Source organism: Gastrolobium bilobum, unplaced genomic scaffold (genome assembly GCF_033153095.1).
Source record: "Gastrolobium bilobum isolate Gb01-03AN ecotype WA unplaced genomic scaffold, APGP_CSIRO_Gbil_v1 utg34205, whole genome shotgun sequence".
Classification (NCBI taxonomy): Eukaryota; Viridiplantae; Streptophyta; class Magnoliopsida; order Fabales; family Fabaceae; genus Gastrolobium; species Gastrolobium bilobum.
Window position 1 is genome coordinate 73,911 of NW_026899975.1, and position 55,379 is coordinate 129,289.

General features: G+C 35.8%; 1 protein-coding gene and 1 pseudogene across 1 annotated transcript; one reads left to right on the forward strand and one right to left on the reverse strand.

Moving 5' to 3' along the window:
- Nucleotides 1–15,815: 15,815 nt before the first annotated feature.
- LOC133294603 (probable inactive receptor kinase At2g26730) lies at nt 15,816–18,073 on the reverse strand. The gene is made up of 2 exons (XM_061493307.1): nt 16,750–18,073; nt 15,816–16,366 (listed from the first exon to the last, which is right to left on the reverse strand). The coding sequence occupies exons 1-2, from the start codon at nt 18,071–18,073 to the stop codon at nt 15,816–15,818; spliced, it is 1,875 nt and encodes a 624-aa protein (XP_061349291.1).
- A 34,582-nt stretch (nt 18,074–52,655) lies between these two features.
- LOC133294604 (receptor protein-tyrosine kinase CEPR1-like) lies at nt 52,656–54,942 on the forward strand (annotated as a pseudogene).
- The last annotated feature ends 437 nt before the right edge of the window (nt 54,943–55,379 follow it).

A 55,379-nucleotide genomic window follows, 5' to 3' on the forward strand; every position in this document is an offset into this window, starting at 1 on the left:
TTTGTAAGAATTAATGAGATTATAGTTATGATTTTTTGGATGACATGAATTGACAAATTAATATGAAAGTTAATAAGGGAATTACTTTAATTGAAGATTTTAAAGTACACAAGACATAATATGATTTCTTCAAGTTAAAGAAACATGCTTTTAGTGGTTGTTAGTAGTAATGTGTATATATTGCAAGTTATGAATTAAGTGGGAAATGTCATTTTAATTGGTGACTTGGTTGAATCAAGTAAGTTTGAATAATCTATTGGTGTCTAAACGAATTGGAAAAGGAAGCAAGCTTAAAGGTAATCCCTTGGTACTGGGGTTCATCCCCGTGTGTGCTCCACCATGCCCCTTGGGGGTAGTGGTTGGAGGTGTATGTTAATTATGTGTTATAATATGCTCATGCATATATGTATGTATATTGGGTACCTAGGATGTCCTGTATCTCTTGCCAGTAGATAGTTGCCTTCGGGCGTTACAGGCTTCCACTGGATAGGTCTCCGTGAGAGAGTTCCAGTTGGCCTGAGGCCATAGAGCAGTTATCCGTTGAGGAGCACTCTAGGAATGTCTTGGGTGTATATGGATGGAGGGTGCCTTGGTTGATGTTCTGGGAACACATCCTTGTATGAGAGCTCGTAGGTTATATGTCGAGGCCAATAGGCCGGATGTTGCGTGATTTTGGCATTGACCATTCCAACTTCGTCATATGTTTACTCCCTATACATCCCTACTTCACTAAATCCCTTGCTTTATCCCGTTTTGGTTGTTATGATGCATTGTTGATTTACATCTGAGTGAGCCATTGGGCGAAGTAATCTCCAGAACCTCTGAGTTACTGAGATATGTTCGTATATCTCACACCGCGTTTGGGGCTTTATTTCAGGTAGTTGCAGTGGGGCTGGAGCTGTGGGCAAAAGGCCCATGTAATTAGCACTTAGACATAGATATTGTTTTGCATTTTGAGGCCACTTTTGGCATAGGCTAGACTTAGGGCATGAACATTGTATATGGGTTTAGGATTATGCATATTGTCATATTTGTTCATACCATATTTTGCCTAAGTCTAGTTGTCGATTCATTATGTTTTGGTTTGAGGACTTATTTGTATTTATGTTAAGCATTTGAAGAATTGTAATATTACTATTATGGACCTTGTGTAACATTTAAAGTATGTATGTGATGAAAGGGAAATAGGCCTATTCTAAAATATGATTTATGTTTAATGTGAAGAATGCATGCAAATGGAATAATGTGATTGAAATAAGTTTAAGTTTTGACAATGTAAGTATTGAATTATAACTTCAGGAAATTGATACAAATTGTAATGGGTTGTAAGAGCATCAAGGTATTGTTGATCCTTGAGTGTCACCCATGTCTATTAGGTATCATTTGATGATAATAACACACTTTTGATAAAGTGGGATATGTTGAATAAACAAAGGAGATGCCGTCGAAATTTATATAAAATGGCAACTTTTGGGTCAAATTTGGGAGAGCATATCTCCCTCCCCAGAAGTCCAATAGGGATGTACCATACGCCATTTTGAAGATTGAGATATCAACTATGTTGTGTCAAAATTTGGTAGCCATTAGAGTTGTACGCAGACCTGTAGACACAGTTGAGTAAGGGTTGCCAAGAACGCCATACACTTGGGGGCTGTTAGGTGGCAGTTTTGAGAAATTTATTTCTCCCTCAATTCTTGCTCAAATTAGGCCCATGATATGTCAAATTGAAGCTTAAGGTGTCTAGTTTACTATAAAAATTTTTTTAGAGCAATGGGTGTGTATCTTGTTCATAATCGCAGATGTAACACCCCATTCTAGAATCGGTGTGTTATCATTGCTTTATGATATTAAGCGCAGTTACAATCACATTGGTTCAATTAAATCCCCAGATAGATTTTTCTTTTTCTTTTTAAAACTTACTTATTTTCCTTTTGAATAACCCTAATTTAAAGTAACCAATCGCGTGATAATAACTATATGATATTGCGGAATAAATGAAACTTAAGCCTAGCATCATACTCTTATTTTATTCAAGTTCAATACTAAACTATCTACTCTTTTTATTAAATTTGGAATGATACACTTCCTTTATATTTCTCATCTCCCATTATGTTATATATATCTTCGTTAGCTTCGCGTGGGTTCAAACCGCGCTAAAATCAGAGGTCTGTAGCTCAAGTTATGACCATTTTACTAAACTATGTTCATGCTGTTTTCAGGATGCGCGCCAGAGTGCTCAACTGGGCGCTCGAGCGCCCAACAGTAGCGAATCTTGCATTTTCAGGTCTTTCAATGCACTTGGACATGCACTAGCGGGCTTGAGTGCCCAATTTAGCGCTTGAGCGCCCAAATCAGCGCTTGAGCGCCACGAGACAGTGAATTTCACTTTATTTCACGCATATAGCGCGCTTGAGCGCCCAAATTAGCGCTTGAGCGCCCAAATTAGCGCTAAAGCGCCCAAATCCTGGGACAGACTTGGTCTCCCTTGTTTTTGATGAGTTTCTTACGGAAACTTCCTTCCCCTTTCATTCTTCAAGGGTTATCATACCTAATTGACAAGGAAAAGGCCAACCATGGTCACACACCATATGGCACCTACATGCCACAAACACTTTACCAATTCATCAGGCAAATCAAAACAATAAAATTAACTACATATTCATCAATACTTTAAAGTCTCAATTACATTAATATTTTTCCAAATTTCATACACATGCCAAAGGACTTGGCTACCAAAATAAAGATGATCAAGGCAATTAGACATACACAACATGCCAATTCCTACTACAATGATCATGCAATAAGTCCACCAAAAATACATCATATGACCTCAAAATACACAAATATACGATGAGGTAAAAGATATATAAATCTAACAATCCTAGATGCTATGCAATCCCAAAATGACAAGCTATCATGTTCCATCTACTCAGGCCTTTTGCCTCGTCCTGCATCATCCATGCTAGCACCTGAAATAGCATTCCCCAAACGGGGTGAGATAAACTCAATAACCTAGGGTTCTTGGAGAATTTCTCCAACCCCAGTGTTCACTTTTTTCATAAAGGATTAGTATCCACATGGCATGAACTACATCATATATCCAGAGGCAATAACAGTAATGATTTAATTACAGCATACTAATGCATTCAAATGGCCAAAGATTTAAACAATCAAATCATCACACACGCTTCAGTTGCATCATAGTCCCAAGCATTCAACCTAGCTCCTAGTGCTTCTCCATTGGCCCTTTTTCCAATGACACAACAATACTATATAAATGCAAACATACCATAATACTAACATTACCACTCAATCATCCATTCATTAACCATTACTTCCATAAAAGCAATGGTGGAACAACAAGAGGGATTAACCTCCAAGATCCAAAGGTTTACCTCTTGATGTTTTCCCTCTTTTGCAAGCTTTCTTCTAGCTCACTTATCCACACCAACCTTTCTTGGTATGTCTACTTAGCAATTCCTTCCAATCACCAATACACCCTATTCAAGAGTGTGAAATCCATCAATTTAACATACATACAACATATTCAAAAACCATATAATCAAATTCACACCACAATATGGCATAAACTTACCAATCCAAATGAGCTACTCAAGCTCCATGGCTCCCTCCAATGGTTGGTCACTTAAGGATGGTCCACTTGCCTCAATCATAGCAATCACATGGACAAATCAATCATCAAACCAACCATTGTTTTCAATGCAAGAAAGTCCTTAATTTCAAGCATAGATTTCTTTAAATATCAAAGTATACTAACATGATAATCTATATTTATTTCTACCATTTATTTGTCATTCTTAACAACATTTCCAAAGGAATTTAGCCTCAATCTCACTCAAACTCATAAAACCCACAAAATTACTATTCATCATCTTCAACCTCATGCAACCTCCATGGAAATAAGGTTTGAGAAGTGAAAACTTACCCCAAAGGATCACACAACCAATGAATGGTGGTCTCCTAAGCTCCCATGGAAGAAAATGCCATCAAACTCCTCAAATCTACAAAAGGGTCAAAATCTTTGGAGGGAGATATCTCACTCCACAAAGTCTCCCACTCACTACTAAGCAAGGATTTGGAATGAGGAGAAGATTCTCTATGTTTTTGGCTCTGGAACGGATGGATTTGGTTGAGAATTGGAGAACCTAGGGTTTGAGCTTCAAAATTTGTTCCCTCCTCCTCCCTCTCAGATTTCCCACGAGGTGTAAGCCTTTTAGCTTACAGGTAATACTCGATCTCCTCAAGCCTATTTACTTTAACCATATCAAGGTCTTTATCCTTCTATCTGGTACTGAACCATGAACTATCATGGTCTTACATCATCAACACTTATTTAGTTATAATGATGTTATTTTCAAATTCCTCATTTTTAAGATGATCGTAAGATCATCACCAAATCCCATATTGTGCGCTGACCTTTTCGCTAGACACACAGTCTTTTACAGAATCTTCCTTCAATTATTCATTATCACCCCTCACCTCTTATATTGCCTGTCTATCAACACCAAGTTCTTTTCCTTTCAGTTTTCTCATGTTCTACCATTACAAGGGTGTTTACAATAAATCTCACAAAATTTTCCATTTCGTGAACTAGTCATTGTACTACGACTTTGAACCCTTTCTAAGTTCTCAATTTAATATTAGTCATTTTTATAATATTACTGTCTACATGTGCTTTAGTACATCAGTCTTTTCACTGATAATACCTTTTCCTATTTAATTGTGCATATGTTTTCTCACTGATGATACCATTCCACTGAAACATCAGTGCATCATTCCTTCCACTGATAATACTAACTACACTCATAATGGACCATCAGTCCTTTCACCGATGACCCTATCAGTCCTTTCACTGATAATACAATGCTTACCTACACTTTTACTTAGATATTAGTCTTTTCACTAATATCGTGCACTAATCCTTTCACTGGCACACACATCAGTCCTTTCACTGATGATTTTTATTAATCCTTTCACTGATTTTACATATCAGTCCTTTCACTGATATGGAACATCAGTCCTTTCACTGATGATTTTATCATTCAATGGTACATTAGTCCTTTCACTAACCATACCATCTTCCCTCTCACTTCATGAGTTACTCTTAAGGAATCATTCCTTTTAAAACAACTTTTAATCCGGGTGCTTCCAAGAGTCATTACTCTTAGGAATTATTCCATTAAGAAAGCCCTGTATCAACTTATTCTCCTGTTTAGAGAATTTCTTCACTAATACTTCACATCCATCGTAGATGCAAATTCATGCAACATAAGTTCACATGAATAATCAGTTTCACATCATCATGCAATAGTTTTTTATTCTTTGCCTCAATACATTAACATACAATCAGGCATAACTATGCATGTTATCAGATTATTTTCTTTGTTATACCTTCACCTCCTAATGGTTACTAGCCATAAGCTAAACCTAGAGGTTCACCGTTTGATCCACAACTCTAGCTTTTCATTTCATTAATTCTTTTGCTAAATTTAACTCTTGTGGTTATAGAGCCTATGCCCCACTTGATCAGACTAACGTCAAATCTGTCAATTCAACACAATGTTCACTCTTGCAGACATTGCATACATCACCAATAATACCTCTCTTACATGCATGCATTTACACCTTATGCAACAACATATCTATCATCACCACACTTGGTGAACAATTTACAAGAAAGGGATTTTTTTTTTCCGAATCATACCTTCAACTTGCCTGAGAGTTTCCTCCCCATTATGCGGCTCTGAGGTATAATCTTGACCTCTTACTTGAGATCCAACAATTGCATGTACATTTGAAATCTGATCAGTCCTAGTTGGACATTTATTAGCAAAGTGACCCAGTTGGCCACATTTGAAGCACGACTTTGTTTCATACCAACATGTGCCTCTATGTGTCTTCCCACACGTGTCACATTTAGACAAGGGGAATTCACTCACAACTGTCTCTCCTTGGTTGCCTTTTCTCTTAAACTTATCATCGGATTGCTGTGCTTGTAATTTCGTCTTTCCATTCTTGTCATCCATTTTCTTATTCTTTTCAGAAGTAGAGCTAGTTGCTCCACTAGCACCTGTCACTTGTGCCTCAGAAGACTTCTTGGCCTTAGTCACACTATAAACTTCTTCTACTTTCCGGCATTGGTTCACAAACTTGCTAAACTCTCGAATATCACAATTAGACATCTTCCGAGACATTTTCTCATTCAGACCACATTGGAATTTGGAGGTCATTTCAGCCGGAGTAGGCAAGGCTCTCCCACAGTTAGCATACTTCACCAATTCATTGAACTTGGCGAAATATTGATCAATTGACATCGACCATTGCTTCAAGTCATTGTACTCATTCTGATTCCTTTCCTTAGCCTCCCTAGGGAAGTAATTGTTCAAGAACAAAGTTTCAAACAATCGCTAGGTGATCTCCTAGCCTTCAGCCTCTAACGGTTGCACGTTGTTCATCCACCAATCCTCGGCTTTGCCTTCAAGCATATACACCGAGTAAACCAACTTTAGTGCATCAGGGCATCTCATCACCCTAAAGATCTTCTCCATAGCTTGGAGCCATTTTGCCGCCACCAACGGGTCGTAGCCTCCATCAAAAAAGGAGGTTTGTGTTTTCTGAAAGTCGTCAATCGCCTTTCTTCGGCTTCATGTTCATCAATGCGCTCTACATGTGATCGACGAATCACAGTGTGATGACTATGACCACCAGAATGGTGACTAGCCTCGCCATCAATATTACCCGCTTCACCCTCTACATGGAGAGTATGTGGAGAAGGCGTCGCAGTGTGAAGAGGAGGAGTGAGTAGTCTATTCTCATTTCTAGCACCCTTCAAGGTCCTCAATTCATTCATCATCGCGGTCATAGCATTCCGCGCATCCTTATTAGTCTTTATCAATGTTTCATTAGCCTGACGACTAACAGTCAACTCCCTTTGCACGGCTAATAGAGTGGCCGCCATGGGATTAGGCTGTACACTCGAACCGGGTGAGGCTTGGTCACCACGATCCCTTAACAAAAACACCGGATCCGACGGATCATTGGCTTCGTTTACCTAGAGGTTGCCTCGGGTCCTCGTCATGATTCTACCAATGTAACACAAACAAGTGAGTTGATCAAGCCCTCCCTCTGTGATCACACATGCAATAATCATAATGAATTCCTATAGCAACAACAAGGCAATTCGAAAAAAAAAACTAATATTCCACAAGTTTCCTGAAGAAAATGCTCTGATACCATAAAATGTAACACCCCGTTCTAGAACCAGTTTGTTATCATTGCTATATGATATTAAGCGCAGTTACAATCACATTGCTTCAATTAAAAACCCGGATAGATTTTTCTTCTTCTTTTTTTAAACGTACTTATTTTCCTTTTGAATAACCCGAATTTAAAGTAACCAATCGCGTGATAATAATTGTATGATATTGCGGAATAACTGAAACTTAAGCCTAGCATCATACTCTTATTTTGTTCAAGTTCAATACTAAACTATCTACTCTTTTTATGAAATTGGAAATTCTATACTTCCTTTATAGTTCTCATCTCCCAATATGTTATAGATCTCTCCGTTAGCTTCGCGTGGGTTTAAACCGCGCTCAAATCGAAGGTCTGTAGCTCATGTTATGACCATTTTACTAAACTATGTCCATGCTATTTTCAGGATGCGTGCCAGAGTGCTCAATTGGGCGCTCGAGCGCCCAACAACAGCGAATCTTACCATCTTCAAGTCTTTCAACGCGCTTAGGCACCCAAATTAACGCTTGAGCACCCTACACCTGGGACAGACTTGGTCTCCCCTGTTTTTGGTGAGTTTCTTGGGGAAACTTCATTCTCCTTTCATTCTTCAAGGGTTATCACACCTAATTGACAAGGAAAAGGCCGACCATGGTCACACACCATATGGCACCTACATCCCACAAATACTTTACCAATTCATCATGCAAATCAAAACAATAAACATAACTACATATTCATCAATACATTAAAGTCTCAATTACATCAATGTTCTTCCAAATTTCATACACATGCCAAAGAACTTGGCTACCAAAATAAACATGATCAAGGCAATTAGACATACACAACATACCAAAATACAATGATCACGCAATAAGTCCTCCAAAAATACATCATATGACCTCAAAATGCACAAACATACAATGAGGTAAATGACATATATATCTAACAATCCTAGATGATATGCAATCCCAAAATGACAAGCTATCATGTGCCATCTACTGAGGCCTATTTCCTCGTCCCGCATCATCCATGCTAGCACCTGAAATAGCATTCCCCAAACGGGATGAGATAAACTCAATAAACCCAGGGTTCTTGGAGAATTTCTCCATCCCCAGAGTTCACTTCCTGCATGAAGGGTTAGTATCCACATGGCATGAACTACATCATATATCCATAGGCAATAACAGTAATGATTTAATTACAGTATACTCGTACATTCAAATGGCCAAAGAATTAAAAAATCAAACAATCACACACGCTTCAGTTGCATCTTAGTCCTTTCCACCAAGCATTCAACCTAGCCCCTAGTGCTTGTCCATTGGCCCTTTCTCCAATGACACAACAATACTATATGAATGCAAACATACCATAATACTAACATTACCACTCAATCATCCATTCATTAACCATTACTTCCATAAAAGCAATGGTGGAACAACAAGAGGGATTAACCTCAAAGATCCAAAGGTTTACCTCTTGATGTTTTTACTCCTTTGCAAGCTTTCTTCTAGCTCACTTATCCACACCAACCTTTCTTGGTACGTCTACTTGGCAATTCCTTCCAATCACCAATACACCCTATTCAAGAGTGTGAAATCCATCAATTTAACATACATACAGCATATTCAAAAACCATATAATCAAATTCACACCACAATAAGGCATGAACTTACCAATCCAAATGAGCTACTCAAGCTCTATGGCTTCCTCCAATGGTTGGTCACTAAGGATGGTCCACTTGCCTCAATCCTAGCAATCACATGGACAAATCAATCATCAAACCAACCATTGTTTTCAATGCAAGAAAATCCTTAATTTCAAGCATAGATTTCTTCAAATATCAAAGTATACTAACATGACAATCTAAATTCATTTATACCGTTTATTTATAATTCCTAACAACATTTCCAAAGGAATTTAGCCGCAATCTCACTCAAACTCATAAAACCCACAAAATTACAATTCATCATCTTCAACCTCATGCAACCTCCATGGAAATAAGGTTTGAGAAGTGAAAACTTACCCCAAAGGATCACACAACCAATGAATGGTGGTCTCCTAAAGGTATGAAATATTTTTCTAGGGATATTTTTACTTTTACTTTTATATTTTGGGTACTTTTGCCTATACCTATTTTTACCCCTTAATTTTCACTGACTGCACTTTTTGCCTCAAAAGTTACCTCAATTCCTTTAATTAGATATTTTACCTAATTCAACCCAATAATGCAGGATTAATTATTTAATCACATGCAATTTATAAATTCTTGGGTTAGGGATATTATAGCAGAAATGATAGGGTATGTTTGGTGCCCCGTTTGAGGTTGGCCAGCTGCTTTGCTTGTCCAACTTCAAACGGTGATAATCGGCTAAAACGAAAACTTTATGGAGCGTGTGATAGCTTGTTGGAAAGGTAATTGAGTCTAGAATAACATACTAAAATGAGGCTTGTAACCACTAAATCTCTCGCATTGTTCAGATTACTGAACCATGTTCAGTTATGTAAAAATCGTAAAAGTGAGAATTATGCTAAGTGGGTTTATGGAAACCCCTTAGTGACTTGAGAGAAGCATTATATGATAGTTAGGAATTTATTGTAACTATTCCGCATTTAGATTTCAGTTATGATCACAGCTTTTACTCATTACGGCTTATTATTGTTTTAAATGCTTACGTAATGAAAAGGAAAAAGTTTACTGATAATGCATATTTTGTTACACTTATTTATTACTCTTTGTTAATATTTTTAGGATTTATTTGAGTTAAATACAGATCTTTTGGGTTAAATTAGAATTCTAGATTTTAATTGGGTTTAATTAATTTTTGTCATAATTTTCCAGATTTAATTACTTTCGTATTTTGTCCATATCTCACTATACAGGTGTCCGATTGACTCCGTTATTCTTACGTTTTGTAGCTAATAGAAAGGGCTACAATCGCTATTTCATCTAATGAAGCCCAATTCGGACGAAAATATGGTCGAAACCTGAGCTCAATATGGACATGTTTTGCTGCAAATTTATTTTGACGTTTGGACTAGTAAATTAAATTAGAACCCGATGTGTTTAGGGCCTAAGACCATGTTTTAATGTTTTATTTTATTTTATTAAGTTTTATTTTATATATGGGCCGAAATAATGGAACTCTAACCCGTTCTAAATGTGGGTTATTTAAGGGAAACTTTAGGAAACCCTTCGGCAGTCAGATTTTGAATCAGACAATTGTTTTTAGAAGTTTTTTCTTTGAAATTCAAAATTCTGCATTCTTTTCCTTTTATCTTCTTCTTCTTTTTATTTTATTTTATTTTGAATGATGTTTAACCTCGCGATGCTAGGCTAAACACTTTTAATCAATCTAAGGATTAAGTGTTCGTTAGTTTATTTTAGAGGATCTATTTTAACCTTTTAAATCAATTTCATTTTTTCCAATTCAGATTGAATATCATGCCATTGTAGGTATTCAAATTGAATAACGCGATTTCATTTTATAAAGGAAAATTGATCATGAGATCTAATGGTCAGATTAATTAACCCAATGAACGTAAGTTGAACATGTTTAAACTACTGTGATTGCATAGTTTAAATATTGTATTCAACCAAACACTAGGCGATAGTCTAAAGAGGGTTTCCAATTGAATTTGAGGATTCCGAATTCAATTGGGATTAATGACAAATTGATAATTTTATTTTTATCCAATGACAAAATAAATTAATGAATCCTAATTCCTTAGGTTGATTGGTTTTAATTCTGATTTTTAAATTCCAAATTCAATTCTTTTTTTATTTAAATCTCAAATCAACAGAATCCCCCTTTCCCTTTTTATACTCTATTTTACAGAGCATTTTTGATTTCTAGCAGGTTCTTTGGGAGACGATCCGAGTTGCCTTATCACTACAAACTTAAAGCTCGGTAATTTGCGTGGGTTCGACAACGCACGTCATTTACTCGCATTTTTAAATGAACTATTGTAATTGTAACTGCGCTTAATATCATAATCAATGTTACCAACACCAGTACGTAACAGGCTGTTACCTTGACGGCTATCAACTCTTCCTTAATTATATTCCTCCATTTAGAACATTTGATGGCTTCTTAGAAGTTTTCTAGAATTGCCTCAAGAGCAACATTGATCACAAAGGCTTGCATTTGAGAAGACAATTTTTTTATATGAAACATAGTTATTAATGGGATGTCTAGTGCAAGTTCTTACCCTTTTTCGGATTGCAATAGGCCAATGTAAGTCATCTTTAAGATTTGGTATAGGAGACTCACATTGGCTTTGTCTAGGAGGAGGGTTTTCTGGCTGACTGATAGTTTGCTCTTCATATGCTTCCTCTCTGGTTGCATCAATGGTTCTTGGTTCTTCTTAGTCATGCGTGATAAGAATGTTAGACTTAGGTGGCATAATATGGTTGACTTAAGGTAGAGTTGCTGGGAAGACTGGCTCATGTATGAAGGAGTTTAGGGTGCCTTAGTCTTCTGTGGGAGAAGTAATTGGACATTCATTTAGTTGCCTTGGATCACTCTCCCCCTGAATGGGAAATTGGTGATAATAGTTCTTCAAGAAACGTAACATCCATGCTAACATAAGTTTTCTTGGTAAGAGGGGAATGGCCTATGAAAATGTATCCCTTTTTGTAGGGGAATAACCTATGAAAATGCACTTAATGGCCAGAGGTTCAAGTTTACCACCATGAGTATTATGGACAAAGACAGTGCAACCAAAGACCTTAGGAGGGAGAGGATATATTGGAAAATGAGGGTAAGTGAGAAGGATTTATTGGATTGGAGACTCGAAATTGAATATCCGGGAAGACATGCGGTTAATAAGGTAGGTAGCGGTAAGAATGGCTTCACCTAAAAAATGTTTAGGAGTATTGGAGGTGAAGATAAGGGTACACCCAACTTCTAAAAGGTGGCTTTTTTTCTTTCGGCCAATTGGCGGATTTTCCATGCAACTTCTAGTATACTTCTTTGGTTTGACCAGGTTTGTTAGAATGATTACACCATAGTCTCCCGTTGCGCCTAGGTTTGCCATTAGTGAAGAATATTTTTCCTGTCATAAGAGCATTATCTTCCATACCTGAATTATTATGCTGATGGGGCTGAATCAGTTGTTGACAGCTTTCTTCTCACCTAATTTCAGAGAACACCTCAATTAATAAGGGTAAGGGGTGAGTAGCCATGATACGGTTGCGAGCACCATCAAACGAAAGGTTGAGGCCAAGAAGGAAGTGGTAGATACACTTCTTCTCCATATACTTGCGGAACGTTTCTGAGCAGCTAGTGCACCCCTACTCCAAGGTCTCATAAGTGTCCACTTGCTGCAAATTATGCATTATAATAGTAATATTGGGTAACATTAACTCACCTTCAGGTCTATTAGAACCCTTTTAACTTGAAATAGAGTTGTTGTGTTAGAGCTTCTATATTATCCTTCTTGGAGTAACCAACCTTGACTCCATACCAAATTTGTTTGGCAGACTTGCACATAATGTAGTCATTTCAATAGTCATGGAATTAATGAGCCATGACATAATGAGGTTGTTTTCTAAGTCCCAATGTTCATGTTTTGGATCGTTCTCATTCGATTCTTTTATGACACCGGTGAGATACTCAACCTTTCATCTTCCTTTGAGGCGCATGAGAACACTTTAAGACCACAACAAGTAGTTTTCTCCATTGAATCGATGTCCAGTGATGATAAGAGATGTACTTTCATTTGAGATAGGAGATGGGGCTATTGGGTTTAGTGTTTTATTGTTGGGGTTTGAAGTTTCACCATTAACATTGGTTTGAAGAGCTCTCATGGAGCCAAAATATAGTATGGACATGGGATAAGGATGGTGGTCAGGCCCTCAAGAGGAGGGCTCTGATACCATGAAGAAATCTTAGAACAAGAACTTAGGAAAAAATAGGGAGATAGCACACACAAAAGCTGTATTTTTCATTGCACATATTCAGCTCTACACCAAAATATTTATATAAGATGAGTATTAAATACTATAACAACTAATCTGCCAACTAACAACTAATAAAGTTAATGCTACTAACAACTAACTTGCCAACTAACAACTAACACAATAATAAATGCAAAATCTGACAGCTAGGCTGAACATAGCTTCCTAGAGAAGTGCATAAGAAAGTGACAGACAACTAGATTGATTATGTTGACTGTAATAGAGCTGAGTATCAACAGTTACGAAAACATTGCAATTTGGAACCTATCATTATTATCTCCTTCTTATAACTTATTCTTTTTGATTTCATTGAGCGGGGTGGAAATGGCTATTTAAAATTTATTTTTTGGAGATATTCCAATCGGTTCATCGTTTTGTGACTAGTCCGATTCGAGGTAGGTCCCGGGATTAAGGCTTTAAACCCCTTTCAAAGACGGTACTGAGGAGGATCAAACACATGCTCTTACTCTCACCTGCTTAATTCTCAGGCATCAATTGAACTACCATCATTCAGTAACTATTTAAAATCTATGAATATAAATGGACTTGGCACACAGGTTAGTTGCTTTAACATACATGGGTTATCTCCTTCCAATTATTTACTCACTTATTAATTCCTTTTTGATATAGAAATTTTTTCACTCCTCTATCTGACTTTAAATTTAGAGTAAATATCTTTTTTGGTCCTTAGCAAATTTCACGATGTCCGCTTTAGTCCCTAGCAAATAAAAAGGCTATTTGTGGTCCCTAAGAAATTAAAAATGAACTCATTTAGTTTAAATCGTGGTCCCTCACAAATTCAAAAAAGACCCACACTAGTTCCTCAAAAAGACTAAAATAGATCCACTTTGAATTTCTTAGGGACCACGAATAGCCTTTTTATTTGCTAGGGACTAAAGCGGGCAACGTAAAATTTGCTGAGGATCGAAAATGATATTTACTCTAAATTTTAATATAGCGTGCAGTTGGATATACTTCTCGCATAGTTTTGATAAACTTGAGAGGTATTTAATTTATAGGGGAATGTTATATTTACAAACTTTTTATTTACAAACTCTTACAAACTACGCTAAGTATGACCGGTCATATTTTAATCAAGAGTGTATGACCGGTCATATTTAGTGTAATTTGAAAAATTTGTAAACAGCTTGTTCCTTTAATTTATATATTTCTAAATTAATAAGAAACATGTCAGTATTATTCCTTCTTGCCCTGGTCATTGGATCAATTTGTTGGCACCATTGTTCATTAAAGTAACTTATGACCAAGTAATCCAATTAGATGTTTTTTTAACTCGATGTTCATGATAATTAAAGTCATGCTTTTGTTCTTTTGTTCCTTGGTAGCTAATTGGTAGCAACCTTGCTTTGGTAGCAAACTGAGCTCGGTCAATTGGGAGACCTACATGGGTCAAAGAACTAAAGAAAAAGCTGAAAGAACAACTGCAATCAGAGACAAGAAGTTTTCAACATAAGGTTTGTCTGTTGCTATATAGCACAACGATGTTAATGATCCAGAGTATTATCAATTGCTATCCAAATATTCTTATGAATCTCAGAAATTCTCTTACAAAATATATAATAGAATTAAATGTAAATTATTTAAAAAAGAATATTCTTCATTAAAGTGACCTGACAATATATTAGTTATCTATAAAGATGTAATTGAAAATAGAAAGGGAGATACAGGTAGGTTCCTAGCAATTGAAAAGCCTAACTTTAAGAAGCCACTTCTCATTCTCTTTAGAAAGCTCCTCTTAAATTGTATCAAATATTCTCATTCTCTAAGAATATTTGAAAGAGATTGTGAAAGTACAAAAACAGCTAATCTTGACCATCCAAAGCCAACATTAATTACTATTATATGAGAACACACACACACATATATATATATATATACTCCGTGGCATAAGAAAAAGAACTTGCAGTAACAGGAGATGTTTTAAACCTATATATATATGGGCTTAACATTTCTGCAGCAGCCGTAGATAGCGTTATCTACAGCTGACACAGAAAAGTGGGCCTCGTGGCTTTTTTTTTAAAAAAAAAACTCAGGATTCGTTGCCGTATCCTAGGATCCGGATGTGGATCCTTGCTTGCTGTAGGTACAACAGCTGCAGAAATCATTTTGCATGCCTGTATATAGGGAAAATGAAAAGTTATGTTGCAGGACCATAAAATTTTATTCCTACAGATACATGGAGAACAACGTCTATTATTTTCTTTTGTTTTTCTTTCAAAATATTACGGCAGACCCACAGACTTTGTGTCTGTAGGAAATTGAGGTCTTATCATGTAACATTACATACATAAACCCCATATATATATATATAGTCAACGATGGATAAATTCAAGTAGGAACAATAATTCAGTCTACAGTTAATTCGTAATTATCAAAGAGTAGTATTTGACATCCCTAAATGCAGCTCCTGCCTAGTTATTCAATAGAAACGTACAAATATTCTACAGAAATTGATTTGAAGGATGAAATTCCTTGAACCTATATAGATATAAGAAATTTCACTTAGAGAAAGGCTCTCCCTCCTGTTTCTTGTTTGATTTATAAGCTTTCATAAGCATAAGCACTCTGCAGCATTAAATCACACTTCATAAGTCAAGGATTTTTCTTCTTCATCTTTTATAGTGTTAATCATGAGAGCAACTTGGTTCATACTTGGCCTAGCCTCTGGGGAACGATTGACACATCTTATAGCCACCTGAAGCAAATTGACCATCCTCTCTTCACTTGCATACTCTGATATTAGGAACTTGTCAAAAACTTCACCTGTCCATTCTTCTCTTACAACTGATTGAACCCATTCAGTCAAGTCAATTCCATTGCTCTTCACTAACTTTCCAGTAAGTAGTTCAAGAAGTATAACACCAAAGCCATAAACATCTTCCTTGAAGACATTTGATGCACCAGCAGCAATAGGACTTGCAAAAGGTGAACTTTTTTTATCTTCCATACTCATAACACCATACTCACTTATACATGGCTCCATATTTTTGTTTAGCAAAATATTTGACGATTTTAGATTACCATGAACAATACCATGTTGGCCAAGCTCTTGATGCATGAAAGTTATTGCCTCAGCTATTGTAGCTGCAATTCCAAGTCTGCTGGTCCAGTCAAAGGTTTTTGTTGTACCTGAGAAGCATATCATGTACTTTAGGACATGTTGCTTCATACACAAGTTTATAGAAAGATTTGTGAAATTTTTTCACTATTAAGGAAGTTCCAAAGAGGGTGAGCCTCGAGCAAGAGTAATTTGCTCCTCTGCCTGAAAGGTCATAGATTTAAATGCAGGAAAGTCTTCTCGCAAATATGCAAAGGTCAGGTTGCGTACATATATTGCTCTAATTCCTAATCTTGTTAGTCGAGATTTAACGGGAAGTGATCTTTTTTATTAAGGAAATTCCAAACATGATATTTATAAAAAAGAAAAAGAAAAAGAAATTTGATATGATATTTCTAATTCCATAAAGAAAGTATAGCATAATATAGAAACAAGATCAAGATATTGTATTTACCATGTAGAAGATTGAATAAGCTTCCATTCTGCTGATATTCATAGACCAAAAGTTTCTCTTGTTTGGAACAATAGAAAGCTAGAGGTGATAGTACATGAGGGTGCTTTGTTTGACTCAGCATTTGCATTCTTTGCTTGAAGTCATGGCTGGAAATAGTCCAATCCTTGATCCTTTTTACAACCACCATAATCCCATTGTCAAGCATCACCTTAAAAAGACTTCCATTCTTTCCTCTGCCAATCAATTCAGCAGGGGCTCTCAGCAAGTCTTCCAATTTTAGTTCATTTATCACTGGCCTTGAAAGAACTACAAGTGATTGTGAAACCATCCCACTTTCAGAAGTGACTGAAAACTCGGATCTGCTTACCTCAGTTTTGTATTCACTTGAAACATTGCTGGGCTTTTCACTACCACCATTTGTCACTACCCCATTCAATGCTTCAACTTTCTTTTCTTTTTTCTTTCTTCTACACAGCTTAAAGACTACAAAAAGGATAAAAACAACTCCCAATGCAGTATAGCCTGAATACATAAGAATTTGGTCTTTAGAAGGACCATTTGATCCCTTTGATTCTTCTGATGATGTCTCATTAACAGGAAGAGTCAACCCAGAACAATTTTTTGGTAGTGGATCTCCACAGAGTTCAGGATTACCAAGGAAGCTATCTGCTAAGAAATGGCCATGCACATCAGGAATGAGGCCTCTGAAATTGTTGAAGGAGACATTGAAATGGTCCAAATTGGAGAAATCAAATGAGGGTATATCTCCACTGAGGTCATTGTTTTGTGCAAGGAACACATTCAGTCCTGAGATTCTAGACAAGTCTGGCAAGGGACCTGAAAACTTGTTGTTTGAAATGTCTAGACTTTTCAAATTATCTAACATGGCAAGTGAACTTGGAAGGTTACCAGCAAGTTGGTTTCCACTTACATGCAGCCGAGTGAGTTGTGTGCAGTTTCCAATCTCAGATGCTATCCCTCCACTAATGTTGTTGCCATCAAGACTGAGAAAGGTGAGAGATGCAGCTAGGGGCTGCAAATTGCAAAACATAGCAACATCAAGAGTTCCACTCAAGTTGGACCTATTAAGATACAACCTCTTTATAGAAATATTTTGTTCATCACAGTATACACCTTGCCAAAGGTCCTTGCAGGGATCAGAGTCTTGTTTCCAAACCAAAGTGGAATTCTGTTGGCTACTATTACCAGTGATTTGTGCCAGAAATTGTATCAGTGTTCCCTTGACCTCATCCTCCACACAATTGGTCATGTTTAACAGGAAAAGGGATGTAATGAAGACTACCCAGATAGAAATTCTTTCCATTTTGGGAACAATATGAATTTGTTGCAAATGTTTATGTGGATTAATCAGCTTTGTTGCTAGACGTGGGAGTAGTAAATATGAGATGGCTTATGAATAGAATAAATTTTGGACTAAAAAATAAGTCCCAATGTTCAGTGATATTTGCCGGAAATGGAACTAGTCAAATTGACTGATACTACAATGACTATTTGTTTTCTAGTTGGCCTATTTACCATTCATAATATAATAATAAAAAGGACAATCCTAACGCCATTATGCTCACACAAATATAGGCCGGCAGGTAGAACATGTGGAAGTAGTATTGTCACTACCTTCTTAATTTCATTCCTATGACATTGCATACGATCCTAACAAGGATATTGACGTTCTATATAACAAAGATATGCGAGTGTAGGAATAAGAGTTGATTGTACGCCGTCTTACCCTTATACTTAGGCAAAGAGATTATTTCAGACTCGAACATGTAACCTTGCGATTTTAAACTATGATTTGTGCTTGAAAATGTTATGATGTTTTTTTTTTTTTTTGGTTATAACAACTGAAGGGGGATATGAGACTATCCGATTTAAAGGAATATAGGCTTCAGCGAGGTCTTGTAGTTGTACTTAGATATTGCTTGCCAACGAAAAGTTGGTTGGAATCAAATCTTGGCCTTATATGCAAAGTGCTTGAATCTAAAAAATTGAACAATCCCTTTTGACAAAATATTATGATTAATTGGAGACATTATATCAAATAGTACTTGATTTAGGACAGAGTAAGCTATTATATCAAATAGTACTTGATTTGGGGCAGAGTAATTTGGATAAATGTCATATTGTGGAGAGAGAAAAAAACCTGCCAGAAAATGTCCAAGGCAAAAAACAAGGTGTCATTTTCTCCTTGTTCTGCTTGCTTTGATGAAATTGTCTAAGCAAAGAGAGGAGCTTTCTGTGACCACTTGGAATGAACTTGTTTATTACAAGACAACTTTCCATAGATTGCTTGAATTTAATATAATCCCCGCCTGCTGAAGGCCTATTATTGCATGTGACTTCAAGACTTGGTCCATGGAAACTTGAAACAAGAAGCTTCAAGCGCATCACACAAAGATGGAAATCAAACTTGAACAAACACAAAAAGTGTTTTAGATTCGGGAAAAGGTTTGTCGTTTAAAATAACATAAAATTGTGTTCTTTTAGTGATTAATGCTATGCATTACGGGTAATACATAATTATAATATCAAAAGTTACTCTCTTTTCTTTCTCTCTTCTCCGCTAACGTAGAGAGAGAAAAAGAAATTATATTATAACTATCTATTACCTATAATATATAATGTTAATCACTAAAAAGACACAACTTGTGTCCTTCAAAAAATATACTTTTAATCACTAAGATCCATACAAAACTATATGTAACATGATATTTTACAGATTAAGGTTTCTAATGTAATAAATAAAAGAATGATATAAAATGGAAAAGCATATGAAAGAATTATTAGTTATTTAAAAATTATTATTATTAGAATTGTATAATTTTCTTTCATTGAAGTGGCTTTTCATTATTTTTAAGAATTTATAGTAAATAAAATTTATCCAAAATTTTATATTTAATAAAAATTATGATTTATCAAGAGTTTTATTATTTTTGGGTTATAAAATATTCTTTTAATATCTTATATATATTAATGAAACTTTACATAATTGATGAGTGATATTTCCTTTATTCGAATAGTATGAGAAACCGGAGGAACACTCTTAAGTTTGTTTATGAGGAAAGTATCCGACTTAACGGAGTAGAAACTTAAATTGTAGCAATATATGAGATTAAAATTTTTCTATTCATTTATTTAAATTAAATTTCTTAATTTATTCATTTACCTCGTTTATAATAATATAATATTTTTGAATCAAAGTTTTCCGCAATTTTTTTTTTGATCCCATACTCATTTAGTAATGTTATATTAACTAAAAAGAGTTTAAAAAATATATATGAAAACAATATAAAATAAATAATAAAACAAAAAAAAAAGAATTAAAAGGATGAAAATAAAAGGCCATTCAGCCGGTGTATGAAAATAAAAGTCGCGACGTCGACTAAAAATAAAATAAAATCATGGGTTGGTACTTTACATATAAAAGTGTCATGAGTCATGACCCAATTCAAGTGATCATGAGTAGCATACAGTTTAGAAACATCACTTATTTTAGCAAGTTTATTTATCACAATAATATATATTGAGCAAAATAATTTTTCAATATTTACCAAACTTCAAGTAAAGTCTTTTCTACAATTTTAACATTCCAAAATGATTAACACCTACTACACTCGTATATATGCAACTCACGAGCAGCAACAAGAAACAAGATATAACGTCGAGTTTTATAACCCTCAAATAATTCCAAAGTTAGTCTTGTTACTGTTGAAGAATGCCAAAATCTCAAAATATATTTACGAGGCATTTGGTAGAGAGAAAAAAAAATTTCTATCGAAGATTCATGATTACTAAAAATATGTTGCGAAATAAAATTTTATGAAAATGTGACCAAAAATTATTTGATAGGCCAAGACATTATTTGAAATATTGGCTCAAGTTCACTAATTATATATTTGATTGATTGTCAATTATTAGTATAAATGTGGGTCATCTTACAAAACTAACATTCCACCTACCTTTAATATTATTATTTTTATTTACAAAAAAAAAAAATATTATTATTTTTCTTCTTCTCTTCCTTCAATCTCAAACACAAACATACACGCCATCGCCTCTGCCTCCTCCTCCACAGTCTCTGCTGCCATTTTCGTGTAATACCCCAAGGACAAATAGTAATTTATAATTGTAATAAATACTTTATAAATAAATAGTAATAATATATATATATATATATATATATATATATATATATTATTAGGACTAATGATAAATTCTGATAATAATTATTTGAATTATTAATTGATTGGTGATATATAGTAATTTAAACATTTAATGTTATTATAGTAATATATTATTGTGTATATATTAAATTATGCATTTAATATTATTATCATTTGATTGGTAATGCGAATAATTATTTTGATAATAATTAAGTTATATTAATAATAAATTGTGATAATCAATAGTACTAAATCATAATAATAATATTTATCCCTATGCATATCATAACATTAAATGCATTGGATTAGGATGAGTCAGTATGCTTTATTTGATGGATGAGAATGAGTCAATCACCAGTCATTATACTTTATTTGATTAGATAAGATGAGTTATCTATGAGTAGGGGTGTTCGCGGTCTTGATTGGATCGGCTTTAGAAGTAAAAATCATCTGATCCAATCTCTTCGGTTTGATCATGTAATCATCTATTTAGTTTGGATTTTTTTTTCAAATCTGATCCGATCCAATTCAATTTTTTTCGGTTTGGATTGGATCGGTTTTCAGTTTTTTAAAAATCCTAAATGTTGTTTCATGATTACTGTGCAAATAACATCTTTTGTATATATTGGCTTTGTAAAAAAAAAATTGAAATACAAAAGCATCAGTAAACAATAATATAGTTTTTTTTTGGGCAATGAGATATGAAGCTTACACAGATGAAATTTTGTTGATGAAATGTTACTAGATTTTTTCTTGGGTTTAGTTGATGGGTTAATGTGTAACACCCCGTATATATCCGGTTTGTTATCATATCATCGTATTAAGCCACGCTTAATTTAAAAATGCATAATATCTTTTTCTTTTCAATTATGTCGTCATTATCATTAGCCAAGTTGAATTACTTAATTCATTTCATAAAACATCGCCTGTATGTAAATTGCAAAAGACAACTAACTGAAATACCTCAATATATAAATAGCATAAATGTGTCTCTAGTCTCGGAACTACCACACGTAGACCGGACAACCCTGATAGTTTATACAACTCAAGCTAAAAGTACTAACATCAATGTGGCATGGACAAACTTCATGCTCACCAAATAAGGCAACAAAGCCTACAAAGAGTCTCAACTCAAATATCAATATAAAGACAGAAATCATAAACAGCATCCAATATCCAGTATCCAACATAAGCAACATAACAACATATAATCAGCTAAGCTCCGGCCTCCTGCTGCTAGAGGTCTCAACCACCGCATTATCTGAACCTGAAATATGTGCCCCAAACGTGGGGTGAGATCTCTAAAAAGAAATCTCAGTAAGACAAGAGGTCCTCAAGGATCTTCCACCCCAAGCTCACTTACACGAGCAATATAAGCTCAAAAGCAATTTAACAGTATAAGTTCCAAAACTATGCAGTGCAACAGATATTCATGCCATGTGTGTTTTAACTATTCTACTGGCCAGAGAAATGCAAGACGTACGTCTACATCCCCACAATAAGTACAAGGAACACCGCTTGCACCTCACGCACAGCCTCACCAGTTGTATGTCTCCACATACTCAGGCTTATCGTATAGGTGGAACACCACATGTATATCATAAAGGCATTCGCATATAACAGCTCAATCACATTTATCAAAACAATACATGAGAACAACATCATGCATATAAACCATCCCCCCGTGGGACATGGTGGAACCAACAATGGCTAAACCGAGGACACGAAAGCTTACCTTGCAAGCTGACAATCCAAGCCAAGAGTCCAACCAATCTCAAAGCCCAAACACAACAGAATCACAATCTGTTTTGGACCAACAATCATATCAAAATCATACTCAACAAGTATAAGACACAAGGACAACGTCTTTCCTTTACATTTCGTGTCTTAAGGCTTCTCACAAAGCCACAAACCCTTAATCACTTAATTTCTAACTTAACTAATCAATACAGAAGCTCAACTTAACCAGTCTAGGGTCCACAAACCCCAAACATCATTATGTATGAACAGTGCAGCTACTGTTCTTCGAAAACCCAGAATATTCGGATATTTGTCGGGGGTATATCCGGATATCAATATCCGGATATCTGACTGTCAATATTCGGATATCAATATTCGACTATTCAGAACCCCATATCCGGATATCAATATCCGGATATTTCTATCCCAATATCCGGATATTTTGCGGCAGAACTCAGATTTTGTATTTCGCGAGATATCAATCCAAAGGTCCAACTTTTACCGATTACAGAAGCCTAAACATGCATTTCTAGGTGTGTTTAGCATTACCCAACCTTAAGTTATCAACTTTAGTTCATTACATGCATCAAGGTTTCATTTTTAACAAAGAAACTCAAGCACAAGGGTGATGATCATACCACAAGCTCAAAACAGAGCAAGAAGGTGCTCTTGGAGTTCACTTGAAGCTCACAAAGTTCTGTTTCCACAGGTACACGAAAATGAGAAGCAAGCAAGGTTTTTCCTCACCAAAGGTGGCTCCTTGGACCTCCAAAGTATGAAGCACAAGGTTCACACACCCTACAAACCCAAGGTCAGCACCCAACTCTCCCTCAAACTGACTCCCTTACTCAGAAACAAGACCACAACCCCATTCCATTGATAACTATTTCTCACAACAAGTGTTTAGGAGAAGCTTTCATGGAAGAAAAGCCTCAAAGCTCAAGAAATGGAGAAGGAAATGCAATGGAACAGTAACAACAAGTCAGCTCCTCAAGAAGGTCACGTAGAGGCTGATAGAATACCTAGGGTTTTGTGCAAGAGAGGTATTTATAGCCCACTTAAAGTTAATCACACTGTATTAGCGCTAATAGCTACGCTTAGCTTTTTAATCCTAAACTTAGGATTCTGAACCTACTCATTTTTATAAGATTTTTCATATTTTTATTTTATTTTTCGCTGCACCTTTCCGGTATGCGCTTTTCCATAGCCAGTATCAGTTCTGGCACCAGTTCTCATTATTTTGACTTGAAACTTGTTTTACAAGTCCTATATATTATTCTAGTAATATCCCCACACTAATTATAATTTCCTGGGATACTTCTTCGGTACGCATTTTGTAACATCCCGTGAAGGTTAGGAGCTAATATAAATTGCCATTAGAATAGTGAATGCATGTCTTGAATTCGATTTACATACATATCACTAGAGTAGGTGGAATTCTAATACTTTTAATTACTTTGTGTGTAGAAACTTTAGCTACTACTTAGTGGTCACTTGAAATAATAATTGTTCAGAAATTATTTAAATTACTATTAGGAGTGAGGAGGCTGTCTTGTGCACGAATTACATGTAAGTGTAGGTTAGGATTTATTTTAATTACAACAAAAAGAAAATCCTAGTGATCATTTAATTAATTATATCAAATAATGTCCTTAGGAGATGAATTTGGATCACCTTGCCTTCAATGGGCTACGACCCAAGTATCTTTGAGGAAGGCCCTAATTAGCCAAAAATCCTCTTACCTTGATCCATGAATAACTAAACCTTATCCTTGACTAATCTTAAGAAATCAGTGTGCATATCCTCTCATTGGTCAAAAGACCACATCCTATCTCACCTCATCACTTTTATTTCATGAACGCCACTTGTACAATCATTGGACACTTGGATTTCTTCCCTTGTGGTTCGGCCAAACCCCTTCACGACTAAGGGCACCATTCTCATAGTCCAAAATCTGATCTCTTCTTAGTTCCCTTCTATGCACATTAGAGAACAATAAGGTCGATCCATTCTCCTCATTTTTCCCCAAGACTGTGAGCACATAGGAGGAAAATCAAACACTACAACATTCTCCCCTCCTCACACATTCACAAACCGTGACCTGTACCAGAAAAGAACCATCATCTAGCTCCCATCGTCCCTCCTTCTCTGTTCGGCCGAAGACACCATCTAGGAGGTGAAGTATGTTTCTGTTGTTTCCTTGCTCCATTCTACCACATTCGGCTGATGGAGATGTCCTCTTGCATGCAGATTTAAATCTGATTCTTGGAGAGTAGATAAACTCCCTTGTATGTGGCTGAATTCGTGAGCTTTGGAGAGAAAGGAGTGAGAACCTTAGCACCTACCTTGGGGACTATCTTCTTGGCTGATTTCGCGAACCATAGATTATATGCAAGGAGGTAATCTAACCTAAACCAAGACTTCTCACCCCTCGCTGTTTCGGTTTCATGTGCAGTCTAGGAGAATACATGTTTTCATTCCCTTTATTCCCATTCTGTTGTGTTGGAACCTTTGGTGCAGACTAGCTCAAAGGACCGGTTTTGGAGTATGGAAATAGCTTCCATTTGATTATTGTTAGGCTGTTTTGTGGGATTGAATTGTTGACCCTAGTGTTGCATGTGTCAAAGCTAAATGTCCAGCATGCTTATGAGATCCTCCTAGCGCACCTTAGGTACTGTAGGAACGGTTATGTAATTAATTAAATAGTGAACACCTAATGCCAACCTAAAGCGAACTAGAATGCATGAGGGAACTTGGATTGTTTCGCTGTTAACAAATTGGTATATTAACTTAAGTCAGAAAATTAATCTAGTGTAGGAGCTATGAATACCGATTACAGAATAAGAATTAGAAGCATGAAAACTTGTTGATAAATTATAGGAATAACATGAAACAAATTCTGACTTGTCACACATGTATTTAGGTGCGCATAATTCCTATGGAGTGGACTGAAATTTTGGTGTTGTTTGGTTAACACTTGGACACACAAGGTAAGTGTTTGGTGGTGAGACCTATTGTGACTATTAGCTAGTGTATGAAATTTTGAACTGTTGCTCACATGTGCATTGGATTCGTATTTTGTTAAATATGATTTGCAATCTGCCTTGGACTTGACATGATGGAAATTATGTTTTGGAAGTATTTGTTATTCGATATGTTGATATTAAAAATCCATGATAAACATGGTACTCTGATTCTGATACTTAGTTATAATCATGATCATCATAAAACTGCATTTTTCATGTGTGCGTGAAACCAAACATGTCATAGCATACAACATTATGCATTCATGTTGGGAACCGAAGTATATAATAAAAGTAAGCATACGTTTGAGCACGCAGCATATAGGCATTCCTCAGGTACCAGGGTATGGGACACTTGGCTTCAGTCCGCATAGGTCACAGTTGGAATTCACTTTGAGGAGCCATATGGAATCTCCACTGTGTTAGTTAGTAGTACGTGCACTGCAGTGCTATGAACGTACATTACTTTGGCGTTATATACGCACCCCTTTGGCATTATATACGCATCTTGATTAGTATTTTGGCGTTATATACGCACCCCTTTAGCGTTATATACACATCTTGATAGTATTTTGGCGTTATATACGCTATATGATTAGTACTTTGGCATTATATACGCACCATGATTATATGTTAGCATCGGTCCAGAAAAATTAAATGTTGATGCGACTGTTTTGGAATTTTGTACCTAATCTAATATTGTTGCTTTACTGGTTTTACTATCATACTACTGGGATTTTTCTCACCCCTTCGGGGGCTCAATTTTTATAAAATTGCAGGAGATGTAGAAGCATTGGTTGAAGTATTTGATTTGGATATTTTGTTAGACTGCTGCTGTTTTGGATAAATGCTGATTACTTGCTGTTTCTGTTGGATGTTGGCTGATTGTTTTTTTTTTATGTAATATTGAGATAGACGGATTACTGTTGGAATATGTCTTGATTTGCTGTATTTTGGGGATTTTTATTTTCAGTCAGAAACTTAAGTAATTCTGATGTTATTTTGTCAAAACGATTTATGTCCGTATTAAATGCTGATTTTGAAACTGATTTGGCGAGCACTTTGCGAGTTCTGTTTCTGGGGCTACAGACCTCCGAAAGAGATGTAATTTATACGTATGTAAAGCCCCAGATGTATATTTTTAAATTATAAAAAGTTTATGCAAAAAAATCGTAAGCCCAATTTTATATTATTTTTACGAGTCAGGTAGGTTTGGGAAAATAGCACTGTATAAGCGAGTACCTTGCGAGTTCTGTTGCGGGAGCTACGCGACTCCGAATAGGCCATAATTTATATGTACGTAAAGCCCCAGATGTCTATTTTCATATTATAACACTTTCGTAACCAACGATTGTATTTTCGATTTTATATGATTTTTTACAGACAGGTTTTCTAGAAAAATTATAATTTCAGCAAGCAATGTGTTTTACAAAATTTTTCGCTGTTTTTATGTGCAATCAGATTTCAATACAAGATTTTAATTTTTGACTTGATAATGCAGTTTCAGTATTAAATTCGTTAACGCTGCAACTCTAATCCGCTTAGCAGGCATCTCCCTTGGATGTATACAGGGGAGGGTGTCACACTAAATGGTATCAGAGCAGTTTTAATTCAAGGTGTCTGTATTTGATGAAATGTTTGCTGTTTGAAGTTGGTTGCTGAATTATGGTTGGTTGAATATATTGGTTGTCTGTATATGTTCGTTGGATTGTTGTCGTTTGAATATAGTCGTTGAATGAAATGCTGGTTAAAATTGACTTGTACCTTGAGGTGAGACGGCACTGGCAGAACTCGAGATTAAGCATGGCTGTGCACACTTCAATGCTAGGAGGTGAGCCTGATCAACTTACTGACGCGTAAGGTGTGTATGCACAATCATGGTTATCACGGGGTATACTTGTGTCAGAACACTATGTGTGAAATATTAAATTGCTACTTGCATTAATAATTAATTGTCAATTCTGTTCTCTATGGATTGTATAGAAGGTTATATTTATGCCTATGCTAGAGGTAATTCTTAATGAGTAATGCCTTGAGCCGTAAATAATAATTGCTGGTACGTACTTGCCCTTGAGATTTATGCCAATTTCGTGTATGTGTGGTTGTGTTCTATTGCTGGATAATAGTGACAGCTGTCGTTTCAGTAATTCGGTTACGTTCTTAATTGAATAAGGAGGTATTCGGTTAGAGCAGAGTGGTGATAGTGGAATGTTGATGTTTGATGTGGTTAAATAGTATTAAGAGGGACTTGTTGCTTAACCTTAAGGCTGTATGGAGACAAATTTATGTAGGGTCTTTATTCTTGCAGTTCTTTTACTATTGCATGATTAACTTCATCATTTCCAGTCTATGTTTTAAAAGTTTTGATTGTATGTAGAGTTTGTATGCCCAAAGCTTTGATGTTTTAGTTATTGTATGTTATTGGTTTATGTTCAGATATCCACTTCTTGCCAACTTATAACCTCTGAAGTTGTTTATACTTTCAAATTTGAGTTTACCAACTTACGATATGAAATAGGGAAAGGCTTCAGAGTGTGTTTGAGTGTGTTGAAGAACAAAGACCTTGAAATTCAATTTATTTGTTTGCTGAACCTCACGGTAATTCCCTGTAGGCTGAAACCACTATATTGAGCATAAGTTTCAAATTATTTTGTTCTTTTGTCTTAGTGAAATGGTTTTGAAGAATTGAAGAATAACTTAATTAGTATCTCTAGAAACAAATCCTACTATGGTTTTTTTTCTCCTATTAGGCTTGTGGTGCTTTTCTCTGATAATTAGGAGCTTCTAAATGGGTCTTGGGTCATTCATTGATAGGCCACTTCTTGCCAAGAATCTGTCTATGTTAATTATTTATGTGTAGCCTTCATTTAAATTATCTTATGTGATATAGATTAACAAGCTTATGTTATGCCATGTTGAGCACTGTGATTTTATTTTATTTGTGTATTTATACAACAGAATCTAGATGGCATGTGCATTCCAATGTTTAAATATTGCAAGTCTATTAATGTTGCAAACCGATCTTTATTTCATTTCATTTTTTTAGTAAGCAAATTCATTAAATATTTAATGTCTTACTGATTGTTAACATTCATAAACTTTTACAGCTTCCCACATTGATTCTGTTTATCAAAGTGTAGGTAAAAGCCATTAGTGTTGAACATGTTGAGTATTGCTTTTACTGATGACATAATATACCTTTATTTGACTTATTTTCGAAAGAAGATAATGGTGGCTTTTATTTTCAGTAAAGGGGAGCTGTAGGTGAATTTGGCTGGCTGAATCTGTGTTGATGTAATCTCTCTAGTTTAGCGCTGCAATAAAGAAATGATTAATCAAACCAGCATTTTGTGTAATTTTTATGACATACTTTTGGTATCAAAATCAAGGAAAAGATGTTCTTCCCTTTTACACTTGATTATTTTGCAATCGTGACCTAGTTATCAAGAAATAACACTGTTAGAAAAGACCGACAGAAATGAGAAAATATGGCATGTTTAAAAAGAAAACTATATATATTTTTTTTTTGCCATAAACATCGATCCTTAAATTGCATTTATCCATTGTATGATTTGGTCGAACTATTAATGGGGAAATAGTGGATCTATAACTTTTGTTTTATATTAAATTCTGGGATGAACCTTTCTCTTGATTTAATTGCATGTGTGTTCAAATTCTAAATATAAATTAAGATGAATCTTCTCTACCTTCTGTTCATGTTTATTGGGAACTGTTGATGGTTGGTGAATATGCCTAGAGCCAGTTACTAGTTAGAACTTCTTGTATACTTGCATAGTTCCTTGGACATCTAACATAAAGGCTGAGTATGCGAAATAAAAGTTAAATTTAACGTGAGCACCCTGATGTTGTTTAATTACTATTTAACAGGCATGATATTAAATCTTTAACTTGAATACACTGTTGTAAATCCCATGCTTAAAAGTTTGATATCTGTTTTGAGTGCATCATAATATATCGTTATTATTTTGAAATGTCCTTATTGAATATATGTATTGCTGCTGGTATGGATGAGATTAGTTTTCGGTTTAAGTGAACTTTGGATTTGGTGTCTTTCTGCATGAGGTCTAGTGTCGTGCTTGTGGCTTGCCACTATAGATAGAAATTTAACTGCAACTTGGAGTTTGGATATAGTCACTGTGAACTTGAATTATAAAAGTGTGGTCTATGTTAGTAGATTATGTTGGGTAGCTGTTTCAAAATTATAATATGTGTCAATGATTGGAAAGTCATATCATGGTTAATTGATCCTCTGATCAGTGGAGTCAACTACATCCGAGGTACCTAGGACAGCGGAAAGCTCGAGGAAGTTTCCTCATATGGGTGTTTTGACGAACTGTATGAGAGGTACCACTTAACATGATATGTATGAAAAGCAGGATAGAAGCCTTGTGATTTTATGAAGATTCCTCTCTTTTAAAACTTAGAATGTAATGTGCTCTGTTTTACTTGCTTGACTTCCTGAAGGCTAATAAGTATTGAATTCTGTCGTGATGTTATCAAGTATGGTAAATAATGTCGAAATCTGAATATAATGCAAATGTGTGATGTGTTTAGTGAGTGAACTGAGTCGTTATCAGTGATAAGAATTAAGTTAGGAAGTAAGGGCACTTCTGATTTGTAACATGTACATTGCAAAGACGAAACATTTGTAATTAGAGATCCTAGTTAAGTAGCCCTTATATTTGCGCAGGTAATAGGAGGTTATATTACTTCATTGTTAAATGGACCCCTACACTCTTAGGAACTGTTTCAATTCGGCCACTGATTTGTTAATTGCACTTTTGTATGGGAACTGGTAAATTTAGAATCAGTAGAGTGGTAGTATGGTGTGGTGTCAAGGGTGAGTGACGATATAGGGATTTTGAGAAGCCCTCTGTCTATTGTCATGTTCTACTCCACATGTTGTGATTTTGAATCAGGGGAATGAAATTTTTGCCCACTTATGCCCACACTAATATTGTTTGTTAGAGTGTATATAGTGAAGGAGTGTTTTGTAAATGGGTTTGTCTAGCTTGTCAACCAAATCTGTGCCAGAGTCATGAGCTTCATCATGAATGTTGATAACTGGAGTTCTTTGTTAGTAAATAAATACATTGGTTTTACTTCATTTTGTAGTAGTATGATTGTTGATAAAAGAGAACCGGACATTGGTTTTGTTGGGAGTAAGTAGAAATTTTTTTATTATTTCCTCCCAGGTGAGTAAAACTTGGATATACATATATATATATATCTGATGAACAGGTAAGGTGCAATCTGTTTGTATTACCCAGACTAATGTTCGATGGTGTTATAGATACCTATCTGGACGTAACGTAGCGTATGAATGAAATCGTGATAGGCACTTGAAATAAGTAGCTTTTGAGATGGTAGGACGAAGTTTGGGGACAAACTTCAAAATAAGATGGGAGAGTGTAACATCCCGTGAAGGTTAGGAGCTAATATAAATTGCCATTAGAATAGTGAATGCATGTCTTGAATTCGATTTACATACATATCACTAGAGTAGGGGGAATTCTAATACTTTTAATTACTTTGTATGTAGAAACTTTAGCTACTACTTAGTGGTCACTTGAAATAATAATTGTTCAGAAATTATTTAAATTACTATTAGGAGTGAGGAGGCTGTCTTGTGCACGAATTACATGTAAGCGTAGGTTAGGATTTATTTTAATTACAACAAAAAGAAAATCCTAGTGATCATTTAATTAATTATATGAAATAATGTCCTTAGGAGATGAATTTGGATCACCTTGCCTTCAATGGGCTACGGCCCAAGTATCTTTGAGGAAGGCCCTAATTAGCCAAAAATCCTCTTACCTTGATCCATGAATAACTAAACCTTATCCTTGACTAATCTTACGAAATCAGTGTGCATGTCCTCTCATTGGTCAAAAGACCACATCCTATCTCACCTCATCACTTTTATTGCATGAACGCCACTTGTACAATCATTGGACACTTGGATTTCTTCCCTTGTGGTTCGGCCAAACCCCTTCACGACTAAGGGCTCCCTTCTCATAGTCCAAAATCTGATCTCTTCTTAGTTCCCTTCTATGCACATTAGAGAACAATAAGGTTGATCCATTCTCCTCATTTTTCCCCACGACCGTGAGCACATAGGAGGAAAATAAAACACTACAACATTCTCCCTTCCTCACACATTCACAAATCGTGACCTGTACCAGAAAAGGAACCATCATCTAGCTCCCATTGTCCCTCCTTCTCTGTTCGGCCGAAGACACCATCTAAGAGGTGAAGTATGTTTCTGTTGTTTCCTTGTTGCATTCTACCACATTCGACTGATGGAGATGTCCTCTTGCATGCAAATTTAAATCTGATTCTTAGAGAGTAGATAAACTCCCTTGCATGTGGCTGAATTCGTGAGCTTTGGAGAGAAAGGAGTGAGAACCTTAGCACCTACCTTGGGGAATATCTTCTTGGCTGATTTCGTGAACCGTAGATTATATGCAAGGAGGTAATCTAACCTAAACCAAGACTTCTCACCCCTCTCTGTTTCGGTTTCATGTGCAGTCTAGGAGAATACATGTTTTCATTCCCTTTATTCCCATTCTGTTGTGTTGGAACCTTTGGTGCAGACTAGCTCAAAGGACCGGTTTTGGAGTATGGAAATAGCTTCCCTTTGATTATTGTTAGGCTGTTTTGTGGGACTGAATTGTTGACCCTAGTGTTGCGAGTGTGTCAAAGCTAATTGTCCAGCATGCTTATGAGATCATCCTAGTGCACCTTAGGTACTGTAGGAATGGTTATGTAATTAATTAAATAGTGAAAACCTAATGCCAACCTAAACCGAACCAGAATGCATGAGGGAACTTGGATTGTTTCACTATTAACAAATTGGTATATTAACTTAAGTCGGAAAATTAATCTAGTGTAGGAGCTATGAAAACCGATTACAGAATAAGAATTAGAAGCATGAAAACTTGTTGATAAATTATAGGAAAAACATGAAACAAAATCTGACTTGTCACACATGTATTTAGGTGCGCATAATTCCTAGGGAGTGGACTGAAATTTTGGTGCTGTTTGGTTAACACTTGGACACACAAGGTAAGTGTTTGGTGGTGATACCTATTGTGACTATTAGCTAGTGTATGGAATTTTGAACTGTTGCTCACATGTGCCTTGGATTCGTATTTTGTTAAATATGATTTGCAATCTGCCTTGGACTTGACATGATGGAAATTATGTTTTGGGAGTATTTGTTATTCGATATGTTGATATTAAAAATCCATGATAAACATGGTACTCTAATTTTGATACTTAGTTATAATCATGATCATCATAAAATTGCATTTTTCATGGGTGCGTGAAACCAAACATGTCATAGCATACAACATTATGCATTCATGTTGGGAACCGAAGTATATAATAAAAGTAAGCATACGTTTGAGCACGCATCATTTAGGTATCCCTCAGGGACCAGGGTATGGGACACTTGGCTTCAGTTCGCATAGGTCACAGTTGGAATTCACTTTGAGGAGCCATATGGAATCTCCACTGTGTTAGTTAGTAGTACGTGCACTACAATGCTATGAACGTACATTACTTTGGCGTTATATACGCATCTTGATTAGTATTTTGGCGTTATATACGCACCCCTTTGGTGTTTTTGACGCATCTTGATTAGTATTTTGGCGTTATATACGCAATATGATTAGTACTTTGGCATTATATACGCACTATGATTATATGTTAGCATCGGTCTAGAAAAATTAAATGTTGATGCGACTGTTTTGGAATTTTGTACCTAGTCTAATATTGTTGCTTTACAGGATTTACTATCACACTACTGGGATTTTTCTCACCTCTTCGGGGGCTCAATTTTTATAAAATTGCAGGAGATGTAGAAGCATTGCATGAAGTTTTTGATTTGGACATATTTTGTTAGACTGCTGCTGTTTTGGATAAATGCTGATTACCTGCTGCGTCTGTTGGATGTTGGCTGATTGTTTTTTTATGTAATATTGGGATAGACAGATTACTGTTGGAATATGTCTTGATTCGCTGTATTTTGGGGATTTTTATTTTCAGTCAAAAACTTAAGTAATTCTGATGTTATTTTGTCAAAACGATTTATGTCCGTTTTAAATGCTAATTTTGAAGCTGATTTGGCGAGCACTTTGCGAGTTCTGTTTCTGGGGCTACAAACCTTCGAAAGAGATGTAATTTATACGTATGTAAAGCCCGAAATGTATATTTTTAAATTATAAAAAGTTTATGCCAAAAACTCGTAAGCCCAATTTTATATTATTTTACGAGTCAGGTAGGTTTGGGAAAACAGCACTGTATAAGCGAGTACCTTGCGAGTTCTGTTGCGGGAGCTACGGGACTCTGAATAGGCCATAATTTATATATACGTAAAGCCCCAGATGTCTATTTTCAGATTATAACACTTTCGTAACCAAAGATTGTATTTTCGATTTTATATGATTTTTGCAAGACAGACAAGATTTCTGGAAAAATTATAATTTCAGCAAGCAATGTGTTTTACAAAATTTTCCGCTGTTTTTATGTGCAATCAGATTTCAATACAAGATTTTAATTTTTGTCTTGATAATGCAGTTTCAGTATTAAATTCGTTAACACTGCAACTCTAATTCGCTTAGCATACATCTCCCTTGGATGCATACAGGGGAGGGTGTCACACATTTATACCGAGTAGCAGAATCGGTATCTGCATTTTTCGTCCGAAAAGCGACTTTTAGCATTCTTACTCACTTACTATAATTATCTAAGCCTCATAATAATTATTAGGGTCAATTATGGAATTATTTTCTAATTTCTCATAATTAATTAATTAAGTTCCTTAATTAACGGTGCGAGTTCTTACATTCACCCCACCTTTTTAAGGCTTTTGTCCTCAAAATCAGAAACATACCTGTCTCGGAAGTTGGGATACTGCCGGAGAAGCTCGTCCTCTCGCTCCCAAGTGCACTCCTCAGGAGTTCTTCCGGTCCACTGCACTTTGACCATCGGAATGATCTTGCTCCTCAGCTGCTTCTCTCCACGATCGAGAATCTTGAGTGGTCCGACGGGGGTCTTTAGGTTCTCCCGAACCTCCACATCATCCGGTTGCACCACGTGCGAAAGATCCGCTACATACTTGCGAAGTTGAGACACGTGAAACACGTCATGGATGTTGGCCAAGTTCGAAGGCAAGGCAAGCCGGTAGGTAACAGGTCCTACTCTACCAAGTATCTGATATGACCCAATGAACCGCGGGCTAAGCTTCCTCACACTAAGGGCCCGACCAACACCGGTGACAGGTGAAAGTCTCACAAACACGTGCTCACCCTCACTGAACTCCAGTGGACGATGCCGCACATTGTAGTAACTCTTTTGGCGATTCTGCGCCTGCTTCAGCTTTTCCCTGATCAACTAGATCTGCAGGGTAGTATCTTGGACAAAGTCCAAGTCAAACAGCTCTTTATCTCCAACCTCAGACCAGCAGGTAGGAGTCTGACACCTCCTACCATACAACGCCTCGTAGGGTGCCATGCCCAGGCTAGCATAGAAACTGTTGTTGTACGAAAATTCAACCAATGGCAGGTACCTATCCCATGCTAAACCCTGCTCCAAAGTGCAAGCCCTCAACATGTCCTCCAATGTCTGGATGGTCCGCTCAGTCTGTCCTTCAGTCTGAGGGTGATAGGTTGTACTCAGTCTCAACTGCGTACCAAAAGCCTCTTACAGCGTCTCCCAGAACCGAGATGTGAACTTCGGGTCCCTATCACTCGCGAACATATAGTCTGGCAACTGCTCAGTATTGAAGCTCACCTTCACCGGAAGAAAGTGGGCAGACTTGGTCAATCTGTCCATAATGACCCAGATAGAGTCATAACCAGCCCGAGTCTTCGGCAATCCCACCACGAAGTCCATGAAAATGCTATCCCATTTCCATTCCAGAATCTCAAGAGGTTGAAGCTTACCAGACGACTTCTGGTGTTCTATCTTCACCTTCTCGCAAACTAAGCACTTGGACACAAAAACAGCAATGTCCTTCTTCATGCCTGGCCACCAATAGCTCATTTTCAAGTCCTGATACATCTTTGTAGCACCAGGGTGGACAGTAAACTGGCCCTTATGAGCCTCTGTCATCACCTCCACAGTCAACGGACCTCGAGGAACCACAATCCTCTTCTAAACGGTCAACAATTCATCCTCATTCCAAGACACACCATCCTGGTTCTTCACATAATCTAGGCACTCTCTCTGCACTTGCGCCTCTTTGATCTTTTCCATGAGCTCGTTCTCAACTTGCACGGTTTCCATTTCGAGAAGTGCACCCCCAAACAAGGAAGTCATCGTCAGATCTCGAAACTGCTCAATGATGTCATAGTCACCCATGGTCAAACTGGAGAGACTCACGAATTTCCGATTCAAAGCATCAGCTACCACATTGGCCTTGCCAGGATGGTACTTCAACTCAAAGTCGTAGTCCTTCAGATACTCCATCCATTTTCTTTGTCTCATGTTCAGCTCTTTATGATCAAACAAATACTTTAAGCTCTTGTGATCACTGAACACAGCAAACTTCATGCCATAAAGAGGATGCCTCCAAATCTTGAAAGCAAACACAATAGCAGCCAACTCCAAATCATTTGTCGGATAGTTCTCCTCATGAGGCTTCAACTGCCTCGAAGCATAGGCAATCACTTTGCCCAACTACATCAACACACATCCGAGCCCCTTTCCGGAGGCGTCGGTGTAAAGCTCGACTTCCTCAGCAGGATCAGGAAGGACCAACACAGGTGCGGTAGTCAGTCTCTCCTTTAACTCCTGAAAACATTCCTCACACTCGTGAGTCCACAAATGGAGTCTCCTTCCGGGTAAGGCGAGTCATTGGCAGAACCAACATGGAGAATCCCTTGATGAACCTCCGGTAGTAACCTGCCAAACCCAGAAAACTCCTCACTTCAGTTACCGTCTTGGGCCTCTCCCAATCAAGAACGGCCTCAATCTTGTTCGGATCCACTGCAACTCCTTCTGCAGAAATGACATGCCCAAGAAACTTCACGGACTTGTGCCAAAACTCACATTTGGAAGGCTTAGCATAAAGCCTTTTTCTCCTTCAGCACTTGCAACACAATCTTGAAGTGCTCAGCATGCTCTTCCTCCGCCTTGGAGTAAATCAATTTGTCGTCAACGAAGATGATCACAAACTGGTCCAGGTACAGCTGGAAAATCCTGTTCATGTAATCCATGAACACTGCGGGTGCATTTGTGAGTCCAAAAGGAATCACCAAATACTCATAGTGACCGTATCTCGAACGAAACGCAGTCTTCGGGACATCCTCCGGCTTCACCCGAATCTGATGGTATCCGGACCGGAGATCTATCTTTGAATACGCACAAGCACCCTTCAGTTGATCTAACAGATCATCAATACGCGAAAGGGGATACTTGTTCTTGATTGTCACCTTGTTCAGCTACCTGTAATCGGTGCACAATCTCATAGTCTCATCTTTCTTCTTCACGAAAATGACAGGTGCTCCCCAGGGAGACACACTCGGTCGAATGAAACCTTTCCCCGAAAGGTCCTCAATGTGTTGCTTCAGCTCCGCCAACTCTGGTGGCGACATCCGATATGGAGCCAATGAAACGGGCCCCACACTAGGCAATAAGTCAATAGAGAACTCTATCTCAATCTGCGGCGGAAACTCAGAAATGTCCTCAGGAAATACCTCGAGGAATTCCCTCACCACAGGAATTCCGGTGATATCCTCCTGTGACCCACTCACCAAACCTCCCAATATGACATATCCAAATGCCCCTGCTCTCAAGGCTCTCCTAGCCTGCAGTAATGAAATAAAAGGCGAGGAAATGGCTGTGGCATCACCTAGAGACATCACCTCTCACTTGGCACAACAATCAATCAATGCACAATTTCTGGACAACCAGAATAATCTCCAAATTGGCCATCGGCAACCCTATCAGATCTACCGAGAACTCACGGCCATCCCACTGAAACGCTACATCGCGATGAACAGTGGTAGAATCACATATTTCTCCGGTGGCGATGGTCACCTGCAACGGTGGAGAAAGCATAGACATGGGCAACTCAAGCCCCACAGCAATTGGGGTAGCAATAAAGGACTGAGTAGCCCCAGAGTCAAACAATACATCAACAGAAGATCCACCAATGGAAACAGTACCTCTAACAAGGTTCAGAGCTCGGTCCGACTGCTGCCGATCCAAAGTGTAAACTCGCCCAGTGGCAGGTGGCACAACAGGTGTCACTGGAGGTGGAAGGGGAACCACCTGTAATGGAATTTCTTGAACTGCTGCAGCTCTCGCCGTCGACGACGGACAATCTCTGGAGTAGTGGCCCTCCTTGCCACAATGAGCGCATCTGGGAGCGGGAGGTCTCGCTGCATTCCCCTGAAAATCCTAAACCCAAACTTAGGATTCTGAACCTACTTATTTTTCTAAGATTTTTTATATTTTTATTTTATTTTTCGCAGCACCTTTCTGGTACGCGCTTTTCCATAGCCAATATCAGTTCTGGCACCAGTTCTCATTATTTTGACTTGAAACTTGTTTTACAAGTCCTATATATTATTCTAGTAATATTCCCACACTTATTATAATTTTCCGGGATACTTCGTCGGTACGCATTTATACCGAGTAGCAGAACCGGTATCTGCACTTTTCGTCCGAAAAGCGACTTTCAGCATTATTACTCACTTACTATAATTATCTAAGCCTCATAATAATTATTAGGGTCAATTATGGAATTATTTCTTAATTTCTCATAATTAATTAATTAACTTTCTTAATTAACGGTGCGGGTTCTTACATAATGGGTCTTGGTTTAGAAATTTTGTGCTATGATTAGAGAAATACCTAAATAGGTAGAGGGGAATTAATATATTGGATCAGTTTGAATTGGATCGATTTTCATTAACCAATTCGAAAACTGATCCAATCCAATTAAAATTTGCGATTTTTTTTCTATTTTTGATTTTTTTTTTTTTTCGATTTATTCTGTTTTCGGTTTTTCGGTTCGGTCACCGCGGTTTGAATCGGTTTGGATCAGCTGATGAACACCCATATCTATGAGTCAGAAATATCCTAGCCAATAAAAGAAAATAAATTATACGAAGCCCATATCTTGAGCCAAAAACTTCAGCTATAAATAGGGGCTTAGCCTAATCAAACCAAACCACTTCAAATCTTCAGCTGTAAATGTGACATCCCTCACCGTACGCATCCGGGAGATACCCGTTTAGTCTTATAGGAGCGTAAAACAAAAGTTTTATGTTAAAAACTAACAAAACCAACACATTCCCGAAAGTGATTACTTTGAAATCCTGAAAATCTATTTGTACTAAAAAATTCATATTAAATTGAATTCTTGGCCAAATGACTTGAAATGTTTATGGCACAAAGTAGATATTTGAGACTTCAAAATGATATAAAAAATTTCCCATTTGGAGGTGTAACATCCCGTTACGTATCGATGTTGTTAACATTGATTATGATATTAAGCGCTGTTACAATCACAACAGTTCATTTAAAAATGCGAGTAAATTTTTCCTTTTCATTACATAAGCATTTAAAAATAATAATAAAATGTAATGATAAAAGTTGTCATCATAACTTGAAACTAAACACGGAATAATTAAAATAATTTCCTAACTATCATATATTGCTTATCTTAAGTCACCAAGGGGTCCCCATAAACTCACTTAGTATAATTCTCGCTTTTACGGTTTTTACATAACTGAACATGATTCAGTCTTTTGAACACTGTGCGAAATCCGCATACTACGAACATCTAATCTTTTAGTACGTTATTTTAGACTTAATTACCTTTCCAACAAGGTATCACACACTTCGTAAAGTTCTCATTTGCTCCGGTTATTGCCGTTTGAAGTTGGACAAGCAAAGCTACCAGCCAACCCCAAACAGGACACGAAATATACTTCACCATTTCTCTGATTCTGAACAAATCACTCCACCAATTGCTCTCAAAGTTTTATATAGTAAACTAGACACCTTAAGCTTCAATTTGACATATCATGGGCCTAATTGGAATAAGAATTGAGGGATAAATAATTTTCCCAAAACTACCACCCGACAGCCCCCATGTGCAGGGCGTTCTGGACAGTCCTTACTCAAGTGCATCTACAGGTTTGCGCACTGCTCCAATGGGTACCAAGTTTTGATACAACATATTTGACATCTCAAGATTCAAAATGGTGTATGTCACGTTCCTATTGGACATCTATGGAGGGAGATATGCTCTCCCAAAGTCAGCCTAAAAACTATCATTTTATATAAATTTTGACGGCACCTCCTTTGTTTATTCAACCTATCTCACTTTATCAAAAGTGTGTTATTATCATCAAATGGTTCCTAATAGACAAGGGTGGCACTCAAGGACCAGCAATGCTTTGGTGCTCTTACAAAGCACAACAATTTATATCATTTACCTCATTTTACAATTCATTACTTACTTTGTCAAAACTTAAATCATTTCAATCACATTATTCCATTTGCATGCATTCTTTCAACATACACATAATCATCACCTAAAATAGGCGTATTTCCCTTTCATCACCTACATGCTTTAAATATTACACAATGTCCATAATTTACAATTTACAATTCTTCTAAATGATAAATAATACAATTAAATCTTCCAAAGTACAACATAATAACCAACAACCATACTTAGGCAAAATATAGCATGAACAATTATAACAAGATGCATAATCCTAATTTAATATGCAATGTTTATGCCCTAAGTCTAGCCTATGCCAAAAGTGGTCTCGAAATGCAAAAAGTCCTCTAATCTCCAAGTGCTCATCTTATGGGCCTTTTGCCCACAGCTCCAGTCCCGCTACAACCACCTGAAATTATGCCCCAAACAGGGGTGAGATATGCAAATATATCTCAGTAACCCAGAGGTTCTGGAGATCACTCCGCCCAATGGCTCACTCAGATGTAAATCAACAATGCATCATAATAACCAGAGAGGGATAAAGTAAGGGATTTAGTGAAGTAAGGATGAATAGGGAGTAAATATACGATGAAGTTGGAATGGTCAATGCCAAAACCACGCAACATTCGGCCTATTGGCCTCGACATATAGCCTACGAGCTCTCATCCAAGGAAGTGTTCCCAGAACATCAATCAAGGCACCCACCACCAATACACCCGAGACATTCCTAGAGTGCTCTTCAACGGATAACAGCTCTATGACCCTAGGTCAACTGGAACTCCCTCAGGGAGACCTATCCAGTGGAAGTCCGTAACGCCCGAAGGCAAACTATCTACTGGCCATAGATACGGTACATCCTATGTACCCAACATATATATACTTATGCATGAGCATGTTATAACTACATCATTAACATACAACCTTTGACCACTACCCCAATGGGCATGGTGGAGCACACACGGGGATTAATCCCAGTATCAAGGGATTACCTTATTGAAGTTCCCTCTCTAGGTAGCTCTAATACAAGATACAACCGAGTTTGGTCCAACCAGAAATGCCTGCACACAGGTCATTCCCATAACAATTAGAACCACATAACAACATACACTTGGTTATTCAAGTATTCATGCAAATTATCATAAACACTTACCACGATCCTTTTGGTCAAGGACCAAAGGCAATCCACCAAGCTCACTATTCAAAGCTCATGTCCGTGGGAGGAAACCTACAATGATCACACAAGAATAATCACACAATGGTTCGACCATCATGGCCAAAAACACATAATCACGTTGTTAATTTTATTACAGCATTCCAATAGCTTCCTAAGCTCACCACAACACCAATTCAAGTCCTTAATTTCATTCCATTACAACTCAACCTCAACTTTCCTAATTTCCCTCTTTTAGGCCAAATTCACACTTAGGCATATCCAATGGTTTCACTTCCAATTCACATGCATCACAACAACACACAACCCATTTAAACTTAGATCAAATCCACACAACACCAATTACATGAATTTTGCAACTCTCATCCTTATTTCTCCTTGAATGGCCGAATTGTACCTATGTATATACCAAGAGATTTTTCATTCAATTCAACACTTCCACACATCATACAATCCTATAATTAAATCATACAATTACTCCACAACTCAACTATACAATCCCACCACATCTAATTCACAAAGCCTTGCATATTCATCATAATTTTGCCTAAGTTATCATACTTTTCATCAATAAATTTTATGAGCTCAATCATCATAAAACATCATTCCAAGAAACTTTTATCTAATACACATTTTCAATTTGAGGTCCCCAACCACATCAATCCATACAAACATGCTCTAGGGTTCATGACATAAACCCAACAAATCATCCAATGAAATGGGTTGAAACTTACCCACAATCAAGGCCTAGGACTCCACCAAGTAATACCCAAGCAATGACTTGAGCAACAACTCCAAGAACACGAAAACTCTTCAAATTTTCATGGCAATGGGTGTCAATTTTCTCTCAAACTAAAGGGTTTCAAGGGTTGTGGATGGTATGGTTGTGTTTGGATGGTTGTTTACTTGAAGTTTGATGACAAACTTTGTCGATTATGGTGGCTAAATCATCAAGGAATCAAAACAAGAAATCCTCCTGTATACACCTCCATGGCTGCGGGTTCTAGTGTGAGAAAAGGGAGGAAGATGAGTGAATAGTGCCCTTTGCCTTGCTGTCATGTTATAACTTAAGTGGATGGGTCCCACTGCCACCTCGTGCGTTTCAAATTAACTTAAATCTCCCACTTAAATCACTAAACATCCATTAATTCCTAGACTCTTTAGAAACTTCAAATTTTAACATTCACTAATGTCCTTTAATTATCCTTGATCAGATGAATTCGAAGTTTTCCGGTCGTTCGGTGAAATCACAGTTTTAAGCTGTTAAGTGCACTATGGGCATGCTTCCCCAAACACCCAAATTTCAATCAATTTTCATTAGAAATCATAAATCCTAGTCCTATGTACCATTTATAACTTATTCCCAAATTTAGAGCTCAAAATTCATTCTGCACACTTTACGGTGCAACTGTTACGCTATATTTTTACCTAGTAAAAACACTATTCATCATTTTTCTAGAAACTTTCCTAACCATTCAATTTTTCATTCTGCATCCATTTCCAGAGTTAGTTTTTCTATTTGAGACCTTCTACTCACATTTCATTTCCTAGGATTACATGTTTGACAATTTACCGTTTTACCCTTTTCACGTATTTTGACTCTGATTTCAGGATTTTCACTAATCCTACCCGTTAATTCATACTTAAATATAATTATATGTTTTAGAATTATGAGGTGTTATATTCACCCCTCCTTTTTGAAATTTTGTCCGCGAAATTAGCATCGTCCCGGTCCCCTAACTCGGGAAATAGCTGGAGGATCTCATCCTTCCGCTCCCAAGTAGCTTCCTCAGGTGTGCGTCCTTATCATTGTACTCTCATCACAGACATAATCTTGTTTCGCAGCATCCATCGTTCCCCAATCCACTACACATACTTATCAATTTAGGTGATTTGGCTTTTTAGCTCACTACTTTTTAGATCCTCGTACGACCAACGTCATACCTTCGACCGCACTTTCACTATTTTATAGGTAACAATCTTGCCACATTATGAGTTCTTCTACATAATCTTACTTCATTTTCCTTTTATCTATTTCTCTGGCCCAAGGTCGTTCACAACAACCTCAACCAGTTTTCAAGTATATTTACTAGTCATTTCCTGAACACTTCAACTTGCACTTCCTTTAGTACTTCAGTCTTTTCGCTGCCAATACTGTTTCAACAATACCCCAATATACTATTCCTTTCCATTAATAATACTAATCTTACAATTTCGTTGATGCCTTAGCTTTTCCACAAGCATATACCTTCTAATTTCAACGGTACTCTACAAACCCAATAACCCCAACTCACAAGGAAATCCATATCTATATACTTTACTTTATCACATGTCTCCATATCTTCTAAGATAATAACAACTATATTTTCTCTTAGTGGTACAGGGACTAACAACCCTCATCATTGTTTATTCCTCATGTCAGTCATTTCGAGGCCTTCATTCCCCCAAATCCATTCATGAAGTTTTCCATACACAAGGCCGTATTTATAATTTGCATCGATCATTCATTTGTCTATCAACTTAGCTATCTCAAGGTCTAAACACAAAATCCATCAATAACTTTCGCATCAAATGCCTCATGTCTAAGATTTTCACTAACTAACCATTTTTACTCATAATCTAATGCCAAGGTTGTAAATTCAACATATGTTCTACTCATTTATACCTCAATTTCATAATCATCTACATTTGATCATGGATATCCATCTCAGTATACTGTTTCATATTTCTAAAATATAAGTCCCATCAGACTGGGATTTTCCAAACATAACTATTTGATCACATGGAACTAATTTCATCCTTAAACCGATTTCTAAATTTTTATCAATATAGTGTATCTCCAAAGGATATATTTCTCCCACCAAGCACGTACCACATACCGTACTCTGAGTCACTCCACTAAGCTATCACCATACTCACACCATCGAGTGCTCCAAAATCACACCTCAAAATGTCTTCCTCTGACGCATCCTATCTTATATCCAATTTGATATATTACTGTTCACTTAAAAGTACTTGACATCACTCCTTGCGTTCTTCGCAAGGTACAATCTCAGCTATGCAATAAAATAAGGCATCTTGCCTATACCAGCAGTCACATCACTGCAGGATACTTCCTTTTATAATAGTCCTCATAGAAGATAACAACAGTCTCCGGGAACATAATCCGCACAGAGATAAGAAGAATCTCTGGGAACATAATCCGCACAGAGATAAAAATAGTGTCTACGAACATAATCTGCACAGAGATCACAATAGTCTCCTGGCACATAAGCCGCACAGAAATAACCATACTCTGCGGGCACATAAGCCGCACAGAGATAACCATAGTCTCCGGCCGCATAAGTCGCACAGAGATAACCATATTCTCTAGGCACATAAGCCGCACAGAGATAGTAATATCAAGTCACATAACATGCACCCAGTGCACAGGATAATTCATATTTATAACATATTTGTATATAACAGCAAAACGTATACCCAGTACACTCCAGATCACACATGGGCCCCTTAATATCCCAAAAAAATAATAGTATTTTAAAATAATGATAATAAATTAGTAGAAAATATCTATATATATATATTAGATGATCAATTGTAATTAATTGAATTATTAATTGATTGATCATTTATGCTTTAATGTTTGATTATTTGATTGGTAATGTTTGATTGGATTAGGATGAGTCAAAAAATATAATTTGATTAGTCAGCATTGAGTCAATAATAAGTCAGTGATGAGTTAGCGATATTTTAAGCCATAAGAAATTAAGAATAAAAAAGAAATAGTGTATGAAGCCAATATTTGAGCCAGATACATCAATGAAGAATAAGGAAATAATTGCACGAAACTCATATCTGAGCCCAAAACTTCAACTATAGATAGAGCCCTAGCCTAACCAAACCAATTCACCTTTCAACATTTCCCCTTTACTCTTCTTCTCCTCTACTCTCTCTTTCCTTACTTCAAATTTTTATTTTTATTATTATCTTCCTTTGGTTACCAACCGCTTCTCTTCCCCAAATTCTAGAAGTCACCAAACACGGAGATCAGGTAATCTTAATCCCTAGAGGAGAGTTATATGTTATATTTATATGTAATTTGGTAGATGTAATCCTAATTCCTAGAGAGTTATATGATAACTTGTTATGGATTTTGTTTTGATGTAATCTTAATCCCTAGGTTCTCTTATAGAACCCATAATTTATTCTGATTTTTAAGGCTTTTTTTATTTTTATTATTTTTATTGAAATCTGGATTATTGAATAAACTCTTTGTTCCGTCACGATCGTGTTGCACGATCCGTGTTGCACATATGATATTCGAATATTATATACAATAGAAAGCAATTGTTATATGTTGTACTTTAAAACCCAAATTGTCATCTCGTTTTTCGTGAATTAGCTTCAAATTGTTTCGCTGCATATATGCGTGTGTGTATGTATATATATATATATATATATATATATATATATATATATATATATATATATAGTTTTATCATTTCTCAAGCTGTCGGAGATAACTTTATCACCGGCTACTAAATCATAACTGTACAAAGATGGTTTGTTGAATTCAAAATTGTCGTTCTGTATATGTGTTTGTTTATTTTTATTCTCAGTTATCGTGAATTGAAATATGGTTTCAATTGTTTTAGATTGTGGTCAATCAGTGTAAGTTTAAAATTGTTATAAATTATTGATTGTTGTGTATATTTTCAAAATTGAAGCAGATTATCCGTATATCAATTTGAATTGTTGAATAACCGATATATGATATTTATCTATATTTGGAAATTTTATTATGTGTGTATATGATATTTATCCATATTTGGAAATTTTATTATGTGTGTGTTTGAAATAAATTAATAGTGTGAGGATAGCTTTGGGATGGTACCTCCTAAAGTGATCAACACAACCTTTTAATTTATTTCAAACACATACATAATAAAATTTCCAAATATGGATAAATGTCATATATCGGTTATTCAACAATTCAAATTGATATACGGATAATCTGCTTCAATTTTGAAAATATACACAACAATCAATAATTTATAACAATTTTAAACTTACACTGATTGACCATAATCTAAAACAATTGAAACCATATTTCAATTCACGATAAACGAGAATAAAAACAAACAAACACATATGTTGAACGACAATTTTGAATTCAATGAAAGTAATTCATGAAAGTCAAAAAGGAAAATTGGTAAACACACACACACACATATATGCAGCAAAACAATTTAAAGCTAATTCATGAAAACTGAGGCGACAATTTGGGTTTTAAAGTACAACATATAACAATTGCTTTCTATTGTATATAATATTCAAATATCATATGTGCAACTCAGATCGTGCAACACGATCGTGACGGAACAAAGAGTTTATTCAACAATCCAGATTTCAATAAAAATAATAAAAAAGCCTTAAAAATCAAAATAAATTATGGGTTCTATAAGAGAACTTAGGGATTAAGATTACATCAAAACAAAATTCATAACAAGTTATGATATGACTCTCTAGGAATAAGGATTACATCTACCAAATTACATATAAATATAATTTATAACTTTCTAGGGATTAGGATTACCTGATCTCCGTGTTGGGTGACTTCTAGAATTTGGGGAAGAGAAGCGGTTGGTAACCAAAGGAAGATAATAATAAAAATAAAAATTTGAAGTAAGGAGAGAGAGAGTAGAGGAGAAGAAGAGTAGAGGGGAAATGTTGAAAGGTGAATTGGTTTGGTTAGGCTAGGCCTCTATTTATAGTTGAAGTTTTGGGCTCGGATATGGGTTTCGTGCAATTATTTCCTTATTTTTCATTGATGTATCAGGCTCAGATATTGGCTTCATACACTATTTCCTTTTTATTCTTAATTTTTTATGGCTAAGAATATCGCTAACTCATCACTGACTCATTATTGACTCAATGCTGACTAATCAAATTATGTTTGTTGACTCATCCTAATCCAATCAGACATTACCAATCAAATAATCAAACATTAAAGCATAAATGATCAATCAATTAATAATTCAATTAATTACAATTTATCATCTAATATATGTATATATATAAATATATATTAATTTATTATTAATAATCTGGAGTATTACAAAGTATCAAAATCAATTTTCAATAGCACTCTATCGCACATATATCGCACAAAATCATTTTATCAAAGGTAAAATTTATATTATAATTTGTTATCTATCACCATCATATATATATATATATATTTACTACTGAATTATAATTTTTTATTATTATTATAAAATACTATTATTTTTTTGGGATATTACATTCTACCCTCCTTAAAAGAAGTTTTGTCCTCGAAACTTAAAAGTTTGAGCCCCCTTAAAATGAAAGTACGCAAGCAACCAAGAGTAATGCATAACCAAGCAAACAAAATAACGTAACATTTATGAATTTGAGACAATACAACTTTTATATATATATATATATATATATATATATATTTGGATTCGCTTTTTTTGCAATTACTGCAGATAAGTTATCTGCAGTAAGCCCAATATAACGTCATTTTGGGGCAGAAATTTTGACAATTTATTTATTATAAGAATGTTTTATAAATTGTTAGAAATTTGGGGGTGTTATATGAGAGGATAGCTTTGGGATGGTACCTCCTAAAGTGATGAACACAACCTTTGGGCTTCATGCCTCCGATATATTTATACGATGTGAACAGATATTATTCGTTCTTCCCGAAGTGGAGTCTGGCAGGGTTTCCCGTGATACTATTAGCAACTTTGGGAAGAGGTGTGCACACTAGGAAGAGATGTTTTGATTGTGGCCGATTTGATTATTTGTGACTGATAGGGTTTCCCGGGTCACAGGGTAGACTGACAGAGTTTTCCAGGTCTACCATGGTTCTCTTTCCACTAAATACACTAAATGAACTTAATAAAGATAAATATTATATGATGGAATTGATATTAATTTGATTATTATTTTATATATATTGATATTTGATTTGATTAATGTGGAATGGATATTGATTTGATCACTATTTGATTACATATATCGATACTTGATTTAATTTGATTATTAATTACATTAATTGTATTTTGATTGGGATTACCAGCTCTGCTGACTGTTTGTTTTGTTTGACTGCAATGATCCTTCGGGGGTGTAGACTTTCAGTGAAACAGGATTCAAGGAATCGGGCTAGCAGTGGGCAGTGAGGATAACGACTCAGGATTTCTAGTTAGTCATAAATATTATGTATAAAAATGTAGTTTTAGATTTTATTTGAATGTAATAGAGTTAGCCTTGCACTTGTCCCTGTACAGGCGCAGCGGTAACATTTCTCCAAATTAGTTTTAGATTAGCTTCCGCAATATTTCTATTATCATAATTGTATAAAACATGAATTTTGACAATTTATTTATTATAAGAATGTTTTATAAATTGTTAGAAATTTGGGGGTGTTACAGGCCCAGTCCATTGGTGTCTGTATCATATCTGTATATAATGGAAAAATGTGTTTTGTATATCTACATAGGGCTACCCCCATAATCATAATAATAGTAATATAATAACCATGTCGAATGTATGTATAAGCCATTATTTCTTCCTCGATTATTTCTTCCCACATATAGTTCTCTTTTATTTTGATTAGTCATCAGACAGGGTTCATAACATAATCCTTATACCATGAATCCGGAATCTTTCTCAAGGTTCTGTACACATCTCCCAATTCTTAATATTTCTTCTATCCTGTTACAATTCAAATCCATTGCCTATTATGGCTTACACAACCTATGTTCCATCGTAGAGCAACTCATCAATTTTCTTGCTCATTCCCCCTTGGTGATTGTAGAATATCCATTACCTTTAAAATACACCACTCCGTCTATCAATTCTTCAATATGTCACGAGTAATGCCATCATTTAGTAGTTCACGCGATCCGCGTACAGAGACCATCCGATGGGTTCCACTTCAAACAATGCCCACCTGAGACTTCCAAGAGTCATACCTCTTAGTAGGGATGTAAATGGGTCAGGCTAGCCTAGCCCGGCCTACAACCTGGCCTATATTTGGCCTGACCTAGCCTAGCCTTTCTGAAAATAGGGTAGGCTTAGACTTATAGGAAAACCTTTTTAACAAATAGGCCATAGGCCAACTTTGTCAAGCTTGGCCTCAAGCCTTGTAGGTTGACCTATTTAATTTTTTAAAATAATATAATATTATATAATATATTTTAAAATTACTTTAAAATAATTTTTTAAAGTAATTGTATTTCTTTCTTATTTTCCCCATTTCTTTGACTCTATTCCTTTCTGATATATATTCTAGAGTTGCGGTATTATGTTGACTCTTTCTTATTTGTCATTTTTTTATTTCTTATGAGAAATGTAAATGCATGCATGAACGGAACTTCCTTTGCTCTGTACAATTATTTTCCTTGCTTAGTATCTTCATTTGGAGGCCTATAAGGCATGTAGGCATATCAGGCTTTTATATTTTTTAACAATAGGTCAGACCTGACTTATAAATGAAGCTTTTAATAGGCCAGATAGGCTGAATAAATTTTTACATAGGCTTAGGCCAGGAAGGCCAAAGTCTGACCTAACCTGACCCATTTACACCCTCTACCTCTTAGGATCCAATCCCCAAGGGAAGCCCAGAACAATTTCTCGGTCACGACATCTAAGTACAGACACTTAGGCCAACTTAAGGTACATATATATATTGGCACTTAGGCCATCACAAGATCATTATCCCTTATTCATTCAAGATGTAGACTGGCAATCAGTCCATTATGTATAATCCCTTAATATATGATGTATTACGTTAATCCCATTCTTCCCCTTCTACCCTGTTTCTGCTTCATGCCCTTTCTTCTCTAACCTTTCTCGGCAAGATGACGTTGGCCACCTGATGTAACATAAGCAACTGGTTCAGGCCTGGGAGGAGACCTTCTTGACGTTGGTGGGGACGTGGTGGTCCAACTCGACCTTGCGATAGACGTACTTGAGAAGCTTAGCGGGGACGAGGCGGGGACAACAGAGAGAGAGAGAGAGAATATGGAAATAGAGAGAAGCAACGCCAATTTAAGCCCTCACTTTCGATAGTTATAGTTCTGCAAATAGAGGAGGTAAATTCTCATTATACCTGATAGTATACCTGCAAATAGACGTACTTGTAAATTCTCATTACAATTTTCAAGAACTAATATAACATTTCAATATTAATATTAATATTAAAATAATTTTTTTTAATATATTAATTTTTAAAATATTTGAGGATATTATCTTATACAATACTATACCAAATGCTACGTAATATTAAAATTTAATCAGGTCTTATACTATCATGCCTTATCCAATACTATACATCCCATCATTTTGATGTATTAAGGGATCATAATGTATAAGGTTATAGTATACAGTGGTCCCAAACAACTGAAAAATTCGTAATATATAGTATAAGCTTATACTATCAGGCTTTATACATCATACCAAATATCCTTAAAAGTTCTAGCTTCCAAACAGGCTCGAAGAAGCATTGCTAGCGTTTATGGGAAAGAAGAGAGCTCAAACGACCAAGTAGTTTGGGAAAGAAAAGAGCTCAAACGACCAAGTGCATCTTTGGATGCTCTTTTCTTTTAAGGTAGAAGCTACTTATAAGCATAAGCTAGGCCAAATAGATTTTGAAAAAAGCTCGAAAAACTCTCTTTTTTATAATGAAGAAAAAAACTAAAAGCTAAAAGCTCCTTATAGGAGCTTTTTTTAAAACTTTTATGTGCTTTTCTTAAATTGTGTGCTTTTTTTAAAATGAAGAACTATAAAGATAGAGAGAGATAATTTTCTTGAAATATATGTTTTTAAGCTAAAAAATTTATGCAATTGGGCCCGTTTGGATGGACTTTTTTCTCTCCAATAGTTATTTTTTTAAGAAAAAAAGCACTTCTTACTTTAAGTTCAATTCGATGTCTGATTTAAAAAAAAAAAAAAAGTTACAAAAAAGCTAAAAACCTAACTTTTTAGAAGCTAAAAATTTTAACTTCTAGAAAAAACAGAAGTCAAAAGTCAAATTTTTTTTCAAAAATTATATATTTTTATAAAAATATAAATAGCTTTAATTTTTGTAATAACTATTTTCAAATAAAAAAGAGATAAAAGCTATTTTTCTTGGAAGGCAAAACAAACTGGTTCCTAAACTATTTTTAAATACTTTTTTTTAGCTTATCAATCACTTTCTGAACACAAAGGTCAACCAAGGATGGCGGCTCCTTACGCGCAGACACTTGATCTCTTCTCATCATAGTAATACTGAGAACCAAAATAACAATAAAACAACAAAATTTCATTAAAAAAGAAAAATAACCATGAAAAGTAACTAAAAGAAGCTGATATATAATTCCTCTAATTTTCTGTTTCACAGTAAGCTGAGCATGAGATAGTTAAGACCACAATTAATACTAAAATACCATCTCTTTCTTTTTGGAACATGAATAAGTAAATAAAATCACCAAAAAAAATAAAAAATAAAAAACACTCCAAACCAACGATCGACACATAGGTAGCAAACACCGTTGATTTGGTTCAATCTATTCAAAAAAAAGGAAAGAAAGAAAGAAAGAAAATTGAACTTGATTACACTAACCTTTTACATTTATTTATTCATAACACTAAATACAGCAGATCGAAAAGGTTCCTTGTTCAGATTTTGGCATTTATCAAGAAAAAAAAATAAAAATAAAAACTTCCTACTACCCCAAATCCCCATTTAAAATCTATCAAAAGGGTAATTTCCAAAATTAAAAAAGTTTCGATTTCCAATAAAAAAATTAAATAAAAACAATCAAATATCATTCAGATAATCAGAACAGGAGATCAATTAATTCAAAACAGATGCATGTCGGGACCGAGAGTTCTTGGCTGTGCTTACAGATTTGATCGAAACGAAGGTGGATCCGAAACAAGGGACAAGAATGTCGGTGAATCGAAGGGAAGCTGAGCCACGAACGAAGCGGAGACAACGAGAAAGAGAGAGTTTGTCCCCTAAGGTTGCAAGAGGAGGACGCCTCAGACGCTGAGAGTTCACGCGCTTTTCCTTTGGGACTAGAATATGCTAACATGCGCCGTGAGAGAAAAAAGTGGAGAGAGAGGGAGAAGAAAAAAGGTTTGGGGAAGCAGTGAAGACCTAAAATTCGTTGAACCAATAAATATATGTGCTGGTGGACTGGGCCTCGGTGTTCGTTGACCAAAAAAAAAAAAAAAAAAGAAAGAAATGAGTGGTAATTTAAAAAGAAGATAGGGATATAAATATGGGACAGGTTATATTTAAAAACTTTTTTGTTTACAAACTCTTATAAATTACCCTATATTCTCCCGGAAGAATACAAACTTTTACAAAATACACTATGTTCTCCCGGAAGAATATAGTATAATTTGTAAAAAAATTCAAAAAAGTTTGTAAACGGATCCTGTCCCTATAAATATAAGAAAAAAAATTTCTCTACTGGAAAAGGAGCATCCCAAAAATTGTACATTGGGATCATAATAAAAAAATCCGTGCTGTGCATTTTTTAACTAGCCCCTCTTTTTCTTTTTAGAAATTACCAACAAAAATTAAAGAAATATACGTGCAATGATTTCATACAAAATTTTTAATCCATTTATTTATTTGATTTTTAGGAGGTGTACTGGATTAGGATTTTAAAATATATTTTTTGAGATAAAAAATCTTATAGATTTTAAAAGATTATTTAGAATTTTAGGGACTTTAAAAACTTTTTTAAAAAACTTCCCTTACAATCAAGATTTCATGAGATTGGATTTTAAAGGATTTTAATAGAATTTATAAGATTTGAAAGGACAATATGAATTTATAAGATTTTAAAAAATCATATGAATTTTTAACAAATATTCAAAATTACAAGAGTCAATAAAAAAAGAAAATGTTATAATTACCACCTATTCAAATTTTGAAAGTAAAACATAATATAATTTTTGACAAACATTCAAATTACTAAGTAACAACTTTTCACATATCTAAAATTATAAGCATTTTCTCGTTCTTGCTCTTGGGTTTGACCAATAGGTTGAAAATTATCATTCTTCATTGGTTCTTTGGTGTTCTAGCCCTCAAAGTCCAAGCAAGGATTCATCTTGGTCTCTTGCTTTGATTATAAGCCTGGTGCTAGTGACCTGCTTATTGGCTTTATTGACATCACTGTTTATTTTCAGGCTTTGCAGAAGAAAGCAAGCACTGGATAACTCATGGAAGCTCATTTCCTTTCAAAGGCTGAAATTCACTGAATCTAACAGTGTCAAAAATGATAGAAAATAATATTATTGGCAGTGGTGGTTATGGTACTGTGTACCGTGTTGCTGTTGATGGTTTAGGCTATGTTGCTGTGAAAAAGATTTGGGAAAACAAAAGGTTAGACAAGAATCTTGAGAGCTCATTTCATACTGAAGTTAGAATATTGAGCAACATTCGTCATAATAACATTGTGAAGTTATTGTGCTGTATCTCCAATAACGATTCTATGCTCCTTGTCTATGAGTATTTGGAAAACCATAGCCTTGATGGGTGGCTGCCCAAGAAAAGCAAGCCATCATCTGTGTCAGGTTCAGTTCATCATTTTGTCCTTGATTGGCCAAAGAGATTGCATATAGCCATTGGAGCTGCCCAAGGTTTGTGCTACATGCATCATGATGTTTCACCACCTGTTGTTCATAGAGATGTGAAAACAAGTAACATTCTCTTGGATTCTCAATTCAATGCAAAAGTTGCTGATTTTGGTCTGGCTAGGATGTTAATCAAACCAGGGGAACTTGCCACATGTCAACTCTGATTGGTTCATTTGGCTATATGGCTCCAGGGGAATGACATTTCAATCTTATTTTTGTTTCCTTACAAACAAATATATTAAAAACAAATCAATCTCTTAAACCCCGATATGAGAGGGTGGGATGAGAACAATCCTTATACACAGTCTTATTCTTGCATATTTGCAAATAGGTTATTTTACGGAGTCAAACCCCATAATTTTTCAATCACAAAGAAACAGTTTTAGCACTACTCCAAGTTTGCCATCAATTACTAACAAATAAATTTCTTAGTTAAATTCAATTTATCTATTTTTTCATTGGCATAAGTTTAATCTGAATTTGTTTTGTCACATTTGCATTGCAGAATATGTTCAAACAACTCGAGTCTGTGAAAAGATTGATGTCTTCAGCTTTGGAGTTATCCTATTGGAACTAACAACTGGTAAACAAGCTAATTATGGCCATGAGCACTCATCTCTTGCAGGGTGGGCTTGGCGCCACATTCATGAAGGAAGCAATATAGAAGAGCTACTAGAGAATGATGTCACGGAACCAAGTTACTTGGATGAAATGTGTAACGTTTTCAAACTGAGGGTCATGTGTACTTCAACACTTCCTGCTAGTAGACCTTCAATGAAGGAGGTCTTGCAAGTATTGCTCAGTTGTAGAGAACCATTTGCTTATGGAGAGAAGAATATTGGCCACTATGATGCTGTTCCTCTTCTTAGAAATTCTAAAAGGGAGCACATGTTGAATGTTGATGATGACAGCTAGCTAAGTATCATGTTAGAGTCAGTGAAACACAGCCACATGATTACAGATTTAGAATATCATTACTGTATGGAACATGACATAAAATAGAAGCACCTTGTAACATGTAAATGCATTTGGGTCCTTAGTCCATTAATACTTTTGTCTTTTAATAAGATAATATTATATGTCATATTTTGAAGTTTTTTGAGAGTTTATGTGGAAAAAAATCAGATCATTTAAATATAACGTTCTTGAATTCCAGGCTTGTCCTCTCAAATTAAAGGTACTTAACAGTCAAATATATATTGCTTAGTATTTAGCAATCCTTAAATAGGCAAATCCCACTCGATAACCCAGCAATCTTAAATGACTGAAATCCTGAAAATAATTTATTAAAAATACCCCAAAAATGCTAAAAATTTCAAAGCACAATAAATAATCAATATGTTTATATGCTT

Bases quoted from the DNA above. Each gene is read 5' to 3' on its own strand.
- LOC133294603 (XM_061493307.1), bottom strand. From the start codon at position 18,073: ATGGAAAGAATTTCTATCTGGGTAGTCTTCATTACATCCCTTTTCCTG. The intron at 16,367-16,749 runs GTAAATACAATA...TATGCTTCTCAG, and splicing joins CTTATTCAATCTTCTACATG to GTACAACAAAAACCTTTGAC.